Source organism: Silene latifolia, chromosome 11 (genome assembly GCF_048544455.1).
Source record: "Silene latifolia isolate original U9 population chromosome 11, ASM4854445v1, whole genome shotgun sequence".
NCBI lineage: Eukaryota > Viridiplantae > Streptophyta > Magnoliopsida > Caryophyllales > Caryophyllaceae > Silene > Silene latifolia.
The window spans coordinates 12995179-13067267 of NC_133536.1; the positions used below are offsets into that span (position 1 = coordinate 12995179).

Genomic DNA, 72089 nt, shown 5'->3' on the forward strand with positions numbered 1-72089 from the left:
CTTTGGATCCTAAGATAGTGGAGTGGAGAGCTGAGGTAGAGAAAGGGACAGTGTCCCGGTTTTCTATTCATACAGATGGTAGCGTGAGGTTTGATGGTAGGTGGTGTGTTCCTAATGATGAGGAGTTGAAAAAGACAATCATGACAGAGGCGCATTGCACACCATATTCAGTTCATCCGGGTGGAGACAAGCTATACAAGGATTTGAAGAAAACGTTTTGGTGGCCTGGGATGAAGAAAGAGACAGCTGAGTTTGTGTCCCGTTGTTTGACATGCCAGAGAGTTAAAGGGGAACAGAGAAGACCACAAGGTAAGATTCAGTCCTTAGAGGTACCTGAGTGGAAGTGGGAATCCATTTCCATGGATTTCATTGTGGGTTTGCCAAAGAGTCAACAAGGTAACAACATGATTTGGGTGATAGTGGATCGCTTGACCAAGTCAGCTCACTTTGTTCCAATGAAAGATACATGGACTAAGGCACAATTGGCTATGGCCTATCGAAAGAACGTGCTTAAGTTACATGGAATCCCTAAGGACATAGTGTCTGACAGAGATGCGAGGTTTATATCGAGGTTTTGGAAGGAGTTGCAGGAATCGTTGGGAACAACTTTGAAGATGAGTACAACATTTCATCCTGCGACGATGATGGGCGATCGAGAGAACAATCAAGACTCTGGAGGATATGTTGCGAGCTTGTGTGATGGATTTTGGTGGTAGGTGGGAGCAGAGGTTGGACTTGATAGAATTTTCTTACAACAACAGCTTATCACACTAGTATTGGTATGGCACCGTTTGAGGCTTTGTATGGGAGGAGATGTAGGAGTCCAATCTGTTGGGACGATAGTCTTGAGGCAAGGGGTTTTAGGACCAGAGATGGTGCATGAGATGGTGGAACAGTTTAAGATGATCGGGGAACGGATGAGAGCAAATTTCAGATCGACGGAAGAGTTATGCGGATCTACATCGTCGGGACATAGAGTTTCAGGTTGGGGACAAGGTTCTTCTGAAAGTGTCTCCAATGCGTGGAGTTATGAGGTTTGGGAAGAAAGGCAAGCTAAGTCAGAAGTTTATAGGGCCTTATGAGATCTTAGAGCGAGTTGGGGAAGTTGCTTATCGTTTGGCTTTACCAGCTGCGTTGGAGAGAGTGCATAATGTGTTTTATGTATCGCAGCTGCGGAAGTATGTGAGTGACCCGTCACATGTGTTGGAGGCAGAGAGCTTAGAGCTGGATGAGTCTTTATCATATCTGGAGGTGCCTAAGCAGATCTTATACCGAAAGGTTAGAAAGACCAGGAGTGGTGAGACAGTTTTGCTTAAGATCCTTTGGTCTAACCACGAGACTGAGGAAGCTACATGGGAGGCAGAGGATATCATGAAAGAGCGTTACCCTTTCCTTTTCGATCAGGTATGTATGGTTACGGGGACGTAACCTTGTTTCTTTTAGGGGGGTAGAAGATGATCGCGAGCAGTTTTTTAGGAGTTTTACACCCCTTTTTATATGTTGTGTCGGTATGGTTGTCGGGATGAGTTGGGTAAGTAGCGTGTTTTAGTAGTGAGTTTTGTTTTGGTTGTTGAGTCGGGAATGTTTTGGAGTACCTTTGTTTTAGTAGTGGTTTGAACTTCAGGGACGAAGTTCTTTTTAAGGAGGGAAGACTGTAATACTCCGTATTTATATGTCTTGGGGGTACTCTATCGAGTAGCCCTTACTCTGTCGAGTAAGGGTAAGTTGCGAAGATAAATAGTTTCTGACCTGTTGGGCACTCGATCGAGTAGCTGGGGCACTCGATCGAGTAGGGGGGTACTCGATCGAGTACCTTGGGTACTCGATCGAGTGTCCGGTTTACGGGGGGTTTTTCTCGGGTTTTGTTAATTACGCGATTAAGGTATTTAAACATATTCGTCATGGTTTTAAATCACTTTTTACAAAACCTAAAAGCTGTTTAAGAGAGAAAGCAACTAGTCTTCTTCCTAATCGCGTTCTTGACAATTCCCGGAGTTCAGACGGTCAGTTTGTATCGTAGTTCGTGTCGTTGGATTCCTTGCGTCGAGGGTAAGCTTTTAATATAATTTATATAATGTTTTGTTAAGATTGATGAAACCCTAATTTAGGAATTGAGGGTCTTTATGAGTAGTATTTGAATGGTAGCATCTATGTGTTGTATGATAGGAGGAGAATTCGTAGAGGAGCCGTTTTGATACAGCTGTAGATACCGTCTGCGTGTTGTGCTTTCGAGGTAGGATTTCCTACTCAGTATTAGTCCCATAATGGGATATTGGTGATGTCTTTGTAGTTAGTTGTTTGATATGATGATTGTAATTGTGATTGTGATTGTGGTTGTGTTTGTTGATGGTTCTCGAGATGCGTTCTCGGCTGAGTGGGGTCACTTGCGGGAGTGACTTCACGCCCTAGTTTCGCCCTTCGTGGAACCCGCCACGGAAGGGGATGTGCACATTAATGGACAGGGTTATCGCTCGTACGATGAGCGGGGCTTAGGTGGGAACGGCTGCGGTCCCCATCGGCGGGTAGGTCCAAAGTGGACGGTCGATTGAGATGATGGGAGTTGGCGTGTGTGTGTGTCTGTGTGTGTGACAGTTCAGCTGTCTGCGTATCCTGTTATTGTTATCTATGTTGATTATGTGATTAGTACTGACCCCGGTGTTGTTTTGTAAACCTGCGGTGATCCATTCGGGGATGGTGAGCAGATATTGAACAGGTATAGAGATGAGTACTGGGATAGCTGGGATGGCCACGACATGACGATAGAGTCTTCCGCTGTAGTTTAGTATTTATTTATATTTCAGTTGAGAACAGATAGTTTGGAATAATGTTTTGTACTTTCAGTTTGGTTTCGAGGATTGTACTTATTCATTAAAGTATTTATAATAAATGTTGTTTCTGTTTTGTCTATTTGATTATCATACCTCGGGCAACCGAGATGGTGATGTCTTCATACCTGAGTGGTCCTGGTAAGGCACTTGGAGTATGGGGGTGTTACAGAACTTTTGAGGTAATATCTTCAGTATCCATTTTGTGTCCTAGTTGAGCGAGCTTAATGACACACTTCTTGATGGATGACATGTATTCTGAGATTGACAGGTCTTGTTTGCTGATAGAGGCAAGACGATCCTTGACTTGGAGGATGCGTCCGCGAGATATTTTGCCGAAGGTAGAGGCAAGGAGATCCCATGTTTCACGGGAAGTGGTGGTGTCAAGAACGAGTGGAGCGATGGATGAATCGAGTGTGCCCACGAGAGACCCGAGGAGCAACTGATCTTGACGAGTCCAAATGTCGTAGGCAGGATTGACTGATTCTTTCCCATCCACTGTGATGGTGGGTGGCGGAGTAGGGTGAGACCCGTCAAGGAATTTGAATAGGTTTAGGCCGAGAAGAATGCGTTTAATTTGGAAAGCCCACTGAGAATAGGTAGTGGGAGTGAGGGAGATGCATTGAGAAAGGTTGATGAAAAGGATTGAAGGTGAGGCATCAGTTGAGGTAGGGACTGTGATGGCGTTTATGGCCATGCTCGAAAAAGACAATGCTTAGTGTTTACGGACCGAGTAGCTCGATACCATATAAGAGATAGAATGTATTATTATTGAATGAATTAGAGATACAAGATGTACAAGTATTTATACTAAAACTAAATATACACTGCCTAATTTACATACATGAAATCAGGGAGAGATTGATACTAATTGATACAAATTAACATAACAAAGGAAACCAGAATAAATCATTGAGAAGGTTTGTCAATTAAGAGGATTATGTGCCGTTGGTACTTTGCATAGAATCAGGAGCAATATTAGGAGATATTTGAGTAATATTCTTATCAGGGGAGAGATTGGGAGGGATCCATTTTCCCTCCTCCAAGGCAAATCAAAATCTCTCCCCATTACACAAGATTTGGAAGGAAATTGTATCCAAACACCAACACCCCATTACCCCTCCTCTTCCCTTCCTTCCCTTTCTCTTCCCCCCTTCTCCCTCCCCTCCCTTTCCCTCCACTTTTGCTATCCAAACATACCCTAAGGCCTTGTTTGGATAGAAAAAAAAGAGGGAAAAGAAGGGGAGGGAGGAGGAGGGAAGAGAAAGGAAGGGAAGGGGAGGGGAGGGAGAATGGAGGAGATGATTTTCCCTCCAAATCTTGCCTATGCATGTTGATGGGGAAATAACTTGCCTTGTAGGAGGGAAATGGAGGGATTCATTTTCCCTCCCCTCCAAATCCCTCTAACTACATTTTGCTAACCAAACAATGGATTTCCCATCCTTCCAATTTCCTTCCCTCACTTTCCCTCCAAATCTCTCAATCCAAACATACCCTAAAAGTCAAATAAGAAATCAAATTCGTCATATCTCAATGAGGTACAAAATCATTGCTTGCTCTATTCATGACTCAGGGGCGTCTAACACCCCGTGCAACCACGTGCGGAGGAACCGGGCCTCCGGTTTTGGACATCGAATTTATAAGCTTTATTGACGAAATTCAATATAAAAATCGAAGTATAGTACACTTGTGCATTCATATTTAGGGCCTCATTTTTTCTCGATGTATTAGGCCTCCATTTATTTTAAGACGCCCCATCATGAGCAAAGTCATCTAAAACGAATACATCGACAAGTCAACAACAATTAACAAAACTTGGCTTTCCGTATACAAACTGAGTACTTCCAACATAATTGAATTCGACATCCCATCTCACCGAAAGACTAATTTACTAATAACATAGTTAACTAATAATAGCCACAACAATAATATAACTACATTAGAATTTCAGCACGTAAATCTATTAAACCAATAACAATTAGCAACCTCGAACAATAATAATAATATTAGGGCTCATAAAATCTTTGTTAGAACACATTTGTTGATGATGACATGCCTATGTTTAACCATGTTTTAAGATGTTCCATTTCAGGATTTAGTCCTCTTCCCCAATCAAGAATTAATCAATGTTCAAGGTCAAGAAGTGTTGATGAAGCTACCCAAGAATTGTGTTGTAATTATGAGTCACTTATGTAAGGGTAAGAGAGTATAAGTACTAAGGCAACAGTAAGCAAGACTGTTGTTGAAAAACAGTTTGCTTACTAAGGCAACAGTCAGCCAGACCGTTGCTTCAACTCGTGTCACTTGGAAGAGGTCTTCATTTTCAAAATATTCATATTTCGAAAATACTAACTTCTATTTTGAAATACAAATTTCTGATATTTGAATCTTGTAAAAGGTTATTGTTTAAGAAAAGGATATTCTATTGGCATCTTTCAAAAGGTCTTAACTCAAAGTGGCAATATTTTTTATCATGACTTTTAGAAAGAAGAACTTGTTTCTTTCCAAATTTGTTTCTCTAAAATGTCCTCACTTGATTGCCCATCTTACCTTGACTGATTTTCAAAGGCCCTTTCAAGATAGTAACAAAGCTCCTTTTCTTATTTAACCTTTGGAAGAATGCTCCATTTTGTGCAAACTTGGTTAAGTCAAAATTATTTGTTTTCTACCTCATGTCTTGACCTCTAAACCCTAGTTTGCTTCTCTATAAAAGGAGCACTCCTCTTCTACATTTCCTTAAGACTTTTCTCAGAGAATTTCAAAGTGTTTTGCAAACTTGTTTTTAAGAACTCAAAGTTTTTTACTTCCTTTGCAAAATAATTCTAAGTCTTCCAGTGGCAACAGTCTTCACTACCGTTGCCTTAAGTATTACTTTCTCTTGCCTAGAATCGATTGATCTATAAGTTGTCCTTATCAATTCTTTCATAGAATCAGTTTGAGGAAGCTTGATCTTTGTAATCATTCTGTAAGAGTCTTAAGTTTCTAGACGGAGTAGTCTTGAGACTTGTGTCGCAACCGGAGTAGGTTGTTGGTCCTTTTATTGTAAGTGTTTAAGTAGTCGGAGTAGATCACTTCACTTATTAATAAAAGAAGATTGGACGTAGGCCCTTAGAGTGTTGGCCGAACCAATTCAAAAATATCGTGTTGATCTCTCGTTACTTTTATTTCCGCTGCATTTTCATTACTCGATTGTTAATCCACGTTTTATTTAACAACAGTCGCTGATACTGTTGCTTTTGGTCAGTAGCCTTCTCTTATGAGCTAAGACATACAAGCAACAGTCAGATCAACCGTTGCCTTACTGCAATCTTCTTAAACATCGTGATACACTCTTAATGAATCAATATTACTTGATGTATCCTTTTGTTCTTCACATTATCAATCAACTTGCTTTAATTCAATAAAGATTAAGTTGAAATTTTTAAAATAGTACCTAATTCACCCCCTCCCCCTCTTAGGTACTTGAATCCTAAACTCTTCAATTGGTATCAGAGCCTCGTGCTCTTGATCAAGGATAATCTCCTTAGAGTTTAAATCTTGGGAAATGGATTCCTCAAAACACTCCAAGATCCCGGTCTTTACCGGAGAGAATTTTGGGTGGTGGAAGCTCAAAATGGAGCACTACATCAAAAGTATTGATTATCAATGTTGGAAAATCATCGAGAACGGACCTCTTACTATTGAGGAAACCGACATCCTTACGGGTTTTACTAAGGTCAAAGATGAGAAAGATTACAATGAAAACGATTTTAAATTGGCCGAGAAAAACTCGAAAGCTATGTCGATTCTTCAACGGTGTGTTGGTGAGGCCGAAGTGAGTCGAATTTCTGGATGTCCTACGGCTAAATTAATTTGGGATTCCCTTGTTCTTGCCTATGAAGGGACGTCTCAAGTTAGAAAACACCGTATTGACCTTCTCATGCAACAATATGAGATGTTTCACATGTCAAAGGACGAGTCCATAAATAGTTTTTCATCTCGCTTTTCGTGTATTATAAATGAACTAAAAAGCCTAGGAAGAAATTTCGAGTCCGAGGACACCATTCGAAAAATTCTTCGTAGTCTTACCACTAAATGGCAACCTAAGGTTACCGCCATAGAGGAAGCCAAAGATCTATCCACTCTATCTCTTCATGAACTAATGGGATCACTAATGGCTCACGAGTTCAATCTCGATAAGCACTCTAGTGAATCCTCAAGGGGAAAGAGTCTTGCTTTAGCATCCTCTTCAATTGATGATGAGGATGAAGAAGAAGATGAGTTTGCTTTGTTCTCTAGGAACTTAGTTGGAATGGTGAATGGCCATGGACATAAAAAGTTCAACAATAACTACACGAAAAAACGCTTTCCAAATAAAAGACCCTCCTCCACTATTGGATGCTTTAAATGTGGTGACAAATCACATCAAATTAAAGAATGTCCTAAGTGGGATGAGATTAAGTCCAAAGATAAGCGAGATAAGGCTAAAATGAACTACAAAAACCGAGTCATGTCCGCCATATGGGGAATGTCCGACTCCGAGGACGATGAGATCATCGAGGAGGAATTAGAGGCCAAAATGTGTCTTACAAGTCGTCTCAAAGAAAAAGTCTCAAAATCTTCCAAAACCGAGCATCTTAGATGTCTCATGGCTCACCCCGACGATTCCGACTCCGATTCCGACAATGAGGTAAAACTTCTAAAGGCCAAAGCTAGGACTTACTCCAAAGAAAAAGTATGTAAGCTTCTTGACAAACTCTTTGATAAGTGTCGTTCACAAACTGAAAAGTTGGATCTCATGCAAGATGAAATAGAGGAAATTGCTCAAGAAAACTTTCATCTTAAAAGTGAACTTAAGGCAACAGACAGTCATGATCGTTGTTGCCTCTGATGAGGTAAAAAGAGTAAATAAATTGAACAAGGAGTTGTCAAACGAACTAAGGTGTCTTAGGTCGAACCCCAATGATGTTTCTGATCTTGAAAATGTCAATACAACTCTGATTTTACAAATGTCTATGATAACTAAGGAACGTGATGAACTTCTAAATGAACAATCCATATCTAAAGGTGTAATTGATGACTTAGTTGATGAGATAAAAGAACTTAAAACAACGATGTCTCGATCGTTGCCTCGACAATGTCAAGGAAGTGTCAAATGAACTAGTCACTAATTTATCTAAAGAGAATGAATGTCTTAAAGTCAACTTAGATGCCTACAAAAGGGAGATTAGAATGCTTCATGAAAAATTTGTCAAATTTCAAAATGAATCTCCCGAATGTAGCTCATCTAGATCCAAAATTGTTCATTTAGAAAATTGCATTTCTAGTCTTAAGCTTAATGTTCAAGATAAGATGGAAAATCTCATGGAATTGAATGAAAGATTTGTCAAAATGAGATCCAAGTACGAAGAGTCAAAGGAGAAAATGGGTTATCTTGTGTCTAAACTCAATGACCAAACCCGTGACATCATAGTTGAGAAAAGAATGTCCATTGAAAGTGAAAACAATGATGATCTTAAAAGAGAAAAGGAGAAGATTGTACATCTCACCACTAGAGTCAATGATTTAACCAAGGAACTTGTTGAGGCTAAGAATGTGTCTAAGAATTGGGAAGGAAGTCAAAAGGTCTTAAATTTCCTCACTAATCAGTCCAAGAGATGTGACAAAACTATCGGTCTTGGTTTCAAATGGAACAAGTCAAATTGATCCATTGTTGCCTCGTAAAACCGGATCCAACTCAAACCGACTTTAGAAGAAGGAAATATGTTGGTCTTCCCGAGTACATCATTTGCAACTATTGTGGTAAAACCGGTCATGTCTTCAATGCTTGCAAGAAAAGACATAATGACATTAACAAAAATATTAAGGTTGTAAAACAAGTTTGGATTAGAAAAGATTTGTTGCGAAATGCGAAGGATAAAAAGGGACCCAAATTTATTTGGGTTCCTAAACTCAAAGTCTAATCTTGTGTAGGGCTTGGTGAGAGGCGGCCGCAATTGGTACTTGGATAGTGGATGTTCTCGTCATATGACGGGAGATAGAAGCCAATTCCTCTCACTAGAAGCTTATGATGGTGGCAAGGTAACTTTTGGCGACGACAAGAAAGGTGAAATAATAGGCATGGGAAAGGTCGGTAAGTCATCGTTACTTTGTGTCGACAATGTGCGGCTTGTCAAAGGTTTAAAACATAATCTCCTTAGCATTTCTCAACTTTGTGATAAAGGTAATATTGTGGAATTTAGTGCTAATTTGTGTCGAATAATTGATGCCACGACTCATGAAATTATTCTCGAAGGGAGACGTGTCAAAGATGTTTACTTAACCGACTTAAACACGTTATCCGGTCATACCATGTCATGCATGAGTGTAATGAAAAATGATCCTTGGTTGTGGCACAAAAGGTTTGGACATGTTAGTGCTAAAACTCTTAATACTCTTAAAAGACTTGACTTGGTAGAAGGATTTCCTAACATGAAATTTGACTTTGATAAAGTATGTGATGAATGTGCTAGATGTAAACATGTTAGAAGTTCCTTTAAGTCTAAAAGAATTGTGAGTACTCTTCGCCCATTACAACTTTTGCATATTGACTTATGTGGACCAATGAGAACTAGAAGTAGAGGAGGTAGTCGTTATGTGTGTGTCATTGTTGATGATTATTCTAGGTTTGTTTGGGCACTTTTCTTGAGTTCAAAGAGTGAGGCATTTGATGAATATTTAATTTGGTTGAGAAAGATTCAAAACAAACTTGATCTCAAACTTGTTTCCATAAGAACCGATCATGGAACCGAATTCGAAAATTCATCATTTAGCGCTTATTGTAATGACAATGGTGTAGACCACAATTTTTTGAAGGAAATGTAGATTCATATACATATTAACATACTCATATATGTCTAAATAATTTGTCATAAAATTAAAACGGATCTTATGCATGCAAACAATAATATAAATAGAGGAGAAATCAAGTCCTTACATTGTAGATTTCGGCTATTAGGGCACAAGAGAGATCACCTATCTCTTCTTGTTCTTGAGCTTTTCCAATGGAAGAATGAAGATCTAAGAGTAAGATCTCTCCCTAAGCTTAATACCCAAGGCTTTCACTTAATCTAATTAATATTATAATTACTAGTATAATATTAATCTTAGTAGAAAATTGAACCAAAACTATTATAAAACACTTATGAGTTTCGGTTTTTAAGAGAGAGAGAAGAGAGGATTTTCTTCTCACTAGAACTTATATTTTGGATGATGGAATAATTGAATAATACACTAACTAAAACAAGGTAGTGTATGTAGAAAATATAAGACAAAACTCTTGCCTTGCTCACTTGGAAAACCGGGTAGGAGGAGAAGAGGAGGGAAGAACACTCACCCAATGCATGCCCTTGTTTGTCTTAACAATGCACACTAGGGTTGCATGCCTACTCTTATTAGTAATCATTATGTTTACTAATTATAACATAAACACATTATGTAGTATACACTCCTCCAATTTTCGGCACTTTACATAATATGGAATCCATATTATTTTTGTCAATTGTCTATATGTTACATGTCACATGTCACATATATTTGTTATGTAATTTTTAACATATTAAAAATTCAACGTATTAATAAAATACGTCACATACAAAATCGACTTAGTAATTTCATAATTACTTGTGCCAAAATATTTTACCAATTTATAAATCACAACAGATTGTATTTATAATAATTCATTCAATTCCGATTGTTTCTTTAAACAATAATTTCATCCGAGTAATGATACAATTCAATCACTCAGACCGTATCTCATTTAATCACATTTCAATTTGATACGTAAATTTTACTTCCAAAATCGTCCGTCAATTTTCAAGTAATTTAATTAACTCGTAACATTATACGATTAATTAAATAATCAATTAAGAGTATTGCCCTTTAGGTATGACCTAGGGGGTCAACTGATCACCACCGTCACACGACAAGAATGTCAAACTCTAGTCGACCAATCATTACCGATATATGTTGACCAGTTGACAAGAACAAAATTACTTCCCAATTGTATTCATTTTAATGAGACTTAAACATGTGATCATCATGATCAACAGTCGTGATCGCATTATTGTCGGAGGACACATATTCCAACAATCTCCCACTTGTCCTCGATAAGTGTGCGTCACCAATTCTCTTGTCCTATTACTATCTCCCACTCAATGCAAGGTGTCTTTCAGGTCGTACTTGCAAGTGATCATATCGAGAGTGGTTTCCTCGATCTGGAGAATAACTGATTGACCGGATTTATCCACACTGGATACCTTCCGAGCGTGGCCACGCATTTCCAGTTCATTACTCCTCGAGTGGCCCTGAGATATTGTTATAACCCTGACTAGGGGTGGACAATTCCTATTGCACTCATTCCCTTCGACTAGCCACAGCCATCATAACCCAAAATATGCCCATTTGACCCCATTTACGAAGGTCGTAGTAACACAAATCAAAGTTAATCTGAAACTGTGCCATCTTAGGCGAATAGTCTTTAGTCAAAAGAATCGACTCATTTGAATACTATAGTAGCTCTCGCCACGACCAGGCTATATAAATTTGCCAGAACTCTATAAGCGGTCATTAGGCCCGACAAAATGTTCCTAACAGTCTGCCTATGTGATCGACTAGTCATCTCACATGACTCTATGGCACTTGAACTTGCCATCAATCGCCTCACACTCTAGTCACTTCGAGACGTCACCTCATATAAGTAACTATGGGCAAAAACAATGTTAATCCATGTTCACTTTAACGGGGTTCAATTTTCTTTAAAACCCGTTTGGACATAACAATGTTCAAGGTGAGTTAATAATAATAACTCAAACGACAAATGTCGACATCACACTCGGGTAGTCAATATCATATTACAACCTTGTGATGTATATCCTAAGTGTAAACACTTATTGATTGCAATAGAAGTTTAACATGTCATGTGTCCATGTGTTCAAACTTCTTACACTTGCAATCTCCTTCACATTCATGTTCTCATAGCATGAATCTTACAAAGTACACATCAAGGTTCCCGACCTTGGTTTTGGTTCTTTAACTTGAAAGAACTTTCTTATCGATTATCTCATAACGAACAAATTTGTGATGAATAATACAACTTGTACTGATCAAGTATTCCATCCACACATAATGCACTAGGTGTATGTATTGTAGTATCTTGTAACAATTGACAAGATATTTCAGCTTAGCACTTCTCACAAGTCGTAGCTTAACTAGGAAAGATTGATTTTGAATAACCTCTTTATTTAATCAGGTATCTTTCCAAAACTTCTCATTTCACTTTCTAGGTTTGAAATAATTGGGATTCTCATAAATCCTCATATGTGCTTGGATTTTCTATAATATGTGCAACTTCTTGAAACATAATAGAACATTCCGTCAAACACTGACATCGCTCATCGGATTCTACTCGAGAATTCATGACGTTTCTTTTATGGCTTACCAAACAATCATCATGCTCTTATGCATATGATTCAAAATTGGACATGTACATGATTATTCTAATGGCGGAAACATTAGTAACTAATAATCATGAGATCAACCGTTCTTAGGTTCTATGAATGACCATGACTGCTAATGGTAATTCCATTTTCATTCATATGAATAACCTATATGTAAGTTGATGTGATGTGTATCTCTCAATACAAATCCAACATCCCTTGATGCAATTGGATTCATCATAGTCCATTTTCATCCAGAATTGAAAACTCAAAACTTCCTTTATGAAGGAAGGTATTAGCTCGTCATTCTCCAATGAGTGATGAGTTATAACTTTTCCAAGATGATTGCTCCCACTTAATTCCATGTCTTCACATGATAATAGCCAAACTCCCACTCAATTCCACATGTTTCGAAATTGACTTCTCAATCGGAACTTTTAAGGAATTTAAATCGAAGAATTGCATTTGCCAAGTTATTAAGATAGAACCATATATGTTCCCATCATATCCCTTCAAAATACCTATTTTGAAGTGGTCTCATCTTAACCTTATTAAAGATTTTGATATCTAACTTACACATATCATAATGATGTGTAGCAATGTCTTCATTCAAATATAAATAATATTTAGAATACATCCTTTGAAATACCCTTTTGAAAGGAGGTTTAACCATTTCATTTTCACAATGAGGTTAATAAGTGACATTTGCTTGGTTAGAACTTAACTTAGCTTTTGAAGATATCGGTATATCAACCTATGCAACTCGATCATAATTAGTATGTCACTATGATTCATTTTAGGCTCTTAAGTAAAACTCATGATTGAAACTATTGGTCAATTGTTTCATAAACTTAGTCAAAAACTTGTTAAGACTATACATTAGTCATTTCTTCCAAAACTTACTTTTGGTGTCCTCACGTAGTACTCTTAAGAATGTTTCTTTCGAGTACTTCACGTGGTCTCATTAGTCATATAGAACTTACTTGAGACCATAGATCTCATCTATTGGGTATACTATGTAAATAGATATACCTTCATCCAAATCATTCTCTCTTGCGTAGATCTTCATTTACACAAGTACACAATTTTATCTTTCCTTGTGTGTAGTGTCCTCACAAGTACACAATTTTATCTTTCCTTGTGTGTAGTGTCCTCATTTTTCTCCCACTCTATCTTTAGAATAAATACACTATAGATTCAAAGATAGTATATGAGACACAATTTTAATGATGTTGAAGTATAAGGATAACCACCTCATAGGTTGACTAATAAATATGGATTTCATATGAATTCTTGGTGATTGACATTCCTTTAAAAGAGTTCATAGACTCAAATTTACTTCATGAATGATCATACACAAGCTTTAAGCATGTGGACATATAATGAAACCCGTCATTATATTTGTCTATTAGATCACTTTAAGTGAATAATCTTATGTTTCAAAGTGCAAGCAATTTAAAGATGAAATTTAGAACATTAAAAGGATAAATGATAAAACGGGTGACTTGGGTTGCAAACCAAGTCACCATCATCCAAAATACAAACCATTATCCAAAATACCTTTCCATGTCGAACACGGAAACTTAAAGTTCTAAAAATTCAAGACATAACTTTAAAATAAGACAATGGAAAAACAAAGCTCCATAAAAGCTATCCATAGCTTCATCATGGTTTCTTATGCTTGCTTTTCCTTTCCTTTGTCTTTGCTTGGTGGAGGCCCTATTTACAATAAAAAGGGAGATACATTATCACAACTTTGCATCATAATACCATAGTTGAATTAGAAACATAAAAGAAGGTTAGTCAATTACCTACTGGAGTGATCTTTCCAGCTTTGATATCACCAAGGTATTTGGAACAATTTCTTTTCCAATGTCCCATGCCATTACAATAATGGCACTTATCAAGAGGACCCTTCTTGACTTTGGAGGTGCTAGCTTCACAAGACTTAGCTTTGGTGAATGTGGGAGCTTGCTTTTTACCCTTTCTCCCATTCTTCTTGAACTTCCCCTTACTCTTAGTGCTTATATTAAGCACATCCTTGGGAGGGTTCACATTTAACCCCATGTCCCTCTCGGCTTGCACAAGTAGCTTGTGCAATTCCTCAAGAGACACATCCTTGTCTTGCATATTGAAATTCACCCGGAATTGCACATATGCCTTGACTTTAGCCAAGGAGTGTAGAATTCTATCTACGATGAGTTCTTTGGGGATTTCAACCTTTTGAATTTTCAAGGTCTCGACAAGCTCCATGAGTTTGAGCACATGAGGGCTAACCTTTTGGCCCTCTTTGAAGTCGAGATCAAAGAATGCCGCGGCCGCCTCATATTGGACGATCCGCGGAGTTTGTGAAAACATGGTCACAAGTTTGGAGTAAATCTCATTAGCATTGCCCATTTTGAAGGCTCTCCTTTGGAGTTCCGCCTCCATCGCAAATATTAATACATTTTTCATTGCGGCGGACTCCTTTTGGTAAGCCTCATAGGCTTCCCTAGTGGCCGCGGTGGACCTAGTGGAGGGCTCGGGTGGAGAGGCCTCGGTAAGGTAACGAAGCTTGTCGTCACCTTCGGCGGCTAATTTGAGTTGGGCATCCCATTCGGAGAAATTTGACCCATTCTTTTCAAGTTTACATCGATCCATAAAGGATCGGAGCCAAGACGAACTAGCGAGTGGTGTAGCATTAGGAGTCGGTGTTGCCATTTGTTATGAATAAGAAGTGGTCTACAAAAACAAAATATAAGGAGTAAAACAAATGTCGTTTTAATAAAACTCGTTAAAAATCTATGATTTAAACAAGTTATTTAGCATTTTTCTAGTGACCTCTACCCAACTAGATAAATGATTCCAAGACCCAAATTCATATCGACTTAGGCACGGGATAGCCGATGAAACCCTTATCAATATAACTCGGTGGATTAACGCTTTAATCGATTCTACTTTTAGAACTCTTGGTCGATAAAATTACTCTAATGTTTATCTATAGCCCAAAACACATCAACAAGGGCACGGGATAGCCGATGAAACCCTTATCAATTACTTTTGTTGAGTTCAATCCAAATTTCGAATAAATGTGTCCATGATCCAAACTCATATTAATTTGGGCACGGGATGGCCGATGAAACCCTCATCAACACGAATTCGGTGGATTAACATTCATCACCCACTTCCCCTACGTAACAAGGTTTGTACCCCGGGATGGCCGAGTGCACTCCCTCGCGAAATAGGTTTTCATGGTTTCTACTATTTGGTAAGGCTATGTCTCAATTAATTGTTTTAGCGAGAGGTCATGTCAATTTATTATCTATCACGTTTTAAGTGAACTAAAGTGGTGAACTACGATAATTCTAATTGACACGGTCGATAAACTCGATAAGACAATGCATGTTTAGTTATGGCGATTTAGCAATGCATGTGACATATAAATAAAATGCAAGCATAAAAGAATAAATAAATCCTAGTATGGCCTTTCCTAAAATAGAAAAACTCTTTAACTATTACAAATTCGGAAACCAACTCCATTGGTCCCTTGAACTTCGGTTGTGGCACGCATCTCGATGTAACACCGTCTTTATGTATCGCCATTCTTGAAGAAATCCGTCTTTAGGAACTCCGGAATGAATAAAATTACATAATAAATTACATAATTCCTATTATACATTTGAAACTAAAATAAAATAAATCTATTAAATTACAAAACGGTGATACGAGATCACAATAAAAATTACAACCGAATCGATATTCCCATACATTTCGGGAAATACCAATTAAAATCTAAGGCCATACTAAGTAAAATTACATAATTCAAAATTACATAAATTAGAAATTATGACAATCATAAGAAAAATGCAGCATTATAATATGTATGAACATGCTCAATTTTATGCTAAATCGCCTTTAATTTGCCAATATCGTATATTACTCGGTTTTTACGGATTTGCGTGATTTCAACATTTTATAATCACCAAAAATACATAAACTCATATTTATGCATAAGTTAATTACCCTAACCTCTTAGGACTCAAAATATAGTCTTCACTAATAATTTGACCATAATTAACCTTTATATATAAAATTGTTCATAAATAGTCCAAAAATTACTAAAATAAGCTATTAAACTTCAAATAAATCACAAAACTTCAAATAAATTCAAAATTTGAAATTTAAATTCATGAACATTCTGGAAAATTACCATGACACTCATAATGTTCAAAATCTTAGGTTAAAATAATTTCGAAATTTCCGGAAAAACAATGTTGCGGTTTATCGATTTTTACTAAAATAATCATAAAACATGAGGAAAAATTATATTCATTAACTTTTCAATTTTAGATCTGAAAATAATAATAAAATGCAACATTAGACGTTTTTCCTAAGTCATAGATTATGTTTTATTAATTTTCAACTAATAATGTCACTATTTATGCCATTTTTCTTCAAAAATTCATAAATCATGCTAAAAAACTTCTTTATAGCCAATTATTTTACACACATCTTGTAAAATTGCATGTGACAACATATTAATTTTCCATGACCAGATTCGAAATTTAACTCATATTAACCTATTTTTCACTTTAAATCCGAATTAAAATTGAAAAATCCATTTTTCGAGCATAACAAGTCCTAAAATTATGAAAATTTACAGGTTATCTCAAAATAATATGTATCACAACATATCCAAAAACCAAGTGAAAATTCGAAGTATAGCTATTTTTAGACCAAAAATGACATTTTTACTCATAAAATCACATTTAAATGCCATTATTGTAATTATGAACAATAAAAATCCGAAAAATTAACCAAAAATTCCTAAAATACTTTAGGACCAGAAATATTAACATGCATGTAATGATTTCGTGATATATCATAATAACACAAAATTTTACAAGTTTTATTTGTTATTCATATAACTCGGAAAAACTTTTAACCAATTTGCATGCAAACAACCGTGACTCTTGATACCGATTGAAGGAAATGTAGATTCATATACATATTAACATACTCATATATGTCTAAATAATTTGTCATAAAATTAAAACGGATCTTATGCATGCAAACAATAATATAAATAGAGGAGAAATCAAGTCCTTACATTGTAGATTTCGGCTATTAGGGCACAAGAGAGATCACCTATCTCTTCTTGTTCTTGAGCTTTTCCAATGGAAGAATGAAGATCTAAGAGTAAGATCTCTCCCTAAGCTTAATACCCAAGGCTTTCACTTAATCTAATTAATATTATAATTACTAGTATAATATTAATCTTAGTAGAAAATTGAACCAAAACTATTATAAAACACTTATGAGTTTCGGTTTTTAAGAGAGAGAGAAGAGAGGATTTTCTTCTCACTAGAACTTATATTTTGGATGATGGAATAATTGAATAATACACTAACTAAAACAAGGTAGTGTATGTAGAAAATATAAGACAAAACTCTTGCCTTGCTCACTTGGAAAACCGGGTAGGAGGAGAAGAGGAGGGAAGAACACTCACCCAATGCATGCCCTTGTTTGTCTTAACAATGCACACTAGGGTTGCATGCCTACTCTTATTAGTAATCATTATGTTTACTAATTATAACATAAACACATTATGTAGTATACACTCCTCCAATTTTCGGCACTTTACATAATATGGAATCCATATTATTTTTGTCAATTGTCTATATGTTACATGTCACATGTCACATATATTTGTTATGTAATTTTTAACATATTAAAAATTCAACGTATTAATAAAATACGTCACATACAAAATCGACTTAGTAATTTCATAATTACTTGTGCCAAAATATTTTACCAATTTATAAATCACAACAGATTGTATTTATAATAATTCATTCAATTCCGATTGTTTCTTTAAACAATAATTTCATCCGAGTAATGATACAATTCAATCACTCAGACCGTATCTCATTTAATCACATTTCAATTTGATACGTAAATTTTACTTCCAAAATCGTCCGTCAATTTTCAAGTAATTTAATTAACTCGTAACATTATACGATTAATTAAATAATCAATTAAGAGTATTGCCCTTTAGGTATGACCTAGGGGTCAATCGATCACCACCGTCACACGACAGTAATGTCAAACTCTAGTCAGCCAATCATTACCGATATATGTTGACCAGTTGACAGTAACAAAATTACTTCCCAATTGTATTCATTTTAATGAGACTTAAACATGTGATCATCATGATCAACAGTCGTGATCGCATTATTGTCGGAGGACACATATTCCAACATTTTTCGGCTCCTAGAACACCACAACAAAATGGAGTGGTTGAACGAATGAATAGGACCCTTGAAAGTATGGCTAGAACCATGTTGTTGTGTAGTAAATTGCCTAAAGATTTTTGGGCCGAAGCGGTAAACACCGCTTGCTATATTCATAATCGAGTCATGATAAGAAGCATAATCAATAAAACACCCTATGAAATTTTACGTGGTAGAAAACCCAATATCTCATATTTTAGATGCTTTGGGAGCAAATGTTTTGTTCACAACAATGGTAAAGACAACTTGGGTAAATTTGATCCACGTAGTGATGAAGCGGTTTTTATTGGTTATTCCGACCATAGCAAGGCTTATAAAGTTTATAACAAACGAACCATGCTAATTGAAGAAAGTGTCCATGTCATATTTGATGAATCTAGCATTCTTGGACAGGTACAAAACGACGGAGAAGATGATGAAGATGATGAAGATGACGAATTTGAGATAGGTCTTGTGAGAAAAGACTTTGTGTTTGAGGATGAGGAGGCTCCAATCAATGACGTTAGGCAACATCCACGATTTCTTTTGCCTTCTCGGTGAAAGCAAAGAATCCAGGGGGAACAAACAGAGACACTGTTGCCCCTGATTCCACACCCCATTCAGCAACGGTTCACACGACTGTTGCCTCCACTTCCAGAACTGTAACAGTCCCAGACACCGTTGCCTCAGAAGAATCCTCAAACACCAATCCAGTGCATGCCTCTAATCAACAGACAACAGTCACGGAGACTGTTGCCTCTGAGGGGGAACAAAACGCCTTTGTTCCTAAAAAATGGAAACATCAAAGCTCTCATCCACTCTCGAATCTCACTAGTGACTTGAACTCCGGTATTAAGACAAGGGCCTCTCTCAACAACTTTGCATCTCTTGATGAATTTTGTGCTCATAGCGCATTTCTTTCTCAAATTGAGCCGGCCAATATAACGATTGCATTAACGGATCCCGATTGGATGCTAGCCATGCAAGATGAGCTCAATCAATTTAAAAGAAATGAGGTATGGCATCTTGTCCCTAGACCATCTAATCGTACCGTCATTGGTACTAGATGGGTCTTTCGCAATAAGCTTGATGATTCCGGCGAAATCGTAAGGAATAAAGCTAGACTAGTGGTGCAAGGTTACAACCAACAAGAAGGAATTGATTATGATGAAACCTATGCACCGGTAGCTAGGCTTGAGGCCATACGATTATTGATAGCTTTTGCGGCTCACAAAGGCATTAAGCTTTTCCAAATGGATGTCAAAACCGCCTTTTTAAATGGATATTTGGAAGAGGATGTCTTTGTAGAGCAACCACCGGGCTTTTTAGACAATGATTTTCCTAAACATGTTTTCAAATTAGACAAAGCTCTTTATGGTTTAAAACAAGCACCAAGGTGTTGGTATGATAGGTTGTCTAAATTTCTCATTGAAAATGGTTTTAGAAGAGGTTCAATTGACAAAACATTGTTTCTAAAGCAACAGTCCAGTGAACTGTTGGTTGTCCAAGTATATGTCGATGACATCATATTTGGAGCAACAAATGAGATTCTTTATACTTATTTTTCGGAACTAATGAAATCGGAATTCGAAATGAGTATGATGGGAGAGCTAGGATTCTTCCTTGGGCTCCAAATCAAGCAATCCAAAGATGGAATCATGATCCATCAACAAAAGTACATTAAAGAGATGCTTAAGAAATTTGGGATGACTAATGGCAACCCTCACTCCACACCTATGGTATCTAAGTCCAAATTGGACAAAGATGAGAAAGGTAAGAGCGTTAGCGAAAAGGTGTATTGAGGTATGATTGGATCGCTTCTCTATTTGACCGCAAGTCGTCCCGACATTCTTTTTAGTGTTTGTTTATGTGCTAGATTCCAATCAAATCCGAAAGAATCTCATTTTAAAGCCGTTAAACGCATTCTTCGATATTTGATTGGAACACAAGATCTTTATTTGTGGTACCCCTTACATTGTCCCTTTGATCTTATAGGATATTCCGACGCGGACTATGCGGGTTGTAGCGTCGATCGAAAGAGTACATCCGGAATTGCAACATTTTTGGGTCCGTGCTTAATCTCATGGGGCTCAAAGAAACAAAACACGGTTGCTCTTTCAACGGCCGAAAGTGAATACGTTAGTGCCGCTCATTGTTGCTCACAACTTCTATGGGTAAAACAACAACTTCTCGACTTTGGTATTATTTATGACTCCGTTCCCATTTTATGTGATAATACGAGTGCGATAAATATATCAAAAAATCCTATTCAACATTCTAAGACCAAACACATTGAAATTCGTCACCATTTTATTCGTGATCATGTAGAAAAAGGGCATGTTAAACTTATTTTTGCAAAACCGAAGATCAAATTGCCGACATATTTACTAAACCACTTGCAAGAGAACAATTTGAAAAACTTAGGTTACAAATTGGCTTAATTAATTGCATGTAATTTTTATGTGAATTAAACTAATCCCTCATATGATTGACTAGAACGGGTTTGCTATCTTTTATTCTAGTTTATTCATTCCATGTTATGTCCGTAATCGATAAACCGTGTGTGTGCTTAATAATCACTCAACCGCATGTCTAGTCTTGTGTTTAATGGTACCTACCCTATTGAATGAGGACACCTCCCCTCTCAAATCAACCCGAAAACCAACCATTTCACTCACCTTCAAATAGATGTCTCTTACTCTTCAAATCGCTCAAAATCCTTCATTTTTAATACCCAAAGACCTCACCCTTTCACATTCAATTCACTTATGTTGCAAAGGTCTATGTGAAACAAAGAATCAAACAATTACATGTTCTACATATGCATCAAAAGATGATTGAGAAGTTGGTTGGAAAAATGGAGAATGAAAAAAAAAAAAAAAAAAAAAAAAAAAAAAAAAAAAAAAAAAAAAAAGGTGGAAAGAAATGGGAAGATAATATGGGGATGTCAAAGTGATTGTAATTATTGGAAAACATATAGAAGCATTGAGGATGAATTTCTTGAAGAAAGTAGTAGGGAGAAAAATTGGGGGAAGTAGAAAGGAAAGCAACAGTGTATGCGACTGTTGCTATGCTCAAAGGTCAAAATAGAAAGAAAAGCAACAGTGTATACAACTGTTGCTATGCTCAAAGGTCGAGATCAAATTTGTCAAAAGATTTCATGCTATGAAAGCAAAATACAAGAAGTTGATGATTCTCTTTTCACAAAGTTCAATGCAACAGTAGAGGTCACTGTAACTCAAGCCCTCATTGTCAAACCTCAACCATTTTGAAATCCTCTTCGTTATTTAAAAAAAAAAAAAAAAAAAAAAAAAAAAAAAAAAAAAAAAAAAAACTTCCACACCCTAAATTTTCTCATACTCAAACTTGTCTTTTGCCTTAAACCTCTTGTCCCTCTTTCATTATCATTCGGTGGTGTACTATTTAAACTATGGTTTAGCCTTGTTGAACCTTGTGTTTAAACTCATGTTTAAACCATTGCTTTGTGTTGACCTTGTTATTATGATGCAACTATGGTTGTCTTTCATGTGACGTCTCATGCATGATTATTCTGTGTCCGGGGGTAGCCTCTTATCGGTTTGATGATGTCAAGAGGGGGAAAAGGGAAATTCATGTTCTTATTACTTGTTTGTTGATTAATCTCTTGTTTTGTGGTAGACTAAGTATGTTAATGATATTGCTCTAGGATTTGTGACCTCATAAGTTTAACTCCCTAATTCTACCTTCATGATTATTTTTTGGACTAACCATTTGAGGGGGAACTTTTTGGAACATTCATTTTATAAGGCTTGTCATCATCAAAGGGGGAATTTGTTAGAACACATTTGTTGATGATGACATGCCTATGTTTAACCATGTTTTAAGATGTTCCATTTCAGGATTTAGTCCTCTTCCCCAATCAAGAATTAATCAATGTTCAAGGTCAAGAAGTGTTGATGAAGCTACCCAAGAATTGTGTTGTAATTATGAGTCACTTATGTAAGGGTAAGAGAGTATAAGTACTAAGGCAACATGATGGCAAGACTTGTTGTTGAAAAAGCATTTGCTTACTAAGGCAACAATCGGCCCACGGACCGTTGCTTCAACTCGTGTCACTTGGAAGAGGTCTTCATTTTCAAAATATTCATATTTCGAAAATACTAACTTCTATTTTGAAATACAAATTTCTGATATTTGAATCTTGTAAAAGGTTATTGTTTAAGAAAAGGATATTCTATTGGCATCTTTCAAAAGGTCTTAACTCAAAGTGGCAATATTTTTTATCATGACTTTTAGAAAGAAGAACTTGTTTCTTTCCAAATTTGTTTCTCTAAAATGTCCTCACTTGATTGCCCATCTTACCTTGACTGATTTTCAAAGGCCCTTTCAAGATAGTAACAAAGCTCCTTTTCTTATTTAACCTTTGGAAGAATGCTCCATTTTGTGCAAACTTGGTTAAGTCAAAATTATTTGTTTTCTACCTCATGTCTTGACCTCTAAACCCTAGTTTGCTTCTCTATAAAAGGAGCACTCCTCTTCTACATTTCCTTAAGACTTTTCCCAGAGAATTTCAAAGTGTTTTGCAAACTTGTTTTTAAGAACTCAAAGTTTTTTACTTCCTTTGCAAAATAATTCTAAGTCTTCCAAGTGGCAATCTTCACTACCGTTGCCTTAAGTATTACTTTCTCTTGCCTAGAATCGATTGATCTATAAGTTGTCCTTATCAATTCTTTCATAGAATCAGTTTGAGGAAGCTTGATCTTTGTAATCATTCTGTAAGAGTCTTAAGTTTCTAGACGGAGTAGTCTTGAGACTTGTGTCGCAACCGGAGTAGGTTGTTGGTCCTTTTATTGTAAGTGTTTAAGTAGTCGGAGTAGATCACTTCACTTATTAATAAAAGAAGATTGGACGTAGGCCCTTAGAGTGTTGGCCGAACCAATTCAAAAATATCGTGTTGATCTCTCGTTACTTTTATTTCCGCTGCATTTTCATTACTCGATTGTTAATCCACGTTTTATTTAACAACAGTCGCTGATACTGTTGCTTTTGGTCAGTAGCCTTCTCTTATGAGCTAAGACATACAAGCAACAGTCAGATCAACCGTTGCCTTACTGCAATCTTCTTAAACATCGTGATACACTCTTAATGAATCAATATTACTTGATGTATCCTTTTGTTCTTCACATTATCAATCAACTTGCTTTAATTCAATAAAGATTAAGTTGAAATTTTTAAAATAGTACCTAATTCACCCCCTCCCCCTCTTAGGTACTTGAATCCTAAACTCTTCAATCTTGTTACCTTAAACTGTAAAATCAACCGTAAAATCATTCGTAGGTTATTCCAGAAAACCAATCATGCAATAAGGAGGATGGATGCACTGTCAGTGACATACTACAAAAACGCATATGGCCGATCGATGATGAACATGGAGCTTCGTTGGTAAAGGGAGGATGGCCATGATACTTTTTTTTTTTAATTTTTTAATTTATTCTAAAATACAATATTAGACTATAAAACTATTATAGTCAAATAAAATATTAAAATAATTGGGATATGACCTGAAACCCAAATCGACCCGACCCGACCGAAACCTTCACCGAACATAACCTATTATAAATTCTAATACTACGCACTCAAATCTCCTAACCCTAAATACCCTGCCGTTCCTCATCGATCCCCAAATAAAAGCTCAGACATTCAACAAATCCAATGTTGAGCGAAGCCGTTTCGGTCGCTAAGGGACACCATCGTAGGTGGAGCTCGCTTCCGAACGACATCTTCGCCGACATAATCTCCCGTGTCGGCTTTACTCATAAAGCCGTCATTACTGTATCCAATACTAGTTTTATCATTAAACATACAGCCGATGCAACCGACCGATGGTTCATTCCACCCTATGATCTATACGAGTTTTGGACCACCCTCGATAACCTCTTTACCGTGTTCATTCCACCCTTTATCGACACTTTCATTCTCGATCTTCACCCTGCTCACTATGACGAGCCTCGTTGCTGGCCTATCATGAATAGATGGGCTCGTCAACTACGTGATTGCAACATCCAACACTTCACGACTAAAGGTTTGCGTCGCCATCGCTCCGATGATCAGGTGTATCCACCAAATTTTTTACGAATGCATTCGTTGGTATCACTCAAGTTGAATTTGTGTGATAACAGGATTGAATCGAGTGTTCCTCCCATTATTCTACTACCAAACCTCAAGAAACTAAAGCTAGATTGGATTAATTATGGATTTTTGAAACGGTTATTAAGTAATTGCCCATCACTCGAAGACTTGTCGGTGTCCGTGTCCGTTGATAGGATTGAGGAGCGTTTGGTATCACTTACAAGCAAGAAATTAAAGCGATTACTTATAGCGCTAGAAGGGTTTTTGATCAATGATTTTATCATTGATGCTCCAATGTTGGAGAAATTGGATTATTATTCGTTTTCCATATTCTCAATGCGGATGTTAGATTCAATTTCGGACGTAAAGTCTCTTAAAGTCGAAGTCAGTGCAAGTTCGAGGAGGATCGAACTTGGTTCGAAGACGACAATGATATTCCCTAATTTAAGTCATCTAAACTTAGTAATATATTCGCCTGAAGTATTCAAAGCAATAGGTTTAATGCTACATTGTCCTAAGTTAGAGGTTTTTGAGCTACGTCTTGATAAGATTTACTACTACAGGATTAGAAAGATGGTTTGGAATAAAGAAGCCGTATTCGTACCCGTTGAGCATGTGAAGCACATAAAGTTATATCCGAGTACGGGGTTGGATTGTATTGGCAAAGAATTGTTGGATTTAGTGAGATTCTTGCTAAGAAGTGCCAAGGTTTTGAAGAAGCTCACTATAAATGCATACGACCCTCATAGCTTTTACTTGGCCAAACCTTACTTTTACCAAGCTTTATTCGAGTGTGCTAAGGCTACATCCCGATGTCAAATCGAACTCTTGGGAGTAGATAAACAGCCTTAGGAAGACTTTTTAGGGTTAAAGGTGCGGAACTTTGAACGGAACAACAAGGGGCTGATCGGCAAAGAATAGACATCACAAATAAGGTTAATTGAGTAGATTTTGTTTTTCCATTAATCGAGTTATGGTGTTTGATCTTTTATTTCGAGTTAAATAAAATTACTATGCTATCTTTTTATTCAATTTTACTTTTATTTCGGTTTCGTATAATTATTGTCTTGTAATCACATTTGTTTACCCAAATACATTTGTGCTAGTTGACTATTGTCTTCCCTAACTTTACTCGTCTTCAATTAACTATGTGTACGACTGAAATATTTAAAGCGATAGGTCGTTTAACGCTATATCGTCCGAAATTAGAAGTTTTTTTTTTGTTTCAACTACTTGATGGCCTTAACAAGATGGTTTGGAATCAAGAAACGTCATTTGTACCCGTTGCGTATGTGAAGCGCATCGAGTTGTACCCGTCCGACATTGTTGCTAAAAAGTGCCAAGGTTTACACCGTTACTTAAACTGTTGTGTGTGTTTTCCTATTATCGTTGTAGGCCGTGACTCTCCTAGCTATATACATCGGGTTTGCAAGACCAGTAAATTTAAAGTACGAAGAAGCTTACAATTATCCCTATAATATATAATCTATTGCTCTTTCATTCATCCAATCAAATCGTAATTATTTTATGAGACGGTTAGTATAGGACGGTCCATTTATAAAACAATCACTATTTTATTGATAGTAATAATGATTGACTTTGTTTTTTTTTTCTAAAAAAGGTCTGTCTCGATCACATTGTCTCACGGTATGAGACCGTCTTATTCTGAAATTTGTGCCAATCAAAAATATAGTAAGTTGTTAGGATTACATAGGCCCATATTAAACAGGTCGAAGGACGTTTTGGTCTTTGATATTTAATTTATGATAATGATAATAGATATCTCTTTTCTTATTTTGTAAACAAACGGAAATTTCTACAAATTATCATGAGTTTGAAGGAGAAATCTTAGATAAAATATTGCAAGAATCAATATCAATCAATATATATATATATATATAAAAGAGGCTTTTTTCAGGCATTTTTAGAGACTCCAACTTTTCTAAAACACGATTTTTATTTTTAATAATTAACTTAGTTGAAGATAATTATTTTTGAGCTAATAAAATAATAAGAGATAGTAAATTACAAAAAGATTGAGTTTTATAATAACCTTATTTGTGCATGTTCCAGCTACTCTTAATTAGTAGCTAGAATTTTATTTTAAAAAGATAAAATATATAGTATTATATATTGATTAGAGTCTCCAACTTTCGTAAAATACATAAGAAATATACATTATTATATTTTATATTTTATGATATTATAAATTAATTTTGTTATTATAGCAGTAGTAAACTTCTAACGTTGTCTATATCTTTTGCTAATAGCATTTGAGTTGGATTTGGGTACTTAAGTCTATATAAAAGAAAACTCATATCATATGTCGTAGTATCATACTTCTTCCCAAACTTATTGTTTTTGATCTCGACATGCAGCGTTAGAAACACTAGAAAAGCTATCATCTTTGCAGGAACTTGAACTTACAATCTGTCCATTTTACGGATTAGATACCAAACCTATCATTTTGTCTTGCCCTTCCCTGATCACTACTTTTAAATTTAACAAGCTTGCATCCGACAGCGATGCACTAGCAATTGCAGGAAGCATGCCTAAACTGCGCCACTTCAACTTATTGGAAATAATATGACAAATGTCGGTCTTACTACTGCAATCCTTGATAGCTGTCCTTTTCTTCAATCCCTTGACTTGCGTGTGTGTTGCCACTTGAATCTTACAGGCGATTTAGGGAAGAGATTGTCGGGACAGGTTCAAGACGTTAAGCGTCCATATGACTCCAGAGACGACTATAAATTTGTTACCGTACTTGATCATAGCGGGTATAGTTGTCCTGGAGATTATAGTGGCATTTATCAAATTATGTTGGTGTACATGATTTTGTATTCATAGTTATTGCTTAAGTTGTGGTTCTCATTTGTAAATTGTACTCCCTCTGTCCCGGTCATTTGTTGTCCTTTTCCATATTGGTGTGTCTCAGTCAATTGTTGTCCTTTCTATTTTAAGAATGAACTTGATGAGTAATTTGATCATTCTCATTCAATTTGTTCCACTTATCATTTAGTTATTGGCTCTCTCCTCTTTCCTCGGTCTTTGTGCCAAAACCAAAGGACAACAATTGACCAGGACGGAGGGAGTAATTCTTTTATAGTTCTTTTATTACTTTTAAAACATCTATTTTTTTAAATAATTATTAGATCTCAATTCGTTGTTTTAGTTTTTTACCAAATGTAAATATTTGTTCCATAATACTGAATGCTTTTTTTTTTTCGTTTTCTTATGCAGATTCTATTTGTCGAAGGAATGTAGATGGAGAAGGTGTAGATCGTATCAAGGACTTCGGCAAAAAATAAAGTTTGTAACCATGGTATATTGACGTAATTTTAGTTTTACGAGTAATTTCGATCGAGTAACTTCATGCTAATGTATAGAAGCACACAACCTGATTTCGATGAGACTCGATTAGAGAAGAAGGTACCTTTAGAGTAGTTATTTGTAATGCTTTGTTATTTAAAATTTTTATTTCAGTTATAAAGTTTTTAGAATACTTACTTTTTGAGGATTCATTATTTTTTGTTAATACTTTTACAATTTTAATCGAATGGTCGCAATTTTGAATAGCTACGACTTTTAGTCATAACTCATGAAATGAAAGTTAAATTAAGAAGAAATTTATGGCAACAAAATAGGTACTTACAAAATTCTCAGGACAATCTTGACATTACTTGTGTAACACAAACATTACTCAAAACACTACACCTTTTATCTTACACAAGGCAGGTCTTAAGATTAGCATTTGGAGATCAAATTTGAGACCAAGGCAGTACATGCATGTAGGTAACGAGACATTCTTAAACTATATACAAGGGGATTTGAGAAGTTTGAGACCAAGCCTTTTCAGACTTAATATAATAATGATAATATAGTAAAGAAATAATAATAATAATGATAATAATATAGTAAAGAAGGAGAACATGAGACTTGCAAATAAGGTCCAATAAATAAACAAATAGGAAAACGTGAGTACGATAATAGCCTAATAGTATCTAACTACTTCCTTTATTGCATTGCACTATAAAATTGAGTTCACAAGTAAAAATTACTCCATATAAAGGAAGGGGTACCAAAAAAAAAGATATCATAAATATAATACACATTAATACTCCGTAATTTGTTGAATCCCGTTGTAACTAAATTTATCATGGAAGAATTTTTGATTTGACTAAAGTAGTAGTTTCAAAATATGTATTGTATTGTGAGATAACTCCTACAATAATACTCCCTCCATTCAAAACTTTTATCACTCCACTTCTCCAATATATGTGAGAGTATTATATGAGGTGAGGAAACTAATAATTTGAAGATATTCACGCACCAAAGAGATAAGAATGTTAGCACTTCTTAAACTCTATTTTAATTAGAAGTCTATCATACATGTCATCCTTATATATACGGGGTATAATTATAAAAGCCATAATTAAGATGTTGTGTTAATATCGTTTCCTCCATAACACGCTTAAGCTGATGAGGCAAACAAATCAGGTTACTTGAATGGCTAAATAAGTTGCTTACAGAATTAAACAAGATATCCAATACAAGGAGGACTTAGTTTAGTACAGCTTATATTCTCATTCACACCCATATTTCAATCAGGAACAGTTATACTAAACATATAGTTAAGGAATAATGCAGTATCTCTACATGTAAATTTATAGATTTTTAAGTCGTACGTTAACTTTTTTGTGTATATTTTTTACATCACATTCTTTCTTCTTCTTCTGCAGCTTATTCATTTTTATGAGCCATAAATGTTTGAATTTTCCATTTTCATAATTCCCAAAGAGTTAAATACTACTATTCCTCCTATAACATAAAGGAATTTTCTGGACGACTCATGATTGTTGTACATTCTTTGTCATTTTGGAGTACATTTCTTAGTCATTATTTTTATTTGTGAAGTTTAGCTTTATGAAGTTTCTTATAAATGCGTGTAACTAATAATTTTTTGTTATTTTCGTTTGTAGGAGGCATCAAACATGATCTTTCTCAATATTTTAAACATTACACTTTCACCAATTTCTTATCAAAAAAATTTACACTTTGCCAGCCACATCATATTCAGAAAGAAGATATGTACGGGAAAGGAGGGGAAAGTAGACTAATTGCAAGCTTAGTACACTGAAGCAAAGAATTATATAATTCATCAGAAAGAATATATAACCTCATCGGGGAGCAACCTTTCTGCTTCTTCAGGAGAGACCTCCCGGGTCATCTGTTCACAGGGGCGGATCCAGGAATGAGATTTATCTTGGGCTAAATTTCTAGACTATAAATTTATTTTGGCTAAAAAAAATTCAAACCGTGGCTATTGGCATCCATGTATGAGTTTTCGAGTTCAAGGATACTCGAAAAATGAGTTTTTTTGTATTTTGTTCACTGTTTAGGCTAAATAAAATAAAATTTATACTTTTTACACAAAATTCAATTTACTGGAATCCCGAAAATAAAATTTTATGGATCACAAATAACCGTGACAATATTTTCTATCGAGAGAGGTAGTTACTTTTTTAATTAATTTTGCATGACCGGTATTAAAGATTAGCAAAAAAGAAGGTATCTGGAAAGAAAGTCGGTCATATTCAGTTTTTTAGCAATCAAATATTTTATAATAATAGCAATGTAATATACTCGATAGTTCATTAATTTAAATACAGTATATCTTAAAATATTGTCTCATAAAATGGAGTTTTGTATGAAAGAAAGTCGGTATATTCAGTTTTTTAGCAATCAAATATTTTATAATAATAGCAATATAACATACTCGATAGTTCGTTAATTTAAATACAATATATCTTAAAATATTGTCTCATAAAATGGAGTTTTGTATGACAAATAAATAATATTGGAAATTGTGAAGAATGGATATTAAAAAGGGAAATGATAATTAATACAAGTATTAAATGTTTTGATTCATGTGTAATTTATTCTCTAACTTGTTAATTAATACCAAATTTAGAAGTGTATTAAATGCTTAAAAATAACCCAGTGGGTTGTATTTATCATTTCCCATTAAAAAAGTATTCATTATGTCTTGGAATTTGGATTTGCGTAAAATCAAATCAATGTACAGCTATTAAAAATAAATTGCAAATAAATTGGACAAACTTGTGGTAGTGGGGATTGAACCCCCGTCTCCTTAGTCAAGGAACAACTCAACTACCATCTGCACGACTGCACCACACTTTGATCATGTTCTCTCAATGCACTGAATTTTATTTGACATTTCATCTCGGGCTACAGCCCGAGTAGCCCAAGGCTAGATCCGCCCCTGTCTGTTCAAGAACATCACCCAACACCTTGAGTGTTGCAAAAATCTTTTTTCTTTTCTTAGTTTTCCTCTCGAGTCTGAAGTAACAAAAGACCAAGTAACATTATTGAGAGAGTTTTGTCTACCTTGAGAGTTTTGAGGAGTTTACATTGTATAATGAGGTGATGACAATCGTTGAGCTAAGTATTCAATGAAAGTTTCATTTACTATATGTAGTGTTTTACGTACGGATAACTAACTTAATTTACAAATTACTAAATTATATTCCACTAAAAAATTTATCTATAAATTTGAAAAGTGAAAACTTAAAGGATAAAACTTTAAAATAATTTGTAATTATCCTCTTATTCTAACAAATTGTAATTCCTATTCCTAGAATCCTTACATAAAAGTACTTAATCTTATATAAAATTAATAAGATAAATTTTTGAAAAGAAAGATACGGAGTACCTTATTTGAGTAATTGAAATACAACTTTTACGTATAATTCAAAATGATATTAAAAGGTCGAAACAATTAGAGAAAGGACAAATTTGAAACCCGTGCAACGCACGGGCACAAAATCTAGTAAAAGAATATAATAATGTGCCCTAAGGGTACATATTAGAAAATCCGATATATATATGATACATAGTATATTACCTTGATTCAAATTCATTCTTAATAACCTAACCTTGCCGTAACTCCATCCTCTCCAAGATCAACAAAGGAAAAAAAAAATACCTAAGCAATGCTACAACATAATAGATGGAACTCCCTTCCGGACGACATTATCGCCAAGATTATCGCCGACCTCAAGTTTCCTCGAGGCGCCACCGTCACAATTACCACCACTGATTTCAACATCAAATTACTCATACCTGTTGAATACAATATTTCCAAGTTTTGGAACATTCTTGATAACCTTTTCACATTATTCACCACACCTTCTATGAACACCTTTAGTATTGAGCTTGCCCGTTCCCTCTATTTAGAACCTTGTGTAAAGCCTATCTTAGATTCATGGGCTCGTCGACTACGTGATTGTAACATCCAACACATGGCAATGCTTGGTTATTCTAAAATTGTTGACCGAGTTTGTCCGCGTAGCGTTTTTCAAATTAATTCGTTGGTATCACTTCACTTGTCATCATTATTCTTTGTCAAAGACTATGATTGGTTTGTTTCACATCCCATTATTCTTCCAAACCTTGAGAAACTTAGCCTTGGTTCGGTTGATTACGGATTTTTGGGACGGATATTAAGTAGTTGCCCATCACTCGTATACTTGTGCTTTTCCCTTTATGTTAAGCCAATTTCGGTGTCAATATCAAGTAAGAGTTTGAAGCGATTGCGTACAACTCTGGATATGTCATCGGTCCTTGAAGACATCGACGTTGTTATTGATGCTCCAATATTGGAGAATTTCTCCTTTATTGCTAATTCTTTGTTTGTATCAATGCGGACGTTCGATTCAATTTTCAATCTATTCAATAGCCCTACCAAGATTATCTTCCCTAATTTGACAAACCTTTCATTATTTGAAATTAACTCCTTTGAGTTATTAATGGCAACATTAAAACAACAAATGTTGCATTGTCCCAATTTAAAGGTTCTTGTGTTACATTTTTCAACCGAGTACGATATTGTTTGGGATACAAAGGCTATATTTGTGCTAGTTGAACATGTGAAGCACTTGAAATTGATTATGGGTACCGTTCGAATCGACCAACAAACGTTGAATTTTGTGACATGGTTGTTAACAAGTGCTCCGGTTTTGAAGAAGCTTGTCATCAGTGGACGTGGCACTCGTCCTAGCGATGATTCTTTGACCAAATTTCGCAAAACCTTACTCGAGTGTGCCGAGAACACTTCACGTTGCCAAATCAAGTTCTTAGGAGGATATAAGCTAGAATGAGTAGTTCAAGGATAAGTTTTTATAATAAAGTATGTCTATTGGCTACACAATTATTATTGTAACTTTTTTTTTAGCGCGTGTCTTAAGGGTACACAAGGGTGCGCGCCATGTTCCGGCTCAAAGTTCCGGACCGTGACACTTAGCATGCCCATAATTAGCTTCTTGTCACGGGTTTTCGTTACCGATTAATCAATGTACCAAGTACCTGTGAAATGAAATGCCACTGAGAGTTGCCTGAACAACACAAAGCAGCACAATTCAGAATGCAATGCTCCTCAGTGCCTCTGAAATGTGGATGATAACCATAACACTAAACACGTCTACCAATAGTTAAAACAAATTAAATAGAGTCCAATTTATAAACCCAAACACTCAAATTAAAATTGGAGGGTACAATATACAAAAAATTGGAGTGTTGTATATGATAATTGATAACACTATCCTCTACCAGAATTTAAATTCTGAGAAGTGTCGGGTGAGGGGCAAAAAATTGGAGGGTACAATATATAAAAAAAAAAGGTGGTTCATATAAGATGGAGTGTGTATTCTTATTTTTTCGTATCATTTGTCTACCAAAGTAAAATACCAACTAATGTCACTTAACTTAAGATATCATATAATAATAATTGGATACACGTAATAATGTACGGAGTATAAGATAAGAGTGCACACTATTCTCTAATCTCTATCATATCTCAAAAGATGAGATGTGTTGGATGAGGGGCCAGTCCTCCCCATTCGGTTTTTGGCATCTTTCTTTGAGACTCTCGGAACACCCTTCAATGTAAAGCTCCTGGAGAGAGGTGAGTTTGGGCATCCATTTTGGCATGGATTTCAGTTTGGGCCAATACCATATGTAAAGATATTGGAGGGAAGTGCAGTACTGTAACCCCTCTGGCAATTCCTCCATCTCTTTTAATCCACTCAAAGACAAGAGTTGAAGACTACCAGCAAGGTTATGCCATGACATCCCACCCAACTCCACTTTTGGACATTCTTGTATACGCAAATCCTCCAAGGCAGGAAGATGCTCCAACCATCCTCCCACCCTCTTAAGTTTTGGGCACCTATCAAGGGACATGGATTTCAGGGAAGACAATAAACTAGTAGGACATGATACCCACTCTATATGTGCTTCTCCACTGCTTCCACCGTCATAAGGTTTGACAACTTGTGACCCTGACTCTGATCTCCACCACCCTTTTAACTGAGGCAAACCATACATACGGAGCTTATCGAGGCTGGGAAAAAAAGATGATCCTTCACTAGAGACAACTGTTTCTAAGTTCGCATCCACCAGATACTCCAAATTTCGCAATTCTGAAATATATAGTGTTTTAAGGTGGGGCAGCTTTGCAATCTCCCAAGGCAGATTGAGCAGCTCATCACAATCTTGGATCTTCAAAGTGACAAGATTGAGCAGCTTACCTAGCCATCTCGGAATTGTCTCACCGTGATACCCCCTCAACTTAAATGTTTTGACACCATGATGCGGTTGCAGCTCTTCCAGCAATGCATATTCAGATGCCTTGCTTCCATACACCTCTCCACGTCTAAAGTTAATAACAATTGTCTCTAGGTATTCCTTACCCTTCAAATAGGCTCCTCCACCGTGTTTTTCCTTCACAAATTTTGCATTTTTAAGTACTGCTATTTCAATCTTCAATCTCCCTTTTAATTTGTTCAAGTGTTGCAGGTCTTCCAACCCATTAAAACATTGCTTTGAAGATGAACTTCCTCGCAAACCCACCACAAATAAGCATAGAGTCTGCAAACAAGTCAACATACCTATGCCTGCCGGCATACAACTCAGCTCATTACACTTACGTATATCTAAGGTGCTTAGATCGATTAGCTTGCTCATATCATCTGGCAGTTGTCTTAAACTTTTGCAAGAAAATAAATTTAGAGTTTGTAGATTAACTAGCTTTGTTATTGATTTGGGAAGAACTTTTAGATCCCTATTGTATGAGAGGTCTAAACTCCTCAAATGCAAGAGTTGACCTATTGCTTCCGGTAACTTTTCAACCCATGAATGACTCAAATCTAATGACCTTAAGCCTGTCCAATTTGGTATTGATTTACTTTCTAGTAATTGTTCCACTTTAATATTCCCAACGGATTCATTAATTTGAAGGTACGTACGAATATGAGTATTATTGGAGATATATTGCGCATAAGAGTGAATTACGAAAGACATATGGCGAACTCTTTTGCTCACATTAGAAGTATCGAAATTGAACCTACAAATCTCTTCACCGGCTACTTTTTCAGCAATGTCATGCAAGAGATCATGTACCTTAAATGACACAATCTCCTCAAATTTATCCTCAACTATATCTTGGAAAAAACATCTTTGAAGCAGTATAAGAAAGTATTCCTCACCCAAATTCTCCGAGTCAATGTAACCTTGTGCCATCCAAAGCTGAATCAACATTTGCTTATTAATCTGCCAATCTTTGGGAAAGATAGCACAATACGCAAAACAAGCCTTCAAGGAAGGGTTAAGTTGATTGTAACTTAACTTCAATATTGGGGTCATGGTATCATTATTTTCACTAAGATAGTCTAACCCTTTGTCGTGAAATGATAACCACTTTGATATGGATTGACCACGCAGAAGACTTCCTACGATTCTAATAGCAAGTGGAACATTGGTGCACTTTTTAACAATTTTTTTGCCAAGTTTAACTAATTCATCATCGTCTCTTACTTGTGCTTGAAATGCCATCCTTTCAAACAAATGCCATGACTCTATTTCTGACAGGCCTTGCAACTCGTGCACTTGATCACCTCCAACCATTTGGGCAGTTGTTTTTGAGCGCGTGGTTACAATTATCCAACTACCCCTTTCCCCTACCTTCAAAAACCCTTCCAACTTTTGCCATTCATCATAACTCTCAGTCCACACATCATCTAACACGAGTAAATACTTTTTCCCTCCTAATTGCTCCTTAACTTCATGATGTATGTCCTCCAAAGACGTTTTATCACTAACAGATAATCCTTTCACTACCTTCCCTAGATGTTGTTTCAAATCCAACTGTTGTTGATCCTGATCAGCAATGCAAGTCCACCTCTTTAGTTGGAATGCCTCACTGATTCTAGGGTCGTTGTACACAAGTTTAGTAAGAGCGGTTTTTCCTAAACCCCCCATCCCCATAATGGCAAGCAAAGAAACATTTGGGTGATCAACATTATCGGAACCCAATAAGACACCTATAATCTTCTCCACATCTCCCTCCCTCCCGATGATTACATCAGACAAACAAGAAGAAGTCTCCTCCTTTGTTAATTTCTTAGGCTTAAAGTCAACCTTAAAACTAAACATATTACTCTTAGTGGCAATGGTGTCCAACTTGTCGTTAACCGTTTTGACTTTACTAGAGAGTTTGTGAGTAAGAAGCTTAAACCGAGAAAAAAAGGATTTCACCTTGTTGCTTTTGAGTTGCTGCTTATTCTTGACAAGAGTAAGGAACTCATCGAAAACATCGTCTGCATCGTAAACAGCATCTTTGAGCTCTTGGATGTAATTCTGCTCCTGGAAGTTCAGAGAGTCCTGCTTGGCATCAGCGTCCATAAGAACAGCTCTGACGGTTTCAACCGTGTTTTGGAGGTCATCAAGCTCGGATTTGCAGTTAGAAACGGAGCAAACTGCTTGCAGCTGACCCAAAGCTTGGATAGCAGCAAGGATAGTTTGAACTAATGACAAGGTTGTTGAAAGATCCATGATTGTGGGTCTTGAAAGATCTCTCTAAGAGTTTTTCGTATTTTTTGTATTTGTAAATGCAAGATGAAAGTGAAAAGAGGTAGTGCAGAAACTGTTGAGTAGAAAGTTGAATTAAATAGCAACTAGGAGCGCGAATAATGGAGATCTCGGACTAGTAAACACGTCTTTACAGCACATCATGCCGATTGTAACTTGAGTTGACTTTGTATATTTATATAACAAACAATGACTTTGTCTTTCATATACTCCCTCCATTCAACTCCACGCTACCACTTTCTTTTTTCACGTTTGTCAACGCATCTTTTACGCGCTAAATATCATTAGCTACGTATTTGCAAAAAATATAAAAGTTAGATATTTTTAATGTACTCGTAACGACGAATAAAACAAGATCCCACATGAATATATTTTCACTTTATGTATTGGGAGAAAATTGAAATTGAATGCTTAATTATGAATAGTGTACAAAATAGATAATGGTAGTGTGGAGTTGAATAGAGGGAGTACCAATTAAACGTTTTATCTTTCGTTTTCTAATAGATTAGTACACATCCAAAATGTTTCTAAATGATCTTAAAATAAAAATTTACATTTTTTTAAAACAAAGCGTCTTGCTTGTGACAGGCTAATCCCGTCACAAGCTTGTGATCTCTCACAAAAAGGGAGAAGGGACAAGGTCGAGGTGGGGCATCCCTATGTGGCTATGTGCTTTCCCACTATCATGGGTATTTTGTCCTAGAAAATGGTATCCGTCACAAGCTTGTGACGGATATTGCCGTCACAAATGAGATTTTGTGTCTTTAAAAACTAGAGCTGAGATCATGATTCATGTATGAAGAACATTTCAGCAGATCGTACGTGAGCGGGGTAAAATTTGAAAACATCAAAATCCATGAAAACTTCAGTCGGGAATAAAACAAAATAAAGAGATCTTAATAATTTTGACATGATCACCACAAACAAATTTCGTCGGCATTTACCACAAATCAAAATTCAGTCATTGAAATCGGTTTAGTAAGAGCTTAATTCAAGCTCAAATCTAAGTCATTCTTAACCTTTGTTTAAAAAGGGGCCATGAGTGCGGAATTAGAAGTCCGCTATTGCCTATTAGAATCGCACACAGATCTGGGCCGCACCCGTCGAGGAGGAGAGAGTGTCCAGTTTACAAGTCCAAGGAGGTTCCATCCCAAAACCAATTGACAATGGGAGGAGTAGCCCTTTGGATTATAAACTAGATCACTCTTCTCTATTTCTCCGATGTGGGAGACCTACGTGTGATTCTTCACACGCCCCCTCACATGTAAGGTCTCCCTTTCGATCGATCGACAGGAACGCCGCAATTTTTCGAACCTGTTTTGTGGCGCAGGAATGTCGTCGCTTTTCGGACCTGCTGAATAGTGGCCCAGTTTTTCGTCGGACGGGAACGTCGTCGCTTTTCGGACCCGTCTTCGCCTCACAACACAAGACTAAACCTTGGGCTCTGATACCATGTTAGAATCGCACACGGGCCTGGGCCGCACCCGTCGAGGAGGAGAGAGTGTCCAGTTTACAAGTCCAAGGAGGTTCCATCCCAAAACCAATTGGAAATGGGAGGAGTAGCCCCTTGGATTATAAACTAGATCACTCTTCTCTATTTCTCCGACGTGGGAGACCTACATATGATTATTCACATTGCCTATTTAGGCTATAACTCGAGGCCCTTTGTCAAATAAGTTTTTTTAGACATAAAAACCTGTCAAATAAGTTTTTTTAGACATAAAAACCAAAATAAGGGATTTAGTTCAGATGTTATAATCTTACCAATTTATAAAAGGACTTGTGTTCTATTCTTCATAGCTAGGTTTTAAAAGAATTTCGATCTTTTTTACGATAAAGGGTTGAATTATAAGGTACTTCTCTCAAATTCTTCAAATTTAAAATCATTTTTTTTCTCTAAAAAAAAAGTTCAAAAATTGGGAAAAATAAAATTTAGTATCCTTCAAAACAAATTTGTGCGGCTGTTGTTCGTTTATTAAATTATATTAGTACTTGTATTTTTATAGTCGGCCCCATTTTAACATTTCGCCTAGGGACCTAGGGTTTCACAATGTTCAGAACCGACCCTGAATACATCCTTAATCATGCTCTAAAAAAAGTCATTTAGAAAAACTCGGTTTGTGGTAAGTCCGAAGGAAATTATATTTCGTGAATTGACTTCAAAGCTTGGGTTTGCGCTCGAGTTTGCTCGAGTATAGAACTACACAAGCTGATCAGATCGGCTCGATTACACCCTTAAGTGGGAATAATACTATTAACACCGAATTATAAAGTAACAATTGAGAGTGCTAGTAATAGATAACTCAAATTAGTAGCTGATAAAATACTGTAATTACTAAGCAACAATTATTGAGTTAAACGCACAATTCACAACACATCATTGCTTTCATACGCCAGCAAAAAGTACAAATCAAAGGAACCGGGATGGTGGTTGAAGACTTCTTAAGTTCTAAAACCTTCGTTATTTTCTAATTGTTGACTTTGTTTATATCAAGGACTTTGTCTCTCGTAATTCGTGTACTCCATAGAGTCCATAATAGGACTACTAATTAGGGTCGTTTGGAGGGGCGGTGACCTTGGACTCGAGGAAAAAGGGGCTCATTATTCTAGGTTTGAAAATAATGACAATATGAAGCGCGCGATGTGTTTGTATATTAATATTGTATAATTGAAATAAAATAATATAATTGATATGTGGAATAAAATTTAAGATTTACGTATAATTAGAAATAAATTTAACATTTTTCTAATGTAAGTTTTTACGTTTAACTTCAAAGTATTTTCAATTAAGAAATATATATACAGTTCTAATTATAAAAAAACAGATAATAGCTAACTATACCTGATGATAAAGAGAGTTTGAGTCAAACACTAAATTTTGGGGTTTTTACGCTAATACATGCACGCTAATACATATACCCGGGGGTTTATCTAGTACGCAACGAAGGCATTAAGTAAATTCTAGTAGATGATAAAGAGAGTTTGAGTCAAACACTAAATTCTGGTATAAGATAAATCTCCAAAAAATTAGTCTTTTCGTTACAAGTTTAAGTGTCTCAGTCGAATTCAAATGTGTGTTGGATAATTTGATTATCGATAATTATTTTGGTCTACTTGCATTACATAACCCTTCATTACCCTGTCGTCTCAACTCTCCAAGTTTAAGCAGCAACGACATTCAATAAACGAGGGGAAAAAAACCCTAAACGCAAAGCAATGCTACAACAACATAGATGGAGCTCCCTTCCCGACGACATTATCGCCAAGATTATCTCCCACGTCGATGTTCCTCGACCTCGAGGATCCCGCATTAGGATTTTCGCCACTACTTTCAAGGTCAATTTTTTCCGCAACTATCCCCCCGATGGGGTTACGTTCAATATTTCTGAATTTTGGAAAATTCTTGATAACCTCTTTACCATATTCATCACACCCTCTATCAACACCTTTAGTATTTTTCTCGATCGTACCCTCTATGAAGATCCTTGTGTAAGGTCTATCTTAGACTCATGGGCTCTTCGACTACGTGCTTGTAACACCCAACACATCATGATTGATTCTGTTCATAATCCTTCAGGTGACCGAGTTTGCCCGCCAAGCGTTTTCCAAATTCAATCATTGGTATCACTTCACTTGTCATGTGCTAAGTCTGTTTCACATCCCGTTGTTCTTCCAAACCTCAAGGAACTTAGTCTTGAATCAGTTAGTCCTGGATTTTTGGGACGGCTATTAAGTAGTTGTCCGTCACTTGAAGACTTGTCCTTTTCCCTTAATGATAAGCCAACCGATACAAATCCTTCGGTATCAATATCGAGTAGGACTTTGAAGCGATTGCATATAACTCTATATAAATGGATGGTCAGTGGGGACGTCGAGGTTATCAATATCGAGTAGGACTTTGGGTGGTGTATTTACCATCAATGAAGCCGTGGAGGAGAAGGGTGAGGCCGAATTGGTTTTTGAGGCGTCAGTCTATGATACTTTGGTTATTCGGTCTTTACATGCTAGCCCAGTTCCAATCGATTTGGAACAACGAGATCAACTGTTTCACACTAAGTGTCAAGTGCAAGATAAATGGTGTAGCGTGATAATTGACGGTGGGAGTTGTACTAATGCAGCTTCAAAGGAGATGGTTTCCAAATTAGCCTTGCCAACAATTGATCATCCAAGTCCATATGATTTGCATTGGTTGGGAGATGATAAGAAGGTTCAAGTCACGAAGCAAGTCCGAATCTGCTTTTCTATGGGTTGTTATGAAGACGAGGTTGTATGTGACGTGGTTCCAATGGATGCTTGTCACATTCTCTTGGGTTGTCCTTGGCAATATGATAGGGAGGTGATACATAGAGGTCGTAGCAATGAATATGAGCTACTTTCTAATGGTAAGAAGGTCATTCTTAAGCCCATGACTTCCAAGGCGGTTTAAGCTATGCGTTCTGGCCATAAGAAGAGATCGACTCTAACAATGGTAGGAAGGGATGACACGCTCAATTCCGAGGTAAGTAGGTCGACACTTGAGTTCAGCCACATTGATTCCTTGGTGTTTGAAGGTGAGGTACTTGCTGAAATCGACTTTTATGCTTCAATAGACTTAAATCGACCTCCAATTTTTGATAAATATGATGAAATTGAAGCATATGAGGTTGTCCAACACTCGTATTGTTCACTTGGCTATGCTACTGATTTCGAATTGCTTGCTAAGGCCAAGGAGAGTTACATTGATCCTAGTTTGTTCCAAGAGCAGCCCGGTGGTTACTTGATTGATTTTTGCAAGGAAAATGATGATGCAACCATAGATTTGACTTGGTTATCTTACTTGTTCGATAATGGAGTTCGTGGTAATGAGTTATCTATGTGTGTGCACGGAGGGTGGAGGGGAGGAAAGCACAAGCAGTTGTGGAACAGTCAGAAATTGTGTGCAGCACACGAACTGTAGCTATGTGTCGAAGGTGCTTCGAGCTTTTTGGTTGGAATCGTCATTATATTCGCTCTCTTGTTTGCGTTGTTCATTTTTTATCCAGGTGGGTTGAAGGTACAAGAATTGAGGTCAATTCTCTTCTAAGAGGGAGGGGATGATCCGAAAATAAATAGCTCAAGTAAGGATGATGAAGTTGTGTTTAAGTCCAGCTCGGAAATACTTAATTAAAGTCGTCGTCTTAGTTTTACGTTATATTATTATTTAGAAGTATTTATATTTCCAAATAATTAGTTAGTTTATTTCAGCACTTTTATTTCTTAATTAGTAGAATAATTTTAGCTGGTTGTTTAGGGCTTTCTTAGTCGGTTTTATACTCCTATATAAGGAGGTCTTCTATTTTATTTTTACATGCATGATATATTGATTAAGAAAATTGAAGCTGTTGCTTTGTTTGTGTTTGCAAGTTCTGTAAACATAGGATCGACGCGTTTTCGTTCCAAAATGGTTTCTGTCTGACGCGTTTTCAGGCTTAAACTAGATCGTCTAGCACGCGCTTTGCTACATCGGTCACCATTGTTCAAAGCATAGGTTTGTTTTGAGCAAATATCCCATTGATTTGTTTTCTTCATAGATCTCGAATCAAATATCCCTTGTTACTTTATTTTCGTTCAATAAATACAAAAACACATAAAAATTACAAAGTTCTCGTTTTGATTCTAACAGTTCAAAAAACCCGTCCAAATCACATAAATCCGACAATCAGACAGTCTTCAGCACTGTCCAATTTTGTTAATTCCGCTGCAACTCTAACGAATCTTATTCCTTCGAGTAATTTTCGTATCAACTATTGAGTAGAAAGTTTAATTAAATAGCAACTAGGAGCGCGAATAATGGAGATCTCGGACTAGTAAACACGTCTTTACAGCACATCATGCCGATTGTAACTTGAGTTGACTTTGTATATATATATAACAAACAATGACTTTGTCTTTTATATACGAAATAAACGTTTCAACGCTTGTGATCTCTCACAAAAAGGGAGAGGGGACAAGGTGGGGCACCCCTATGTGCTTCCTTACTCACCTCTCATGGGTATTTTGTGAGAGGAAATGGTATCCGTCACAAACTTGTGACGGATATCGCCGTCACAAATGAGATTTTGTGTTTTTAAAAACTAGAGCTGAGATCATGATTCATGTATGAAGAACATTTCAGCAGATGGTACGTGAGCGGGGTAAAATTTGAAAACATCAAAATCCATGAAAACTTCAGTCGGGAATAAAACAAAATAAAGAGATCTCAACAATTTTGACATAATCTACCACAAACCAAAATCCAGTCATTGAAATCGGTTTAGTAAGAGCTTAATTCAAGCTCAAATCTAAGTCATTTTGGAGTTTGAGCTGAGACTGGCTCGATTGATACACCCAGGGCCGGCCCATAGGGATGTTTGATGGGTCAAGTGATAAGGGCTCAAGTTTAAAAAGGACCCATGAGTGCGGAATTAAAAGTCAGCTATTTAGGCTATAACACGAGGCCTTTATCAAATAAGTTTTTCTAGACATAAAAACCAAAATAAGGGATGTAGTTCAGTGGTTATGCATCTTACCAATTTATAAGGTACTTCTCTCAAATTCTTCAAATTTAAAATTATTTTTCTCTCTAAATTTTTTAAAGTTCAAAAATTGGGAAAAATAAAATTTAGTGTCCTTCAAAAAAAATTTGTGCGTCTTTTGTTTCGTTTATTGAATTATATTAGTACTTGTATTTTTATAGTCGGCCCGATTTTAACATTTCCTCTAGGGTCTCACAATGTTTTCCTCTAGGGTCTCACAATGTTCAGAACCGACCCTGAATACACCATTAATTATGCTATAAAAAAAAGTCATTTAGAAAAACTCGGTTTGTGGTAAGTCCGAAGGAAATTATACTTTGTGAATTGACTTCAGAGCTTGGGTTTGCGCTCGAGTATACAACTAGACAAGCTGATCAGATCGGCTCGATTACACCCTTAAGTGGGAATAATACTCATTAACACCGAATTATTAAGTAACAATTGAGAGTGCTAGTAATAGATAACTCAAATTAGTAGCTGATAAAATACTGTAATTACTAAGCAACAATTATTGAGTTAAACGCAGGATTCACAATACATCATTGCCTTCATACGCCAGCAAAAAGTACAAATCAAAGGAACCGGGATGGTGGTTGAAGACTTCTTATGTTCTAAAACCTTCGTTATTTTCTAATTGTTGACTTTGTTTATATCAAGGACTTTGTCTCTCGTAATTCGTGTACTCCATAGGGTCCATAATAGGACTACTAGGTCTGTAGACACGTAAAAATTATACAAGTGCCACGTCGGAAGTCAAAAGTTAAAATGTTGACCCGTCAAATGAAGTGTAAACTAATATAATTAATTTGGACAAATTTTGAGTAAATTAGTCCAATTTGTTTATTTTAGTCGGTCCGATTTTCTAAAATGATAAAATCCAACAAATGGGTCAAACTCACTAAATGGACCAAATACATTCAAATGGGGCGAAATGACTATCAAGTCCATCACAAAAGTGTCAAGACTACCAAGTCCATGTGTAAGTACCTAGGTTGCACGAAAACGGACACGGACACGACACGGACACGCGACACGACACTTGAAAATTTTTAGGACACGGATACGGCAAAAAAAATCAATATACATATTAAAATAAAGGGAATTTGAAGAACATTATAACCAACATCAAAACTTTGGTCATTTAAAGGCCACAAAATCATAAAATGACAATCAAGATTAATGTCTTACTAGTTTGAATGCCCGTGCGTTGCAACGGGGTAATTAACTTATTTATAATGCAAAAAAAGCGTTATAAGGGTTTAATGTTTACATTCTATGTCTAATGAATTATTTACATATTATTAAAATATCTCTTTCAAAAAAATAAAAGATTAATATATATATATATATATATATATATATGTGTGTGGGTTAACTCTTATTTATAATCATATAATCACCCCACCTTGTACTATTTTTTCGATGTGGGACAATGCTACTATTTATAAGTAATATATTCACCAAACTTGGATTATTTTTCTGATGTGGGACACCTCTACTATTTATACGTAGTATATCATCAAACCTGCATTGTTTTTCAACGTGGGACAAATAACATAATCAGAATTACACCATCTTTTTTGTACTTAGTTCGACAATCAACCAGATCCCGAATATCGAATACGGACAATTGCTACTCATTATATCTAATAGTTATATTTAAATTTAATAATATGATCAAGTACTCTCCATTAATATTTTTCGTTGTTTTTCTTCATTTTTTTATCATAATTGAGATACAGAAATTTTCCGTGGTACCCCATAATTTTGTCAGGAATCTGCCTATGGTATCCTTGAGGTTGCAATTTTTTTTGCCCATGGTACCCCCTAAAGTAAAGGCTGTTAAATGGACGTTAAGTTTGATGGCGTGACAATAAAACAACAATTAAAAAATAATACCCCCTTTCTTGTTTTATTGTAACGGATATCTCTCTCTTTTACATGAAAATTTAATTAACTATATCATTATAATATTGGAAATTTCTCACGGTAACCTTAAACTTTGATAGATTATACATGGTACCCCTAATTTTAAGGTTCTACAAATGGTACCCCTGTGTCCACCTTTTTCTTTCCCAGAATACCATTTGACAACTTCCGTCATAACGTCATTACTCCTATGACCTTTGACGCCTTTTTCTTTAGTTATCTATTACACAAACACTTCATCATCTAATTCTTAAATCCATATTTTATTTAATAAACTAATATTTAATACCTAAATAACAAAACACAGATAGCATGGCATGCTCAATTACTCATCTAGTTACTCATAGGAGTAACGGCGTTATGTATAAACTTAAAATTAGGGGTATTATGTGTAATCTAACAAAATTCGAGGGTACCATGAAAAATTTCCGTTATAATATTGACCATTTTATCGATCTTTCTCACACCTAAAAAATGTTACAACTTTAAAAATTTAACATTTAATTCAAGATTATGTTTAAAATCTCTTATATAATAAGTATACTTTGAGAGATTCAATATATTTGGGGTGATACCTAAGTTCCAAGGATAAATCCTATTTATAATCATTGGATCACCCTACCTTATGATAATCTTATGATGTGGGACAATTCAACTATTTATACGTAGTATATATTTATCACACCTACATTATTTTTCAATGTGAGACGAATAACATATTTCAAAGTACACCATATTTTTTGAACCTAATTCGATATCCAACCTGATTTAATAATAAGCAAATACTATATTATCTATTAATATTCATACCTTTGTTTTTTTTGTTTTTTTTATCATAATTAAAATATGTGTAAATGATATGAACCTATACTCTAATGATAGAATTTTTTTAACACAATTCTAATTATATTATTTAAACGTAGTATATTTATCACACCTATATTATTTTTCAATGTGGTACATATAAAATAATGATATAAACGTTTAAGAGCTCTTCAAGATACTTAAGAGACTCAAAAGATTTTGGGTTGATGTCTAAGTTCCAAGTATGCCTCCTATTTATAATTATAGAATCACCCACCTTATACTAATATTTCGATATGGGACAATTCTACTATTTATATGCAGTATGTTCACTACACCTAGTTATTTTCCAATGCGAGACAAAACATACTAAAAAGTACACAATTTTACATATTAAGAAGTACACCATCTTTAATATGTGCAAATAATATGAAATTTATACTCTAATGATAGCATTTTTTACCACAAAGGTAATTATATTATTTTCATAATTTTTTTAACGAAATTTTTTTGACAAATGAAATGTAAAAGTTTGATATAAAAATTGGAAATATCACTTGAATATAATTTAGGAAATATACATCTTATAATAATTAAAAGATTCTTCACTTTATTTTTTACATCAAAAATTATACTTTCCTAAATTTATTTTTGATGATGTGGACGCTCTCAGATCGCTCGAAAAAACTCTCTTTTATATATATACTAGATTTAATGCCCGTGCGATGCACGGGCCTATTTGTAATGCCGTCGTTTATAATGTAATAATCAAAAAATGTTTTCATGGTCGCAACTATATACTACTCCATACCACACCAATGGACATGGTAACATTAACCTCCTTTTTCCCTCATAAAATGTGGGTCCATGCTACTATTGGTGGGATATAGAAGGAGTACTTTATTTTTATGGTGTTCTACCCATGTATAATTTTTTTTTTATATTGATTATAAATCGTCTTGTCTAACAAAATAATTTAAAAAAACCATCATAACTAAAAAAATCGTGATTAGTAGACCAACACTGCACACTAATTTATTTAAACATAACACTCCTATAATGAAGATTGAATATCGTTAATGATATATATTAGTCCGTACTATATTGAGGGCCACTCGTTATTTTTCAAAGTAGATAAATTATTAATTTTTCTTGAATTATCAACCGTTTCTCATCAGTAATAATTAATAATATAACATCGTCTAACTCTGTGAGACAGTCTATTTATGTGGAAAAAAAATTATTTATAATATAAGACCATCTTGCCCCCGGGGTTTGAGTTCGAAAATTGTAGTTAAAATTTTCGAATTTTTCCGAGGTTACCTTATAATATTACCTCTTCGCCCTCGCTGAAATTTTTCGCTCACACTGATTTTAAATCCCGACTCTGCCACCACCACCCAGTTTTAGCTGAAGCGCACAATTTCTCATGTACCCTAGGCAGGAGTTTGCTACATATGATCTTGCGTTGCGTCATACAGAGTATCAATGACCAAAATAGAAGTATACCGAAATACATATACGACCATGAGTTGCAAGTAAGATAAAGTTCATAGCATTTGTAATATTTAATTAGCATTTGTAATATTTAATGTAGATTGTCCGCTACATTAACCAAAATGACTTTTGGGGTCAGAAACGCAGATCCTTACCCGTCAATAATATACATTTTCTTATACTATAATGTCTTTATTTCCACCTAGGCTGATAATTTGGGCTTGTTGTAAGTCGAAAATATATTGTGAGAGGCGATTAGGCGGATATTCGATACAGAGTATTTGAACAAAACAATACACTAAAAATGATATATGACCATAAAAACGTAAACTAAAAACCTGCACTTTATTTAAAAGTTAGATAGGAAAATTTTACTTGAGTTTGAGTGTAATCAGAGTACACTAACTGATTTAACACGATAAACTTTAGTTTTACGTGCATAACCTCATCCCTTAAATTTTCGTGGCTAACACCATCTACAATTTTATTTTCCTATTATTAGGAGTGTCTCGAACGAAATTTCCAAAATCGGATCTTTCTAATTCTTGTGATGCTACAGAGTGCAATGATGATAAATGAAACTATGGGAGTATACAGTTAACATCGGTAGTCTAATTGTCAAATAGTCGATATCAATTAGGGGTCCAATCTCGTATTATCCTCACGCCATTATGCAAGCATATATATATATATATATATATATATATATATATATATATATATATATATAAACTCAAGATTTCTTTCGGTGAAGCATGGAAGTCTAATCTCGTGCAATTAGTGCGTCTCACCTAGATTTGAATGTGTTGATTTCTGTTAACAATAAAAAGGTATCTTTACTTCTTTTAGAAGAAGAAATACACTCCAAAATAAAATCAAAATTGTACTTCATAACAAACTATGTACCATAACACTAAGAAGCCATGCAAAAATAACCTTTTGATAACTAATAATCACCCAATAATATTGATAAACTGAAATTCAACCGTCTCCAAGTCTACTGATGTTCTTTGCGTATGTTCAAATAAAATCATGAATTCTTGGTCAATTGTGTATATAGTACCTACAAAACAAAATCAAGTGGTACAAAATTAGATAACCAAAAAAAAAAGAACAACAAACATGTAGATGGGGCACTAATCATTAGTCTGTATATATTATACAATTTTAATAAATTAAATAAATAAAAAAAAGACTTCAAACAAACAATATGAAAAAAAAAAGATTTTAAATATGAATATATCAAGAGGGGAAGACAAGCTTTATATAAGAAAATTTTATTAGCTTGGTTACAACGTTTAACTCTATCATTGTACATATCATAGTCTTACACAAACACAACATTAAATTTTATCTTTTTTTTACAATGATGATTAAATTTTATCTTATTAATTATAAAAGTAATATTTTTTTAATTTTACTTTATTAGTCGGACTCTACCTTCTTTAGGTATCATAGTCAACCTAATTTACTTATTTACCTATGTTATTTCTTTATCTTATCCTGAGGTAGTGTTTATGTAATATCCTTTTAGATTTAATTAGCATTTTTTATTAATCTTAGACGTTTTGGTAATGTTGGAGTCTCTAAAAACGCTCGAAAAAAGCTTCCTTTATTAATATAGATAGATATATATATATATATAGATACGTTAAAATCAACATGTCTTAATTAAAAACTACAAATTTCCAAATTACAAACCCAAATTTAAATAAGCACTCAAGTCTTACAAAATAAAATAAAAAGTATCAAAGGTTCCAAATTACCAAATTCGAGTCTCACAATATTATTCGCCATAGTTATCAAACCGAATATTTTCCGCAAAATATATTAACATTAAAAGGCACCGGAAATAAGTTGGACAAACAATGCTCACCAAAAGCTGAAAAAAGGGAGTTCACGGATCATCCTTTGCACCATTGTAATTATTCATTAAACTTCTTTCGATAAGTCGGAATAACAACTCAGTTACTCGCTTCCGAAAATTACCCCTAAATGAAACAAACCCTAGCTTCTGAAAAATATACAATAATCTCCAAATTTAAAACCCCCAAATTTAATAACAACAATAATAATAATCATTATAACGGTGGCCGGACTCAGGCGAGGGGAGTGTGGATGGCGTCGCAATGCAAGAGAAACAAGGGGAGAAATGTGATGTAAGGGGAAAATAGAAAAGTGAGATGTCGTGATAACTGATAAAGTGAGATTTTGATTTCAAAACTGCTTATTTGGTGTGTCCATCGGACACGGGCCGTGTCCAACCATGTTGGACCGTGTCCGACACATTTTCTTTTAACATAAAAACCGGGGACATGGTTCAAGGCGTGTCCAGAACGTTTACAGGCGTGTCCTACGAGTGTCGGTGGCCGACACGGGAACGCTCAAAACTAGGCGTGTCCGTGCAACCTAGTGTGTAACAATCAAGTAAGGATTTCAATGTGTGTGTTCCCGTAAAGTCAACAATTCCATTTGCTCCATTTGCTTCCTGTCAATTGAATTTTTGAACAACAATAAATGTTAAACAAAGACAAAAAAAATAGATAGAGGATTTCAATAATAAATTTGAGATCTACAATTATAAAATCGGAAAGTGATTAAGATATCAATCAATTAGCCCATGAAATAATGCAGGACTTGCAATGAAAACTGAATAAACTTATGAGTGGTCTCGGAATACTTCGACAAAATGTTCAAGATGACAGATCCTTGTCCAGCCCGAATTCAAAGAGAAAGTGTACACACAAGTCATCAGGACATCAAAATCAGTCACCAACATACTCTTTGCAAAATAACATAACTATGAAAATCATGGTTTCAACTATCAAGGTTGAGTATGAATAGAAAATGGTTCCAAACCCCATAATATAAAAGTGATTAGTTTTTGGACTTCTACACATGGATCTCTATTACGAACGACCTTTTCATCGGTAATTGCCTTCATCACCGTGCTTTTCTCTATGAACTTGCCCTAATTTCTGAACATTCAATTTAAAAAAATGAAATTAAATAAATTACTTTCCTTTTGGTTGCAAGTTATTATCTTTCTCATGTCACCTTATACAAAATTCGAGACCAGAACTCGCTTTAGTTATTTGAGATGACAGGATGTCGATTTGAAAAACTTAGTTCCTCACAAATAGAGTAAGTCTACAGATTTTATTATTATGCATCTTTTTTTACCGTTTTGAAAAGCGCAGTGACGACGATCATAAAATTGGGAATTTGCGAGAATCGATTGAAGAACAACGAACCCTAGCAAATTCCCAAATATGGGTTTTAAGAGTGGTAATAAAAGGTATACAAAAATCTCAATTCAAAATTAAGATGGTAACAACATAAATTGGCTAATTGAAACACAAACTATAGAACATACCAGGGGAATAGTACAATGATATTCAAACGCCATCGCACGAACCGCACTTCTCGATTCTTTCCAAATCTTTCATGTTTTAGTCTGTACTCTGTAACCAATTGTAGGAATTGAAGCAAAATTAACCATAAAAACAAAATAATAACGAAATTAACCATAAATTAGCGATTCTCTCTATTAAACCCCATGTTTATTGAAAAAAAGCAAAAAAGCAAAAAAGAAACGATAAGAAGTGTAATGCAATCAACTTGAAAATCAATCTTCTTACCATTAGATTTGTGCTTAATCTTGATATCCTTGGAACATTGTTATCAACATTCGTGCTTAATTTTGATATCATTGTTATCAACATTCAAGATTTATTGTCGAGATTATCGGAAAACAAACGAAAAAAGGCGCAGGCTAATAGGGAGATATATAGACGACGATGCTTAATTGAAATTGCAAGATACAATAAATAAGGTTTTTCCTGACGAAGCTAATCAGTAATCACCCAGAAAAATGAGAGGGTATAGTGGGAGGCGGCTTAATAAAATGTCAATCTTGAATCTTTTGGATTGGTTTAGGGTTAGACACAGGACGCATGTTTTAGGGTAAGGCAGGTAGGCGGGAAAATATTGCATGTTGAAGTGACACGTGTCCAATAGTATGTTTAGCGGTTCTTATATTATACTTTTATTAGTATTGGTGCCCGGCTTCGCCCGGGCTACCTCTACTTACCATTAATTTTTTTTTATTAAATAAAATTAGTTAAATTAAAGTTACATAACCCAATATAAAATTACATATCCTAAAATTATGATGAAATAAATTTTGAGACAAATTCACTACTCCCGCTATTAATATTTTACTCTTATTAATTAAATAATAGTAATAACATTTCACTACTTGCCCGTAATCATTGTTACTTTCACTACTCCCGCCGTAATTATTGTTAATGTCACTACTGCCGCATTAATATTGATAATTTCACTACTCCTACCGTAATTATTGTTACTTTCAATATTGTCGCATTAATATTGATTATTTCACTAATCTCATTGTTGTTTCTACCCTTCTTAGTAATCTCGTTGATAATATTGTTACTTTTACTATTCAAATGAGTGATTACTATCATATAACTATATCTAATGTTACTACAATTTTTTTCTTTACTGACAAAATTACTTTTACTACTTAAGCATGCAATTTTAAGAGGATTATATATTTATATAAATATATTACCCGTACATATATGCATTAAATCAAATCGAAATAATTATGCAATATTATATATTCTGGAATCTAACTTGAATTATTTATAACCTACTTATTATATTTTTGTATGTTAAATAATTAACATCTCTATACATTTAATAAAGCTATAAAGTTTAATACAATTACATAGATTTTAAATTTAATATATAATTTTATGATGATAATAATTAATACCATAAGTGTGCATGTTTATACTAATTAATTATTTTATTTTAAGGAAATTGACCATCTTAATTAATTATTTTATTTTAAGGAAATTGACCATGTTTAGGAAAATTACCAAGCTTCTATATAATTTAATTTTAACCCAAACTATATAATATTTGCATTGAAATCCCTTAATCGGGTCAATCACACGGTGCTATTGATTTAAAACTATATAGTATAATTAATTTGTATAGCTTTCTTTAATTACATTGAAGTCCCTTGGTTTCTGGATTTAATATATATTATTGATATAGATATAGATAGATACTTGGGGGTTTACCTAGTACGCCTCTAAAAACGTATGAGGTAGTATGACATTATATAGATGATAAACGAGTTTGAGTGAAACACTAAATTGTGGTACAAGATAATAAAGCCTACTGATGTGGCTAAAGTCGTATTACCAAATCAAAGTAAAACTATCTCAGGACTAACAAGAATAGCTAGTGATAAGACAGGTATCGAATCCACAGGGAGGCGGTAAAAGCTAAGTCTAAGAGTATTTAAGCTGTCTAGAAGTAACCGATTTCGGGGGGTTTTGTTTTGAGTTGATTCTAACAAACTAATTGCAATGTAAATAAAGGATGAATAACAATATTATTAAAAGTCTAGGAATTAGGTTCACTAGGTCAATCAGTCGGGGATTATCAATCAATTACTAGATTTATCAAGTTGTTTAAGGTCATAAGATCGGTCGACTCTATTATGCCCTTTAGATCGATTCTAACATGCGGTCGCTATGATTAGATACTTTCTATTCGATTATCGCAGCCTATATCAATTCTAACCCGGTCGGCGATAGGATCGATTCGCTACACTAATTAATAACTCAGGCCTCAAGTTGATTAACTAGAAGAATCACAATAATCAAACAACAACTTTAATGATATCAATAGCAACTAATTGATTTTCCCTTTTTGATTAACCTAGATCCCCTTTCATCCTAGATGAGGGGATTAGCTACTCATAATTATAATAACAACAACAAATATGATTAAAGATAACATAATTGCAAGCATAAAACAATAATTGAAGAACATAAAACAATAAGGATTAATTAACGAGGAAAGATTAGTACCATACAAGGGAAAGATTAGGGTTCTAAGAGAGTTTTCCAGCAATATCCAAGCAAAATATAACGTCCTCCAATAATAAAACACGAGTCTTTAATTTATAACAAAAGATTAACGTTTTAGGAAATTGCGGAAATAAACCCGCCAGAGAGGATCCTCGATCGAGTCAGAGGTGAATCGATCGAGGACACCGCCGATCGAGTCGTGAGTGACTCGATCGAGGAACTTGCTTCACAGGTTCTTTCTTCTCTTCTTTCACTTCTAGTCTTCGTGATTCCTCGTTTCCCGTGCCATGCTTCGTGTATTCTACCGTGCCGTCTCCGCTATGCTAATCTCAGCTTGATCATACTCATATTGAGTCATTTCTGCATCAAAACACAAAATAGCGGCAGTATCGACAATTCATTGAAATAAAGCATATAAATGATATAATAGGCACGAAACGGTATGAAATATGGTGTAAAGGGAGCTATAAAAGTATATATGAAAGTGATACATCAAACTCCCCCAAACCAAACCTTTGCTTGTACTCAAGCAAAGCAATCAGGCCAAAACAAAGGACAATAAACATATGGTGAATGAATAACTCAGAGCAAATGTCTAGGCACATACAAGTCTCAGCTATCCATATCTATAACAAAATAATGACCGAAGTTGTGCTAATAAAACAAATTCAAAAGCACGGGTGATAGACTCACGCATCTCTTACTCAAGATGTGACATGATACCGAGACTCAGCCGAATACTTTTCAACCTTGTAAGACAATTCTGTTGGATTCTCGCGGTTTCACTCATGCACTCATAATGGGTGATATATATGTAAGATAGAAAGAAATAAGACTCTCACTCAACTTATGAGATATGCATGAAATCTAATGTGATAAGAGATTCTCCAACTAATACGCATTCACGAAACAGACCAAGTACATGTATCAAGGACAGAATGGTGGTAAAGTGGCATGGGTATAGAAGTGGCTTGTGCAAAAGCACGTATGGGTAATGTGAGGCTCAGACGGTAGTCGCAGCGCTAGACCAATAGCCAAATCTAATAAATAATAAAATAATCATCCAACTGGAGAAATAATCTCAACTTTGACAACATATGAGAGAAATGAAGAAGCTCTCCAAATGTGCATTAGACTCCAGAAATTACCACACACGACCTCCTAACATAAATCAATGAAACAAACATTATTCATCTTTTCTTTTTCCTTCTTTTTCTTTTTCCTTTTTTTTCGAAACTCTTTTTTTTTTTTCATCTCTTTTCTTTCTTTTCGAGACTTTCTTTTTCTTTTCTTTTCCAACTTCTCTTTTTTTTTTTTTTTTTCGTTGCTTCATAATACTTCTCTTTTTCAACATAAGAGGTCACACAATTGCTACAAAAAGATAGCTACTACCCACATGACAATAAAAGTCCCAACCCAACCAAAGTAGCTATAACAATAAGGACTCAAGCAACTGCGACTGTCCCGAAAAGGGTAGGCAAATTCTAGAATGTAGCTAAGAAATAGGATATAAAATGGCTACATGGTTCAAACGGGCTAACAATACTGGGTGATGTAAGGCTTATTAGAACGATAAGAATCGCCTATCCACATGTACTTAATCAAATGAACGCGCAAAAGCTAAGAAACTAATGTCACACTTATGCAGTTTGATATTACATATTCCACAAGGAGACCACACTCATCAGCCTAAATAACAATGAGACCGGTTTATTAATGTTCCCGGCCTAGGAAGCTCTAAAGACCTCAGAAATTTTAAGTGGTTTACCAACAAAATAAAGTCAAGTCTACTCGGCATAAGGCATATTGTGACGGTCAAGACTTGAGTAAAGAGCTTTGTTCATCATAGCTAACAGGTCAAAACAATGTACATGAACAACTAAATGAGACTCAAATGCAAAGACAAAGCAAGTTATCATCATTGCTATACAATTCACCAAGACTCGACTCAAAATAAACAAAAATAAATAAAAGACATGTTTTTGGATTTTATAATTTTTCAAATTTTTTTGATTTTTTTTGATATTTTCACACAACAATAAGTAAAAGCACACAACAATAAATAAACACACTCCCCCAAACCTAAATGTCACAGTGTCCTCATTGTGACGCCTACAGCATAGCAATCACACATAAATCCAGCAACCTATGGGACACAACTAACAAAGGGAAGAGGGTAAAAAGGAAATGCAATAAAAACAAAACAAGAAAGATAATACCAGCTGTAATGCAGTAGCCTTCCCCAAACCAGCTGGAAATAGAGGGATGTAGTGACCACCGTTTGTCACTCTTGGGCTCCGTATATCATCAAAATCATCAATATCGATATAAGGACATAAGCTCGGGATCGGGAACGGCATCTTGCGGCCACGACCTCTACCACGAGTGGCTCTCCGAACACGGCCTCGACCACGAGTGCCTCCGGAGCGGCGAGCGGTGGAAGTAGAAGCGGCAAACTGGCCAAACGGGCCTCTCTGGGAACAAGGGATGCCGGTGTCCTCCGCAAAAACAGAAGTAGGCTGAGGGGGGTGGACTGGAGTGTAGAAGGGACGGCCTAATGCACCAAACTCGGTGCTAAACTGTCCAAACTCCGTAGGAGTCACTTCGTAAAGATGGAACACGCGGCTGTCGTCACCAGGAGTAGTGTAGTAAGAAGGTGACACACCGCGATACAGCCCCCCGGAAGCTAAAGTCATAGCCTCCATCTGTTCCCACATCCTCCTCTCCGTCAAAGCAGTGTTGATGCCCGTATGCATCCTCACTTCCCGTTCAACGACGGGATCAAAATGGTAGCCCGGAGCATAGCCTGAAGTGGGATAGGCTGAAGGAGGTGGAGGAGGAGCGGGCTGGAAGGAGCCTGACAGATGGGTAGTGGGTGCACGACGTCTCCGGCGCCCGCCGGTGGTGGTAGTAGTACTAGACCCAGGAAAAGTAACCAAAAAATCCTCAGGAATCAGGTAATTAACGGGTGGGGGTCGTACCACAGCCGTACTCTCCTCGAGGGTGTCGACAGCAGGCAAACGGGCGCAAGGAAGAAGCATGTATGACTCACCGCAGACCCTCCAGTAATGGTCCGTCCCATTCTTAATATCAAGATAAGAAATATCATAGCGAAGGTAATCATCATCAACAAGTGGCTCATAGTCACCCATGGGCTCGTAGGGGTCATCACCCTCAAAGTCACAAACGGCCCTAGCTATCTTGGTGACAAGAGCACCACAGTCAAGGTTCCCGTACCTCCCGATCATCCTATCAAACGCCGAACACACAAGAGCAGGGGGAGAGAATTGGAATGTCTCCTCCCTATAAGGATTCAAGTAACTAGCAAGTATTAAGACCTCAATAGTGGAGGTCTTGCTCTTATCGGTCCGGCCGTACAACAAATAGCTCAAGTATCTCAAAAACATACGAAGACAAACGTGTTGGACATCTAACAAAGCCATAGCACTGACGTCCGCATCCATATAACCAGTAAACAATGGAAAATAACGAACAGCAGACAACCCACCAACACCATACAAGTCCCCTTCAGTATGCTTATCCAATCCCAGGATTTCAGAAAGACGGCCAAAGGTTAAAGACCGTTCAACATTAAGCAAACAAAATCTGATGAGGTGATCACTGGGGAAATAAGTAAAAGAGCTCAGAAATTCGAGAGTTAGGGCAGGGTAAGATAACTCGTGGAGCGTGAAAAGACCCTGCAGCCCGATTTCATTAAACATGCCAAACATAATGTCGTCTATCTTCAAAGTGCGCAAAATTTTCCTATCAACACATCGAGTGGCACTCATAGACTTAGTTAACAGATACTCAAACCTGTCCTTTTGTGCTTTGTCACGAAATTCGATAAATGGATAATCGTCTAAGGGAGACAAATCATCCTCAGAAGACACAATCTGTTCAGGAATCACCTCGGGTTGCTGAACCGGGGCTCTCCTTTCTCTAGTCCGCTTATTTCCTTGCCCGGAGGTCGACATTATCTACATAAAAGCAAGTAGAAAATCAAATTTCAACCCCATCAGAAAAACAGTCCCGTTTTTGGCAATAATGGGTCCGAAAAATCGAGTTTTAAGACTCCAAATGACAATGAAAGCATCCAAAAACTTAGGGGAACATGAGTATGTATCAAATATGGAAGATTCCAAGCAATAGAATACAATTCTAACCAATTTAATGCAAAATTTCTACCCGGATTTTGAAGAACCCTAATTCCCAAATTAGCAAATTAGGCATGAATTTCAACAAGTAAGGGGCTAGAAAGCAAGGAAATAGCAATTGTATACTAGCAATGGAAGATTCAATACAATAAACTAAAGAAATAAGCAAGAAATTTCAGAATTTTCGAGACACAAATAAGCAATTTCGTGACATACCTTAGCAATTTAAGCAATGGAATTGGGAAAATAAGCACAAGAGAACGATTCAAACAAGTAATAAACAAGTAAGCACAAGTTTTAAGTGAGTTTTGATGATGATTGAGGATGAATATAGAGAGAATGAGTATTAGAGGAGGTAGAATGCAGGAAAGTAGTAACCAAAGAAGAAGGGAATTGAAAGGAATTAGAGTAACAAAAGCATAAAACCGTTGAAAATAAAACGCAGAACCCGGTCTAAATTGGATCCTCGATCGAGTCGCAGCTGGCTCGATCGAGGAACCAATTTCAGGACCACCCAACTTTCGTTTTAAACTTTTTGAAATTCTTCACTGGTTCCTCGATCGAGTCGCAGCTGACTCGATCGAGCTGATAGGTTCCTCGATCGAGTCGCAGCTGACTCGATCGAGGAAGTAGGTATGGGCTCCTTTCTTCGTCATTTGTTACTCATAACTTCAAATCCCGTCAAAATTCCTGCAAAAGACACTTGAAAGCATATCAAGTACCCTCTCCTCGTCTCTCCAAGATCAAGGAAACATAAAAACAAAAGCAATACGTGAATTTAAATCCTAATTACAAACTAATAGTTTACAAAATCCGAGCTGCCTATTGGTAGCGCTGGTTTTTGCGGTCCCGCACGACCGTAATTCTTCATCAGTAAGAAGAATCAATGGGGAAGAGGTCAAGGGCCTCTATTACCCCCACAAAAGCACCTTCATAGTATGTCTTCAAGCGTTGCCCATTCACTTTGAAGGTCTTTCCTGTGTCAGAATGCAGTGTAACTGACCCAAATTTGTTCACATCGAATGCTGAACGGTCCGGACCATCTACTCTTCAATTTACCCGAAACAAGCGCAAACGAGAGTTAAATAAGAGAACTTTCTCACCAACATGAAATTCTCTTTGCAAGATATGCTTGTCATGCCACTTCTTCGTTCGCTCCTTGTATACTTGAGCACTATCATAGGCATGCAGTCGAAATTCATCTAGCTCATTCAACTGCATCAGTCGTTTCTCACCCGCCAGTGAGGGATCCATATTCAGCTCTTTTATGGCGCACATAGCCCTGTACTCAAGCTCCACCGGTAAATGACAGGACTTGCCATAGACAAGTCGGTAAGGTGAGGTTCCAATCGGCGTTTTGAAAGCAGTACGGTAAGCCCACAAAGTGTCATCGAGCTTCCGACTCCAATCCTTTCTGTTCTTGCTTACCACCTTTTCCAAGATCTGTTTCAGCTCTCTGTTGGAAACCTCTACCTGTCCACTGGTTTGAAGATGATAAGCTAATCCTCTTCGGTGTGTAACGCCATACTTCTTCAAGAGAGAATTGAGATGACGCTCATTGAAATGCTTGCCTCCATCACTGATCACTGCGCGAGGCACTCCAAACCGTGGAAAGATAGTCTTCTGAAACAGCTTAACAACAGATTTAGCATCACAAGTGGGGGTGGCAATTGTCTCCACCCATTTAGAAACATAATCTACAGCAACTAATATGTATTAGTTCCCAAAAGATGTAGGGAACGGCCCTTGGTAATCAATGCCCCAAACGTCAAAAATCTCTACTTCGGAGATTCCAGTTTGAGGCATCTCATGCCTTTGTGAGATATTTCCCATCCTTTGACATGCATCACAAGAACGGACAAAAGTAGTAGCATCCTTTAAGATAGTAGGCCAATAAAAACCCGATTGCATTACCTTAGCAAATGTCCTAGAAGGACCATGATGACCACCATATGAAGAAGAGTGACAATGAGAAAGGATGGCACGTACCTCACCCTCTGGGATACATCGTCTGTATATACCATTGGCACACTCTCGGAACAGATAGGGATCGTCCCAGAAGTACCTCTTCACGTCATGCAGAAACCTCTTCTTCTGCTGATAGGAAAGATCAGGAGGAAGCATACCTCCTACCAAATAATTGGCATAATCTGCAAACCATGGAGTATTTGCAGCTACAGCTAACAGCTGGTCATCCGGAAAAGAGTCATCAATGGGCAAAATCTCTCTTCCTGAAAATCTCAATCTGGACAAATGATCTGCAACAACATTTTCAGCACCAGACTTATCACGGATTTCTAAATCAAATTCTTGCAATAATAAAATCCATCTAATAAGTCTAGGTTTAGCCTCTTGTTTGGTTAAAAGATACTTTAAAGCTGCATGGTCAGTATGAACAATAACTTTAGAACCAACAAGATAAGCTCTAAATTTGTCTAAAGAATAGACAACTGCAAGAAGCTCCTTCTCTGTAGTAGCATAGTTGATTTGGGCATCATCGAGAGTCTTGCTTGCATAGTAAATGGCATGTAACACCTTGTCCTTTCGCTGTCCCAAAACAGCTCCAACTGCATAGTCACTGGCATCGCACATAATCTCAAAAGGAAGGCTCCAATCCGGAGATCGGATAATAGGAGCTGAGATAAGTGCTTGTTTGATCCTGTCAAAGGCTTGAACACACTTGTCAGTGAACACAAAAGGAGCATCTTTATTAAGAAGCTGAGTTAGAGGTTGAGCAATTTTAGAAAAATCCTTTATAAAGCGGCGATAGAAACCTGCATGACCAAGAAAACTACGCACACTTTTGACATTAACCGGCACGGAGTTGCTCAATTACCTCAACCTTAACTCTATCCACTTGAATGCCCTTACCTGACACCAAATGACCGAGTACCACCCCTTCAGTAACCATGAAGTGGCACTTCTCCCAGTTGAGAACAAGGTTGCTCTCCTCACAGCACTGCAGAACTTTAGTCAAGTTTCTCAAACAAATATCAAAATCAGTACCATATACACTGAAGTCATCCATAAAGACTTCCATGATAGACTCTATGTAATCAGAAAATATGGCCATCATACAACACTGAAAGGTAGCAGGAGCGTTACATAAACCAAAGGGCATCCTCCTATAAGCAAATACATCATACGGACAAGTGAAAGTGGTCTTTTCCTGATCCTCAGGATGAATGGGTATCTGAAAGAAACCGGAGTAGCCATCTAGGTAACAGAAATAACTATGACATGCTAATCTCTCTAACATTTGGTCAATGTAAGGAAGTGGGAAATAGTCCTTTTTAGTGGCCGTGTTCAACTTCCTATAGTCAATGCACATCCTCCATCCTGTGACAAGTCTAGTAGCAATCAATTCATTTTTATCATTCTTTACTACTGTAGTACCTTCCTTCTTAGGTACAACTTGGACAGATCGACCCATTTAGAATCGAAATAGAGAAAATAATACCAAAGATCAAGTAATTTACGTACCTCTTTTCTTACCACCTCCCGCATCGGAGGATTTAGTCGTCTCGACCTTGCGCACAAAGGCTTGTGGCCTTCTTCCAGATGAATTCGGTGCATGCAAAAATCAGGACTAATACCTTTGAGATCATCAATGCTATACCCAATTGCCTTTTTATGAGTTCTCAAAACAGTCAACAAAGCGAGATAGTTGACCTTCGAGGGGCTAGCATTGACGATCACTGGGTTCATTTCACAGTCATCAAGAAACTCATACTTAAGATGAGAGGGAAGAGGTTTTAATTCAGGTGTCTTTACCTCAGTTACCTTAGGTGTAGTACCCAAATTGTATACCCTTTGATGGGGGCATTCCTCTCCAGTTAGAAGCCTCTCAATCTGATGAACTTCTGGACTCCATGAACCTGTCTGATCACCGGATCTCAAATCGGGGCAATCTCCAGAGGATCCTGTCAAAAACACATAGGAAGACACTCATCAATAGTAAAATCAACAACATCTATACTATGACAAGTCTCTTCTATCATGGGGTTTTTCAATGCTTTTTCTAAGTTAAAAACAATCATATCATCCCCCACAGCTAAGGTCAATCTCCCTTGCCTAACATCTATAACCGCCCAAAGATATGTAAGAACGGTCTGCCCAAGATGATAGGGATTTGGTTGTCTTCGGCCATGTCCATGACAACAAAATCAACGGGGATGAAAAACTTCCCTATACGAACGGGAACATCCTCTAACACCCCCAACGGGTGCTTAACAGTTCTATCGGCCATCTGAAGTGTCATATTAGTAACTGTCAACGGACCCATATTTAACTTTTTACAGATAGAATATGGCATAACACTGACGCTAGCTCCTAAATCGCAAAGAGCTTTACTAATAGAAAGATGACCAATTTGACAAGGGATAGAAAAACTTCCTGGATCCTTTAATTTCGGTGGTGAGTTAATTGGCAACATGGCACTGCACTTCTGAGTGTAAGCAATAGTTTCCACCGCGTCAAAGGATCTCTTCCTTGTCAAAATCTCCTTCATGAATTTTGCGTAAGCCGGCACTTGAGTAATTAATTCAGTAAAAGGGACACTTACCTGTAAATTCTTCACGACCTCCATAAACTTACCGAACTGCTTATCCAGCTTGGATTTTTGTTGTCGATGAGGAAAAGGTAGTGCAATGGTTATGGGCTCGGCTTGCTTTTCTTTAGAAACATCTTTTGAAACACCGTCAGCTGCCAATTTGGGATCCTCGATCGAGTCAGGGGTGACTCGATGGAGCTGGCTGGATCCTCGATCGAGTCGCCTGTGACTCGGTCGAGGAACCTTTACAGGTTCAACTTTTTCGTCTTTTTTACTTTTATCGTCAGCTCGTGTTTCAACTTCGTCAGGCTCTTTCTCATCATCACTAAGCTCCAAATTACCCAATCCCTTGGGATGCATATAAGGGACCTCATCAACAATAATGGGCACTTCATTCTCAAGACTTTGCAGGTCGGGATTCGTATAAGAAGTACCGCTCCTCAGCTGAATAACATTAGCTTGCTCATGAGCTTGCTTGCCTTGAGGAGGAAGACCTCCGGCCTGTTTTGATGGGTTTTGAAGTGCCATCTGAGCCACTTGATTATCTAGCATCTTGTTATGGGCAATTAGCTCAGAAATTTGAGCCGTCGCCTCGCACGCATCGACAAAGTTTGTTGCAAAAGATTGCGCAACTCTGCCATATCATTATTCGGAGCTTGTTGAGGAATCTGTTGAGGAGTTTGCTGAGGAGGCTGCTGATATTGATTGTTGAACTGCTGTCCTCCTTGATTTTATCTTTGATATCCCCCTTGTTGTTGATTACCGCGATTGTTAGGAGGGATATAAACATTCTTCTGCGGTTGTGACTGCTGCGGATTTTGCACATTCTGACTAGACCATTGAAGGAAAGGATGTTCCTTCGTTCTTTCATTGTAAAAGTTGGAGAAAGGTGTACCTTGTGCACCTTGTCTGTAAGCCTGAAAAACATTAACCTGCTCAAATGTGCTCATACAATCAGCTGCACCATGACCATCTAAACCGCATCTAGCACAAGTCTCCTCTACTTGCTGACTCATAGCATGAACTCTCTCTTGACTACCCAATGATTGGGTAGTCTTTATCTCAAAGAATCTGGGCGTAAATAGTCTCCACCGTGTACGCCGCAAAGCACTATCAACCCCGATTTCCACGCGTGCTTCCCTAGATTTCCATACCTGGCGGTATGGGTAGCAATCTGATCAATCAACTTCCACGCGTCACCATCATTGGTGTTATCTTGAAACCTCACATTCGCAGATGAATCCAAAAGGGCACGATGATCGTCAAACAACCCGTTGTAAAACTGGTTGCAAAGGAACCACTTTGGGAAACCATGATGGGGAACTGATCGAACCAAACTCTTGAAGCGAGTCCAAGCTTCGTTCAAATCTTCAGCAGCTCCTTGCTTGAAACTAGTAATTTGATTCCTCAAAGCATTAGTCTTCCGAGGTGGGAAGTACCTCTTGTAGAAAGCAAGAGCCAAGGAATTCCAATCAGTAACTCCTTCAAAAGATCCATATCCATATCTCTCAACCACTCAGCTGCTCCATCTTTCAGAGAGAAAGGAAAGAGCATCTGCTTCACCTGATCTTGTTTCACTCCAGCTGTTAATGGAATAGAACAGCAATAAGTGACAAATTTCTCCATATGCGTCGCAGGATCCTCAGCAGCTGTCCCTCCAAACATATTTCGCTCCACCAAATTGATATAAGATGGCCGAATCTCGAATGTTCCATTGGTAGTAGTGGGTAGCTTAAACCCTTGTGGAATAGAGTCTAAGGTCGGCTCAGAGTGACTGGCTAAAGTAGGCATGATGGGAGCTTTGGGAATTTCAGTGATAACTGGAATGTCAGGAATAGGAATTTCGTCCTCTTCCTCCTCGTAGAACCGATCGGCTGACTCAGTGGAGCTCGCCGTTTCGACGTCAAGTATATTCAAGTCTTCTACTTGACCCACTTCTTGATTAAATTTCCGTCCAGTAGCGAAAAGTCCGCTCGTGCTCGGGATTAAAAGGAATAATCTCGGACTGTTAGATCTGGGCATAAACGGAACTAACAAGAAAGTGTAAGAACGGTCTCAAGGAACTGGGTTCCCTGAGACAAAAAGACAAAATAAACACAAAAAGACTAAACAATTGTTGCCTCCCCGGCAACGGCGCCAAATTTGATGTGGCTAAAGTCGTATTACCAAATCAAAGTAAAACTATCTCAGGACTAACAAGAATAGCTAGTGATAAGACAGTATCGAATCCACGGGAGGCGGTAAAAGCTAAGTCTAAGAGTATTTAAGTCATCTAGAAGTAACCGATTTCGGGGGTTTTGTTTTGAGTTGATTCTAACAAACTAATTGCAATGTAAATAAAGGATGAATAACAATATTATTAAAAGTCTAGGAATTAGGTTCACTAGGTCAATCAGTCGGGGATTATCAATCAATTACTAGATTTATCAAGTTGTTTAAGGTCATAAGATCGGTCGACTCTATTATGCCCTTTAATTTAGATCGATTCTAACATGCGGTCGCTATGATTAGATACTTTCTATTCGATTATCGCAGCCTATATCAATTCTAACCCGGTCGGCGATAGGATCGATTCGCTACACTAATTAATAACTCAGGCCTCAAGTTGATTAACTAGAAGAATCACAATAATCAAACAACAACTTTAATGATATCAATAGCAACTAATTGATTTTCCCTTTTTGATTAACCTAGATCCCCTTTAATCCTAGATGAGGGGATTAGCTACTCATAATTATAATAACAACAACAAATATGATTAAAGATGAAAACATAATTGCAAGCATAAAACAATAATTGAAGAACATAAAACAATAAGGATTAATTAACGAGGAAAGATTAGTACCATACAAGGGAAAGATTAGGGTTCTAAGAGAGTTTTCCAGCAATATCCAAGCAAAATATAACGTCCTCCAATAATAAAACACGAGTCTTTAATTTATAACAAAAGATTAACGTTTTAGGAAATTCCGGAAATAAACCCGCCAGAGAGGATCCTCGATCGAGTCAGAGGTGACTCGATCGAGGACAGCTGCTCGATCGAGTCAGCAGTGACTCGATCGAGGAACTTGCTTCACAGGTTTTTTCTTCTCTTCTTTCACTTCTAGTCTTCGTGATTCCTCGTTTCCCGTGCCATGCTTCGTGTATTCTACTGTGCCGTCTCCGCTATGCTAATCTCAGCTTGATCATACTCATATTGAGTCATTTCTGCATCAAAACACAAAATAGCGGCAGTAGATTTCGACAATTCATTGAAATAAAGCATATAAATGATATAATAGGCACGAAACGGTATGAAATATAGTGTAAAGGGAGCTATAAAAGTATATATGAAAGTGATACATCACCTACAAAAAATTAGTCTTTTCGTTCTAATTAAGTTTAGGTGTCTCGATGGAAGTCAAATATTTTTGTTCGGTAATTTGATTATGATAATTATTTTGGTCCCTTTATAACCCTGTCGTCTCAACTCTCCAAGTTTGAGCAGCATCGACATTCAATAATGGAGGAAAAAAGAAACCCTAAACGCAAAGCGATGCTACAACAACAAAGATGGAGCTCGCTTCCCGACGACATTATCGCGAAGATTATCTCCCATGCATATCGACTTTCCTCGACCTCGAGGATCCATCATTAGGATTTTCGCCACTACTTTCAAGGTCAATTTTTTCCGCAACTATCCCTCCGATGGTTTCAATATTTCTGAATTTTGGAAAATTCTTGATAACCTCTTTACCATATTCATCCCACCCTCTATCAACACCTTTAGTATTTTGCTTGACCCAACCCTTTATGAAGATCCTTGTGTAACGCCTATCTTAAATTCATGGGCTCATCGATTACGTTCTCGTAACACCCAACACATCACGATTGAATCTAGTTATTATTTTACCTTTGATGACGGAGTTTGTCTGCCAAGCATTTTCCAAATTCAATCATTGGTATCACTTCACTTGTCATGTGCTAAGTCTGTTTCACATCCCGTTGTTCTTCCAAACCTCACGGAACTTCGTCTTGATTCGGTTAATCACGAATTTTTGGGACGGCTATTAAGTAGTTGTCCGTTACTTGAAGACTTATCCTTTTCCCTTAATGATAAGCCAACCGGTACAAATCCTTTGGTATCAATATCGAGTAGGACTTTGAAGCGATTGCATATAACTATATACATGGCTGGTCAGTGGGGACATCGAAGTTATCATCGATGCTCCAACATTGGACTACTTTTACTTTAAGGTTAACTCTCCCCTTTTATCAATGCGGATGATCGGTTCAATTTCCAACCTCAAGTCTATTGAACTCATTGGTAGTGTCTCAATGACGATGATCTACAGTAATCCAAGCAAGACAATCTTCCCTTTTGTGACGAAACTTACATTAAGTGTGAGTTCGTCTAAAGTATTTGAACAACATTTGCTGCCCTATTATTTTCCCAATTTAGAGCTTCTTGTGTTATCATTTATAGGTGCTTGTAATAACACTATGCCATATAATGATTGGGATATAAAGGGTAGATTTGTGCTAGTTGAATATGTGAAGCACTTAGAGTTGCGAATGGGTGACGTTCGACTTGACAAACAAACGTTGAATTTTTTGACATGGTTGTTAAAAAGTGCCCCGATTTTGGAGAAGCTCTTCATCAATGGATATAGAGAATATCGTCCTCGTTCTAACGATGATTCTTTGGATCAAGATCAGTTTTACAAAATTTTAATTAAGTGTGCAGAGGATACTTCACGTTGTCAAATCAAACTCGATTATGATTTTCTATTTAATTAGTAATGACGATGCCTGATTATTCGATAGCATAATTATAGTACGTGTTTAGAGTAAGGACCCTCTTATGGCTGGTATGCGAGTGTAGGGAACTTGGGGAAGACTCACACCATTTGAAGATCATATTTGAGAAGATGCCGGCTAATGGAGTTGCGGATGCAGTCGCCAAGTTCTCCTTAGACAATACTAGCTCTTGTAATCGGTGTTTTAATTGGGACCTTCCTCATTCTTTTATAATTCCTACTGTACTACTGTATTAGTTTTTTGTCGGCCATCGAACCGCTTTCCCTATACCCGACCCCATGATGTACTTGAACCTATCTAATTTATTTAATATTATATTCAATTCTTACAAAAAAAAGGACGATGTGATATTAGTTTATAGCGAAAGAGGTATTAATTATAAGGACTATTATCTTCCCTAACCTGACTCGTCTTTAATTAACTACGTGTTCGCATGAAATATATTTAAAGCGATAGGTTTAACGTTATATATCCGAAATTAGAAATTTTTGTGTTACAACTTCCTGGCCTTAACAAGATGGTTTGGAATCAAGAAGCGTCATTTGTACCCGTTGTGTATGTGAGGCGCATCAAGTTGTATGTGTTGGAAATAGGGGCTTTGTGAGGCTTCTCTCTTTTTTCCAATTGTCCCACATTGGTGAGGAAAAGAGAGTTTCATGTCTTTATATATGTCCTCTTACCTTACACTATCACTAGTGGGTCAAGGGAGGCTTTTGTGGAATCCTTGCGAGGTGCTTAATTCAGCTCGCACACGCGCGCTGTGCCCGTGCCCGAGCCCGGCCCGGATCCGGATTCGGGATTCGGGATTTGGCAATCGCCTGCGGCGGGCTGTGCCTATCTTTTTGGGCCGCATCCGAGTGGGCATCTGTTTTGTTGAAACAGTCTAATAGGCTGTTAGTGGAATAAGTCAGTGCTGTTAGTGGGTGAGTTATTCTCTCCCACTTTCTCTCGTTGACTGGCGTTTATGGAGGAGCAGTTTTTGGCTCCTAAAACCGCCTGCTCTGCTGTATAAATACAGCAGCTACTCCACACCTTTCATACACATAAAATCATTCTCTCCTCTATTCTTCTCTTCTCATCTATCTTATAATTTCTGGGTACTGGTTTTAATATCGTTCCAAGTCTCACAGTTCCGAGTGGGCGGAACTGCGTGGAGATTGTAGTGTTATCCTTGGGGAACTACCGGCACTAGCTGATCGCCACCACGGTCGTACCGGAGAAATAGTTTTCAAGGCAATGGCTTCTACCACGGCACTACTTACGAGTTTTATTCTCTTATTTCGCTGACCATCTCTATTACGGTATTTCTGTTCCCTCTGGTTACTGCGATTATTTTTCCTACAATTTGAAAACTATTTTTAGTTGCTGTAACCATGTCTGTGATTTCGAAAATTGTTCCTGAATTGGCGAAACTAGAGTCGTTGGATGGTCACAATTATAAGCGTTGGTCCCAGAAATTATTGATGTATTTTGAGCAGTTAGAAATTGATTATGTTTTATTTAATGACCCGCCTAAACCTATCACTCCTACTGATGTTGAGACGACCCCTCCTGCTGCTAAAGATGTTAAGTCCAATGAAGAGGATATTGCAAAATTTGTGAAGGACAACAAAACTGCTAGGTGGCATATTCTGAATAATATGACAAACACCCTGTTCGACTTATTTGCTGTGAATAAGTCTGCTAAGTTTATTTGGGAGTCTTTAGAAACTAAGTATAGGGCTGATGATGCGGGGAAAAAGAAGTATGTTGTGGGAAAATGGTTGGGATTTCAAATGGCTGACGGGAAACCGATCATGGATCAAGTCCATGTCTATGAAAACTTATGTGCTGATGTTGTGAATGAGGGCATGAAACTTGATGATATCTTTGTAGCTAATGTTCTGCTAGAGAAATTCCCTCCCTCCTGGTCTGATTACCGAAACCAACTTAAGCACAAAAAGAAAGACCTGTCCCTTAAAGAACTTATAGGACATATGAGGACCGAGGAGGCTAATCGCCTTAAAGACCTTCCTGCTAGTCAATCTGTGACTGTTCCTGCTGTTGCTGCTGTTAAATCTAATCTGGTTGAGTCTGGTGGTCCGTCTAATGCTGCGAAATATAAGGGTAAAGGTAAGGCCAAGGTTGGTCAGGGTAAGAACCAGGGTCCTGCTAAGAAGAATGGTCCAGGGAAGCATACCAAACCGGTTCCTAAGATTCAGAAAGCTGCTAAGGGTCCTATTGTCTGCTATGTCTGTGGAAAACCTGGGCACAAAGCCTACCAATGTTCTGAGAAGAAATCTGCTGAGGCCAATGTTGTTGTGACTTATGATGTTATTGCAGCTGTGGTTGTGGAAGCTAATCTGGTGGGTAATTTTGTTGAATGGGTCTTGGATACTGGTGCTTCGAGACACCTCTGTGCTGATAGGGGTTTATTTGCCGAGTTCGAGGAAGTTGCTGATGGGGAATGCGTCTACATGGGTAATTCTTCATCTGCAAAGATCACAGGCAAAGGCAAGATCTTTCTCAAACTCACCTCGGGGAAAACACTTGCTCTCAGTAATGTTTTATTTGTACCCTCATTGCGTCGAAACCTTGTGTCTGGTGCCTTGTTAAACAAAGCTGGTTTGAAACTTGTTTTTGAGGCTGACAAGGTGGTAATGTCGCGTAATGGGGAATTTGTGGGCAAGGGTTATCTGTCTGGGGGTCTTTTTGTATTGAACACTGAATCTGCTATTAATAATATTGCATCTTCTTCTGCTTATATCGCTGAGTCTATTGATGTTTGGCATGGCAGGTTAGGTCATGTGAATGTGGATTATATTAAAAAACTTAGAATTATGAGTTTAATTCCGAGTTTGACGAGTCAAGAATTCTCTAAATGTGCTAGCTGTGTTGAGGCTAAATTTACAAAGAAGCCTAGTAAACCTGTGACTACTAGGAACACGAGTCTTCTTGAGTTAATTCACACCGACCTAGCTGACTTTAAAAATGTTGCAAGTAGAGGTGGCAAGAATTATTATGTTACGTTTATAGATGACTGTTCTAGATACACCCGTGTCTATTTGCTTAAGACTAAAGATGAAGCAGAACAATCTTTTATAAACTTTAAGAATGAAGTTGAGAACCAACTTGACAGAAAAATTAAAAGGGTAAGGTCTGATAGAGGTGGTGAGTATAAATCCAGTTATCTAGCCGACTTTTGTGCTACAAACGGTTTAATACATGAGACCAGTCCACCTTATTTACCCCAATCCAATGGTGTAGCTGAACGTAAAAATAGAACCTTAAAAGAAATGATGAATGCTATGCTTTTAAGTTCTGGCCTATCTGACGATATGTGGGGGGAAGCAATTCTTTCAGCTTGTCACATTCTTAACCGTGTACCTCATAAGAAAATTGACAAGACACCCAACGAGATTTGGAAGGGCTATCCTCCTAACCTGAGCTTCCTTAGGGTATGGGGGTGTTTAGCTAAAGTGGGTTTACCTGATTTTAGGAGACCTACCGTTGGACCTAAGACCTATGATTGTGTGTTTATAGGTTATGCTCAAAATAGTTCTGCTTATAGATTTATGTCTTTGAGTGACCGTTCTATATCTGAGGCTAGAGATGCCGAATTCTTTGAGCATGTTTTTCCTTTTCGTAAAATCTGTTGTAACATCTCCTAGTTTATCTGTTGCATCTCCTGATTTGTCTTCACATGTTAGTGCTAGCACTTCTATTGATGTTTCTGTTGAACCTAGAAGAAGTAAAAGACCTAGATGCCCAAATAACTTTGGTGATGATTATGATACAACTATGTTATCTGAACTTGGATACACTGTTTGTGCTAGTGATGAGTTTGTTTCAGCTTTTTTAATAGAAGATGACCCAAAAACCTATAGTGAGGCAATGAAATCCATTGATGCTAATTTTTGGAAAGATGCTATTAAAAGTGAACTTGACTCTATTGTGTCAAATCTGACTTGGGAGTTGACTGATTTACCTAAAGTTAGTAAACCCATTACGAGTAAATGAATCTTTAAAAAGAAAATGAGACCTGACGGTACAATAGAGAGGTTCAAAGCTAGACTTGTAGTTAGAGGCTTTACACAAAAAAGGGGTATTGATTATTTTGATACTTACTCTCCTGTGACCAAAATTTCGACTATTAGGACTCTTGTCGCCTTAGCTGCTATTCATAACCTTGTTATACATCAGATGGATGTTAAAACTGCTTTTTTGAATGGTGAACTAAGGGAAGAGATCTATATATCTCAACCTGAAGGTTTTGTGATTGAGGGTCAAGAGAGTAAAGTGTGTAAACTGAACAAGTCACTTTATGGACTGAAACAAGCACCTAAACAGTGGTATGAGAAATTTAACAACACTTTAATAAGTAATGGCTATGTGGTTAACAATTCTGATTCATGTGTTTATTCAAAAAAGATGGAATCTGATTGTGTAATTATATGCCTATATGTTGATGACATGTTAATACTTGGTAATAATTTGGAGGTCATAATTAGAACCAAAGATTTTTTGTCATCACAATTTGAGATGAAGGACTTAGGAGAAGCTGATGTTATCCTAGGAGTTAAGGTCATCCGAAACCCCAATGGAGTCTGTCTAAGTCAATCTCATTATGTTGAAAACGTGTTGAGAAAGTTTAACTGCTTTGATGATGTGCCTGCTAGAACACCCTATGATCCTAGTATACCATTGTGTAAAAACTTGGGTAAGAGTGTTTCCCAAGAAGAGTATGCTAAAATCCTAGGTAGTGTGACGTTTTTAATGAACTGTACTCGACCAGATATTGCTTATGCAGTTAGTAGACTGAGTCGTTATACACATAACCCTGGTAATGAATACTGGAATGCTCTTCGTCGTTTACTAAAGTACCTAAAAGGAATAGCCGACTTATGTTTGCATTATAGCAAATTTCCTGCTGTGTTAGAGGGATATTGTGATGCGAACTGGGTTGCAGGTAACGATGAGATCTGTTCTACTAGTGGTTATGTCTTTACCATGGGTGGAGGTGCTATATCGTGGAAGTCCTCTAAACAGACTTGTATCGCACACTCTACCATGGAATCTGAGTTCATAGCTCTTGAGTTGGCAGGACAAGAGGTCGAATGGTTGAGAAACCTTTTAGGCGATATACCCGAGTGTGGGGCGGACGGCTAACACCGGTCTCCCTACACTGTGACTCGCAGGCTGCTATTGGTGTTGCAAAGAATAGTGTCTACAATTCAAAGAAGAGACACATTCGAATAAGGCACGCTACAGTTAGACAACTCCAAGACAACGGAGTGATTGCTTTGAACTATGTGAAGTCCGAAAACAATCTTGC

General features: G+C 36.7%; 3 protein-coding genes across 3 annotated transcripts; 2 read left to right on the top strand and 1 right to left on the bottom strand.

The window, feature by feature from the left end:
• The first annotated feature begins 24222 nt into the window (after positions 1 to 24222).
• Positions 24223 to 25491, top strand: LOC141612935 (FBD-associated F-box protein At4g10400-like). Its single transcript, XM_074431683.1, has one exon. The coding sequence runs from the start codon at positions 24223 to 24225 to the stop codon at positions 25489 to 25491; it is 1269 nt and encodes a 422-aa protein (XP_074287784.1).
• A 6164-nt stretch (positions 25492 to 31655) lies between these two features.
• On the top strand, positions 31656 to 32822 carry LOC141612936 (uncharacterized). The gene has a single exon (XM_074431684.1). It carries the CDS (start codon positions 31656 to 31658, stop codon positions 32820 to 32822), a length of 1167 nt encoding a protein of 388 aa, XP_074287785.1.
• A 688-nt stretch (positions 32823 to 33510) lies between these two features.
• On the bottom strand, positions 33511 to 36552 carry LOC141612937 (putative disease resistance protein RGA1). Its single transcript, XM_074431686.1, has one exon. The coding sequence runs from the start codon at positions 36550 to 36552 to the stop codon at positions 33511 to 33513; it is 3042 nt and encodes a 1013-aa protein (XP_074287787.1).
• Positions 36553 to 72089: the final 35537 nt, after the last annotated feature.

What these genes read in the sequence shown, in the direction of transcription:
- LOC141612936 (XM_074431684.1), top strand. Translation starts at nt 31,656, where the DNA reads ATGCTACAACATAATAGATGGAACTCCCTTCCGGACGACATTATCGCC.
- LOC141612937 (XM_074431686.1), bottom strand. Translation starts at nt 36,552, where the DNA reads ATGGATCTTTCAACAACCTTGTCATTAGTTCAAACTATCCTTGCTGCT.
- LOC141612935 (XM_074431683.1), top strand. Translation starts at nt 24,223, where the DNA reads ATGTTGAGCGAAGCCGTTTCGGTCGCTAAGGGACACCATCGTAGGTGG.